We start from the raw sequence: 72,089 nt of genomic DNA on the forward strand, positions 1-72,089 counted from the left end.
GTCAAGGTGAACACTCGAGCTGGAGTCAAGTTGTCCACCTTCCCTGGTTCCTCTTTCTTCAACGTTGGGCAATACTTCTTGAGGTGTCCAACCACCCCGCATAAGTAATAAGCCTTTGCCCAGAATTCGCCCAAATGGCGCTTCCTGCATCTGGTGCACTCTGGATAGCTTCTCCAAGACTCACCGCCTCCTTAGCGGCCACAATGAACACTCCGACCCCTCCTATCAGGAGCAGCGGTGGTAGAGGTGTCAGGGGTCTTCCTCTTCTAATCATTGGGGCCTCCACCCGTACCAGACCCTGTGTATGGAGGCACTGCCCTGCGAACATCCCGTCTCACAACGTTCTCCCTCTAGATCTTGTTCTCTGCCTCCTCAGCAGTAAGAGCCTTCTCAACAGCCTGGACATAAGTCTTCTCCCCAGGTACTGATGTGATCCTCACATCTTGGGATATCATAGCATTAAGCCCTCAAACAAATCTATCATGTCTAGTTGCGTCTATAGGTACTAGATCTGGTGCAAACTTCACTAGCCTGTCAAATTTCAGGGCATACTCAGTAACTATCATGCTGCCCTGCACCAACCCAATGAACTCATTTACCTTCGGTGCCCTGACGACAACATTATAATATTTCTGGTTGAAGAGATCTCTGAACCCATCCCAACTCATAGCAGAAACATCTCAAGTCTGTGATGCCACCTCCCACCAAATATCGGCATCCTCACAAAGCATATAGGTGGCACAGGCCACACTGTCATTACCTTCCACCCTCATAAAATCCAGGATTGAGGTGATCATACTCATCCACTGTTCAGCCTTCAGTGGATCTGGTCATCCCTCAAAGGTTGGATGATGCTGTCTCCTGAATCTTTCATAAAGTGGTTCCCACCTGTTTCCAATCTCAGGCGGCTGTTTCACAACATGTGGCATGTTAGGTGCAGCACTCCCTGACGGAGCCTGTTGCCTTAGAAGGCGGATTTGCTCTTCCTAACTCTAAAGTCTGGCTTGCATATTAGCAAGCAACTGCTGCCAGTTCTCAAGGACTGGTGGAGGGTTCTGGCCCTGCTCATCATCTCTAGCCTCAACCCCGGTGTCGGCTAGCCGAATTGATCACCTTGGACGCATAACTATCCAAGTTTATCTGCAATCAATGACTCGGCTGGTCAAGCAATGATAAAAGGTTCATATTCATTCCACGGTCCAACGCCAATATCCCAGCCACAAAGTACAATCATGATGCAAACATGCATTTAAAAAACTATTCACATACAGTATCAATGCTGATAAGCATACCCTAACATATTCTCATAATATTCAAGGGCAGGCCCTATCAGTATATCTCATGCTCCCTATTAATCATGTAGATAAAGCATTTATATTTCACTTAAACATTTAAACATATAACCACATATTTAGTTACCAAACCCTGAGTCAAGATTGTCTTTAGCCACGAGTGTACATGCCCGGCCAGTCTTCAAGAACCCTTAAACCTAGACGGCTCTAATACCAAGTTGTAACGCCCTGGGTAACCAAGACCATTACACTGTGTGTTTAAAATAGTGCAAGACCTGCTACTCAGGTTGTTTGAACATAAATGTGTTTCGAAAGTCATCTAACAAGTTAGGGTTAAAATATTTTGATCATTATAAGTGATTGATTTTTATTAAAATAAGAGTTTGATACATGGGATCCCAAGAATAAGATTTACAAGGTGGAAACGAATCTCAAAAGTTAATACAACAGTAGCCAGTCTAAATGGAAAAATACAGTTTAGAGCTCTAGTTCCTGTAATTCCCTTGACTGTGGCGGTTGAGCGGCTGTCGATGTACACTTCGCCCCAAGAGCTCTCCAACTCATGGTTGGTCCAGTTTTTCTTTGCCTTTATCTGCACCACGTAGCACCCATGAGCCAAGGCTTAGCAAGAAAACCATGATCAACAAGCATAGACAGCAACAAGAGCATGTATCAAAACTCCAAGTAAATCAATTCAATTAATCAGCATCGTACAGGTATTATGCTAGACAACGTTAAACATATACTTTCAAATATATAAGTTAATATGTAACACAAATATATAGGTGTCGGTGCCCTTAGGCTGAGCCCTCAAGTTATTTAGCTGACCCCGACTCGTTTAGGCCGAGTCCTCTGATTATTTAGCTGACCCCAGCTCGCTTAGGTCGAGCTGTGTTCAATACTCTTATCATCATCCCTGACACCCTTAGGCCGTACTTTCATAATCCACATAACAGATATATAATTCACAAAATAGATATGTTCAATTATAGGGAATCTCAGTCCCGTTCACAAACACATGGGTGCAGTTTTCTTACCTCGAGTACCGAGCGATGGATAAAGAGCGGTCTGGAGCACGATCCTAAATCCATAACCTTAACAGTAATCCTAGTCACAAGCAATAATGGATAACTATCAGATTCTAATCCAATTAAATATTTTGGAATCAAATACTAGTCTCTGAGACCTCGAATTCTACTAAACTAGGTTGTAGAATTCATCCCGAGTGCTTAGGTTAAAGTCCCCAAGCCTCCCCAAGCCTAAAACCTAAGTTTTCCTTTCCTTTTCATTTAGGGTCGCGGCATGCCCTTTAGTGCCGCAGGCCGCCTCTTAGACAGAGGGCAAGGCCCTCCCTACTAGAGGACACGGGCAGTGGCATGCTCCCCCATGCCGCGGTGCCTAGGTAAACCAGAGGCGTCTCCAGCCTCTTCAAACAGGCGGGCTGCGGCACCTGAAGAACAAGGTCGCGACTCGGGCCTCCGAACCCAGAAATCCATGCATTTCTTTTGTGTTTTTCTTAGCCAAACCCTTAAAACTTCACCCAATTAACCCCTATACTTAGAATTAAGCCCGTAGTTCATATCACAACAACATATTCAAACTAAATACCCCAAAACTCACTCCACCAACTCATCAAAATTCAAGGATCACATCCTATAGTCTAACCCCACAAAACTTCAAAGCCAAAATGAAAACTCAGTAAAAGCTACAGAATTCCCTACCTCAGCTGGAAATCCGACCCGAGTTTCCTCTATCCTCCACAAACTTTAAGTTTCCCAAGCTTCAACCTCAAATTCCCCAAACATTCCTGCTGAATTCCTTGAGTTTCTCCTTCAAAACTTCATAGTTTTTTTAGGTTCTAGAGTGAGAGAAAGAGAGAGATCGTGTAAGAGTGAGAGAGAGAGAGAGAGAGTGTGTGTTTAAGTGCTGAGAGTATTGTGGTTATCCACTGAGTTCAGTTAACATTATCATTTAATCAAATGACCAAATTGCCCTTTAAGTCTATCTAAATCCTCAAGTGGCACTAAGGGAAATTTCATCATATGCCACATCCCGCTAAGTCCTCGAGTATTCCTATAAATCCTCGCCAAATCTCGACAAATCCAACTAATTACGAAATACTTGCCCGTTACTCGATATATGCCAAATATATGTCAAGTTTCCCAAACTACCCCTAGGCTTACCCCAAGCCAGGTATTAAACCTCGCTGTGACTATTCCGCTAATCCGCCTCGAGTTGTATACTACAAATATATATCCACGTAATAATTTGGTCTCAACCATTTAACATATATAATCACATTTATGCCCTTAACGGGCCAAAATTACAAGTATGCCATTATAAACAAGAACGGGCCCACATGCATATTTAATACTCATAAACATGGATATAAATATATTCATATTATCATATATATCATGCATGCCACATAGTCACGCATTCAATCAATTAATCACACACATATTCAATTATGTCCTCCAACCACGCTAATCAAGGCACTAAACCCTATTAGCCTTTTTGGGTCGTTACACAACCCTCCTCCATGCAAGCCCAAATTTTTAAGGCCTATTTACCTAAGTTGGACTTGATTGTATTATTTTAATTCTAGTGGAACCTAAATCAATTGATTAGTAACACAATATTTCTAAATATTTAAAGTGGATTTAAATGAGTACTTTAGAATTAAAATAAATTAATGCTAAGTTTTTAAAATTATTTTAAATAATATATAAAAAAACTAGTTTTATAAATTTCACAAGGTAATTACTAAATTAAAATAATGAGCTTTAATTTTGAAATTCGATCTCCACTGTTAATTTAACAAGATTAGAGTTTAGTGGGGCATTATGGCGCTTTGAATACATCTCCCAATGGATGGTCTTCACTAGACTCTTAACAAGGTTAAATTTCATAGCATAGATGGTTGTAGATAAAACCCTTATAGACTCATCCCTACGGTGACTATGAGAACGAAGTCTGTAATAAATGAAACCAATGTTCAGAATAATTGGATTTCGTGAATTTGATCGAATTGGAAGGTATTAATAATAGTTTTAGACGATTATTAATTGAGATATTTTTTCTATTTAATTAAGTGAGTTTGTGGTTCTCACCTACCGAGACACATGTATTCATGGCTAGTTAAAATACCTTAGAAATAGTAGATATTAGTCTTATAGTATTTTACATATCCTTGCATATTTTATATGTTTGAGTTATTTCTGAATGTTTATGTGATTCAATGTTTGCTAAACAACACATTGATTTCTAATTATTGATAATTGTAGCTCTACGTCGAATCCCATTATCTCCCTTCTCTCCAAGAAACTTCTCACAAGAGAGAATTTCCCCAAATGGAAGTCGAGCATCAACATTGTGTTGATCACTAACAACTCCAAATTTTTTAGGACTGAGGATTGCCCTAACATCCCTGGTGATTTATCTTCAAAAGCATCATAGGATAAGTATAAGCATTGGCTTGCTGCCAACAATAAAGCTTTGGAGACATGCTAGCTGTAACACCTTGGTTAGCCAAGACCATTACACTGTGTATTTTAAATAGTGCTTAACTCGCTAAACGAGTCATTAGGCCATAAATGTGCATCTAAGTGTGACTAATGGGTCAGGGTTAAAAATCTTGGTTAAAAGGAATAGATGTATTTTATTAAAAACGTTAAACTGTACATGCGATCCCATAATAATATTTACAAAGTTTTTTACAATCCAAAATGGTCATTACAATTTAAAAGCTACATTCCGCCGACCTAAGCGGCAAAATAGGGTTAAACCCTAGTTCCCCTGAGAAACCTTGGCCGTAGTGGTCAAGCAGCCACATATGTACACGTCTCCGCCTAAGCTCTCTGCTCAAGGCTGGGTAAGCTTTACTTTTCCTTTACCTGCACCACGTAGCAACCGTGAGCCAAGGCTCAGCAAGAAAACTTATTATTGCATGCATACCAGTACAAGTAAATGATTATAGAATCTTTCTGGGGCCCGCAACCCTATTCAGATGACCATAGAGTCAACCTGGGGTCCTTTTCCCTATATAGATGAGCATAGAGTCAACCTGGGGCCCGTTTCCCTAGCCGTGTGACCATAAAGTCACCCTGGGCCTTTTGCCCTAGCTCTGAGTAACTAGCCAAGCGCTTTAGTTTTCTACTACCATTGGGTCGGATGAGCGTGTAACACTCTCTTGATTAGATCTAATCATATCAACTAGCACTCGACTCGCTATTGCCGCTCTTGACTCATAAGTCAATGCTTTACAACCAACGCTCAATGCTATTGCCGTCCTTGACTAATAAGTCAATGCTTTTCTCAAGTAAGTAATGCAAACAAGCATTCATTATACAAAAAATATCCATATATAGAGCACTCAACATGTTTCATCAATAATCATGCCCATTTAAAAGGGCCAATGCCCAATCATGTATGTCACATAATGGGTGCAATTTTCTTACCTCAGGCTTGAGCATAAAATAAATTAAGAACAACCCTTGAGCACGATCTTGACCTTGAGCCCTTAGCGGTAACCTAATCACAACCAAATATGAAATCCCATCAATAATGAGCAATTAAAAATTCTCGGACCAAGTCCTAGCCCCCGGGACCTCAAATTCTACCAAACTGGGTAATAGATTCAATCCTGAGCCTTAAGGTTTGAAACCCCGACCTTAAAACCTATGCTGGCTCAAAAGAACCAGGGGGTCGCGACCTGGCCCCAAGGGTCGCGGCGCACCTCCCAGATAGAAAGCCCACTGTTTGGGTACCAGGGACGGGCCATGACTTTCCCTTGAGGGTCGCAGCGTGCTAGCTAGACAAAGCCTCCACCAATCCCTGGGGTTCGCACAGGTCGCGGCTCCCAAGAACACATTTGTGACTTGACCCTACGAACCCAGCACCCGTATTTTTCCTTCAGCCCAAACTCAATAAAAAACACTTCAAAAGATATCCCAAAATCAAAACTAAAACTCAACACAACATTGTCACCAAACCAACAATAAAACCCAAGCTTTAAAACACTTAAAACACTACCAAAAACTCAATTCACACCCTAAAACTCCCAACCTTAAACACAACTAAAACCATAGGGAAACCAACTAAATACAGATTTGTAAACCTCACCTTAGCTATGAATTGAATGCTTCAAGCTGGTGTAATTCAAATCTTAAACCCTAAGCCTTAAATACTTAAGCTTTGCCCCAAAAATCAAACCGAGAGAGAGAGAGAGAGAATGATAGAGAGAGAGAAAGAGAGTGCCCTGTTTCATTCTACTAGGTTCTGCACTTAATCTCCCTTAGGCTAGAAAATGACCCTTTTACCCCTAGTTAAATCTAAGTCCTTTGATAACCCAAGGGCAAACTTGTCAATACTCATTTGTCCTGTTACTAATAACTAACATCTGACAATTCCCGTCACATCTATTATCCTCAAATAATTACCAAATCATTTCCCATTACCCGTTTAATCTCAGTAATGTTACGTACCAAATTACCCCTAGGCTTACCCCGAACTTGGTATTTCACCCCATTATGACTAAACCACTAACTTGCTTCCTAGGATCGCCTCATGCCGAATAGCTCAAATATATCCACATAATAATGTGGTCTCACCCATATATCACATACATGCGCATAAATATACAAATATGCCCTCAATGGGCTAAATTCTGAAAATGCTCTTCTTATAAGAAACGACCACAGATATATGCAAATACGACCATATAATAAAACAATGCACATAATCATGCATATAATCATATAATAACACATTAAATCAATTATTACCCTCTTGGTCCCCTAATCCAGGCACTAAGCCATATTAGGTAATTTGGGACGTTACACTACCTAGAATGTCAGACACGCTGAGGACGAAGCTGAAGGATGTTGAAACTGCCTATGACATCATGTAGCAACTTTAGGAGATGTTCAGACACAAATATGGACAAGATCATTTCGAGGAAACGAAGAAGTATGCTAATGCCAAGACAGGGCCTTGAATGCATGTTTGTGATCACTTCATCAAGATAACGAACTACTTTTAGGAGGCAGAATTATACGGAGCCACCATAGACGAAGAGACTCAAGTGGGGCTTATTCTGAATAGTCTTGCTCGTAGTTTTCTTCCATTCACTACCAATTATTTCCTAAACAAACTGAAGTACAAAATCACTCAACTCATGAATGAGCTTCAAATGTTTGAAGGTGTCAATGGTGGACCGAATAAGGGACATGACAAGAAGCCTACTGTAACTACTGAGGTTGCTCCTAAATAAGCTAACTTAGCTTCATCCTCGAAGAACAACAAGAGGAATAAGAGAAAGAACAAGAAGGGCAAGGTCACAACTACTACAAAATTTGCTGGGCAAAGCTTACTGCTAAGAAAGACAAAGGAGCATGTTTCCTCTTCAAGGAGACCGAGCATTGGAAAAAAGATTGTCCAACTCTCATGGCATGTGTTTTGGAAGATGATAATTCTATATGGATTATAGATTCAGGAGCCACTAACAATATATGCACTTCTTTCCAACTACTTAGCAACTGGACACCAGTAAAGGAAGGTGAGCTAAAGCTTAGAGTCAGAAATGGAGTGTTAGTGAACGTTGAAGCAAGAGGAAAAGCTCGGCTAAATTTTGGAAATAAATATTGAGTTTTAAATATTGTTTATTTTATTCCAAACTTTAGTCAGAATTCAATTTCAGCTTCTTTATTACATCTGTGAGCATGGAGAAATGACAAGAGAAGCCATGCAAGAGACGGGCGTCCAAGAGGAACTTCAAGACGACAAGAAGAGCCTCAAGACCACGTCCACGCCCACCAGGACCCCAGGGGTGAGCTCTGGGGGTGACCTTGGCAGGGGGGGGGGGGGGAGACCTCATCCTGAGGGGGTGAACTCAAGGCCCCCCTAAAGCCCAGACACCAGTTTGACCCTACTCGAGATCAGGGAATGCATGTGAAGATTCCTAGAGGCTAGGAGGGTTATTCAAAGGATCTTAATAGCCTTGGAGTATAAGCGTAGGACCACCATTGATTTTGAGAGTAAATAGGCATAATAGATCCATACATCTTGAAGACATAGTATTTCTTTAGATTCAAGCTATGAATATCTTACACTCAAGCTCTCAAGGGCTCATCAAGATATGGACAAAGTATGTCTACTAAAAAGGCCCGAGTAGTACAGAGCACGAACTGGACACAACCATCAGGAGAGTAGTGTCCATGCATAAGTTAGGAGAGTAGTGTTCGTACAAAGTAATAAGAGGAGGCACATCTTCTCCCACGCCTCCGAAAAATGTCAGGCCTGGAGCCCGACACCACTAACACGTGCTCCATGATCCTTTGAGGTGCCCTATCGTACGACCACCTCTCAATCCCCTTGAACATTTTTGGACCAAGCGTCCATTCTCTACAAAAGGAGAAAGGGCCATAGTACCACTAGGGCTGGTTCATTTAGATGTTTGTGGATCACTGAATGTTCAAGCAATGGGTGGTTATGATTATTTCGTCACTTTCATTGATGACTACTCGAGATCTTTGCGCTTTACCTAATGCATAAGAAATCTAAAACATTTGAGAAGTTTATAGAATTCCTTGTAATGGCTTAAAACCAATTTTGTAAGATGTTAAAGATCTTGCAATCTGATGGAGAATACATGGATATGTAGTTCCAAGATCACTTAGTTGAACTTGGGATATTATATCAATGTACTGCCTGAGGTATGCGGCAACAAAATGGTGTTGCGGAGCTTCGGAATCCCACGTAAATGGAAATGGTTTGGTCCTTTGTTAGTTATTCAACTCTTTTGATCTCTTTTTGGGGACATGCCATGCAGACCGCGTGTGACATTTTAAATGTCGTGGCATCCAAAGATATCTCCAAAACACCTTTAGAAATATGGAATGGTCGTGAACCTAGTTTGCATCATTATAGAATCTGGGGGTGTCCCGCTCACGTCCTAAGGAAAAATGAAGGAAAGCTAGAACTACGAACTGAAGTTTGCTTGTTTGTTGGCAATCCTAAAGGTACTTGGGGTGGTTTGTTCTATAGTTTGCAAGATAAGAAAGTGTTTGTTTCTACAAACACTACTTTTTTTGAAGAGGACTACATGTCTAATTTTAAACCTCTTAGCAAAGTAGTCTTGGAAGAATTGCAATCTCACTTAGATATTCCTACTGTTCTGATTCCATCAATGCAATTGATTGAAAACAAAAATATTCATACTAATCTTCCTTAAGTGACACAAATTGAGATTAATGATGAAGAACAAAGAAACCACAGTTCTGATTTAGACAGTTATGATGCCTCATCGTAGTGGGAGGTTTTTCGAACCCTGATCCGCTATCGTATGGATGGTGAAACAAACATAGTCGTTAGGGACACATGTGATGATGTTCCATTGTCTTTTAAACAGGCAATGGGTATTGTTGATAAGGTACTTTGGCTTGAAGCCTTGAAATAGGAAATGGAGTCCATATACTCTAACTCTATCTGGGATCTTATAAAAGCACATAGTGAATTTAGGGCCATTAGGTGCAAGTGGATCTACAAGAAAAAGAAGAGAGGAGCTGATGGAAAGGTCGAGACTTACAAGGCTCAACTCATGGCAATGGGTTATACCCAGAGAGAAGGAGTCGCCTATGAGGAAACTTGTTCTCTGATTGCCATGTTAAAATCCATTCACATACTCTTATCCATAGCTACAACTTTTGATTATGATATTTGGCAAATAGACATCAAGACAACGTTCCTTAATGGGAACTTAGACGAAACAATTTATATGGATCTACCATAAGGGTTTAAAGTAACTGGACAAGAAAATAAAGTATGCAAGTTGAATAGGTCCATTTATGGACTTAAGCAAGCTTCACGTTCCTGGAATCTAAGGTTTGATGAAATCATTAAAACATATGGTTTTGAGCAGAATGTTGATGAGCCCTGCATTTACCAACTCAAGGAAAACAACATTGTGGTATTCTTGATTCTCTATGTGGATGATATCTTGCTCATTGGAAACAATGTCAAGAAAATATCAGACATAAATAATTGGCTGGGAATTCAATTCCAAATTAAAGACTTGGGGGAAGCAAGTTATGTTCTTCGTGTCCAGATTTTGAAGCTCAGAAAGAACAAAACTTTGGCTTTATCTCAAGCAACTTACATAGATAAGGTGCTTAAGCACTTCTCTATGAAAGATTCAAAGAAAGGACATTTACCGTCCCGACATGGAATCTATATTTCTAAGAAGCAATCTCCACAGACGTCTGGAAAGGAAGATGATATGAGAAGGATTCCTTATGCATCCGCAGTTGGAAGTATAATGTATGCTATGTTATGCACTAGACCAGAAAATTTCCATGAAGTGGGAGTTGTAAGCAGATACCAGTCAAACCCAGGAAGAGAACATTGGATAACGGTCAAGAACATACTAAAATATCTTCGGCAAACTAGGGATTATATGCTAATCTACTCGGGTGGAGTTCTAAACCTGTTAGGCTACACCGATTCTGGTTTTTAGGCTGATGTCGATGATAGGAAGTCAACTTCTCGAATGGTGTTTACTCTTAGGGGTGGAGCTATGATATGGAGAAGAGTTAAGTAATCTGCAATCTCAGATTCAACCATTGCGGCTGAGTACATAACTGCTTGTGAGGCAGCTAAGGAAACAGTCTGACTGAGGAAGTTCTATACAGATCTTGGTGTTATTCTAGAAATGGATAAACCCCTCAATTTGTATTATGGCGACAATAGGGTGATAGCCAATTCTAAAGAACCTCGGAGCCATAAGAAAGGGAAGCATATTGAGAGGAAATACCACATCAACAGAGAATATGTGGCCAGGGGAGAAGTCAAGGTCATGAAGATTGCGTCTGAAGACAATCTTGCGGATCCTTTCACAAAGACACTGGGAGAGACAACTTTTTTTAAAAGCATATAGAGGGAATAGGTTGGAGAGAAATGGTGCATTTTTAAAAAAAAAGTTCAAGTGAGAGTTTGTTGGGTTTTACACCCTTATGAAACCACATTTCTTATGTAATTAAATCATTATCAATAAAGTAGTAGAAATCATTTTGTTCAATCAAATTACGTTGTTTACACATTTTATTACATGATTAATTATTATTAATACAAATGTTTATAAAATATCGAACATATGTATAGTTAAAATTTTAGTGATTCGATAACAATGGATTATAATTATAATTATATGTTAAAAATTATTTTGTCCTAAAACTAAATCATAATTTTAGTGATTCGATAACACTGGATTTTTACTGATTCGGTAATCTATGATAAGATCTACTTACACATCTAGTGTGATGTCTTATCCAGGACATAGACCAAGTAGATAAGATCAGATGTATTTTGTTACATTGGACTGGGCCGATATTGATTATTGATAAGATAAGTAAGTATCGTTATTATCTAATCTAATCATAACACAATGTTGACCATAGGTAATTCAATCTTAATTCTGAGTAATTACTATTTTGCTAATTGTATTACTCAAGTCTATTGATTTCTTCATTACCAGCTTACCCTACAGCTAGCTCATACTTACATATTGGAGATTTTGTAGTATAATTGAGTGGGAATATTAACTTTGGTTTTTCCATGGACTAGTATGGTAGAGCTGTAATTTATTCAACAATCAGCTAAGTGGGAAAAAAATAGTTGAAGCGTGAAGCATGAAACTGTTGTGTGTTTGTACATTATAATTTGAAAGTACTGTGAGATGAAAAAAATATTGTTATTTTATTTGATAACCCTTATAATTATAGTGCTATGTTGATTTAAAACTATTTTATTAAAATATCTAATAAATATAATATTATGAAAATATAAAAATATCTATTAGAAGATAATAAAAAATATGTAAGATTTAAATATTTTTTTATAAATTTTTATTATTGTATTAATGTATTTTAAAAATTATATTTGAATAATATATAATAAAAGAAAACTATCATTTTGACCCTGTGTTTTGGCCAAATACACATTTGTAACCTTTTTTTTAAATTGCATTTCGGATCCCATGTTTTGCAAAATGGATAAATATATTTAAATATCACAAAAACTCCTACTTTTATAAATTAGTTGATTACACAAATAAAAAAAATGAATAAAAGTAAGGGAATATATTTTAAATAAATTAAAATTGGAAACTAATTTTAATAAACAAAAAATCGAAACCCTAAACTTTATAACTAGAAATTAAAAAAAAAACTTAATAAACTACATAATAAATCCAAGCCCTAATGTTTCTTCATGTTCTATACCAACAATTGAACCCTAAACCCTAAATTATAGTCCATATTTACATAGAAAATCCAACTTAAGTTTTTTTTTTTCCAAAAACCTGGCATGATGATGTGGCATAGAATATCTAGACATGGCAATGAAGGGAGACTAAATGACATCATAGATGTTGGTCGAGTCAAGTTAAGGTTATGCGGAGTAATTAAGTCACACATGATTGTACCAAAAACTGTCTAGTTAAAACATACTCAAAGCTGTATCTGAGAAGACAACCCTGGTCGGTGATATGCTAATTAGATGTGTCAACAAGAATGCTTAGAACGACTAGCTTAAGCAGATATTACCAGTTTGTATTATTTAATTATTGTGTGGCAAGCAAGTTTCGTAAAGCCTAATGCCCATTTTGTAAAATCTCTAAGCCTATAAATATAAGGCTTAATGCATCATTATTTTTCATGCTGACGTATGTACACTTTTATGCACAAACTCTGTCACTTTGTATTCTCTTAAACTTATGAAACTCGGTTGATTCCTATTCAACTGATCATGAGTTTGTGATTTCTATATTCAATAAAAGTTCCTAAGTGGATGTATATCATTATCAATCCATGGGGTTGAACCATGGTAAATTTAGAGTTTTCTTATTTATTTAGTTCAATTCTCTATTCAATTATTATTTTATTTGACTCAATTACATTGACCAAAATCCTTAGTCAACATATTGGCACCTTCATTGAGAGCTGAACTCAAGAACATTGATAATATTTTTCAAAGCTCGTTCATTTCCCCAACCATTCCTCCTAAGAAAAATCAAGGCAATCAAAGATTCCAAACAGGTCAAGGTCCACAGGATTCCCCTCCACCTCCTACCCTGGAGAGGATTATAGAAAAGGAGCCACAGGTTAAGTTGGAAGAGGAAGATGATATGGATGTGGAAACCCTACGAGCTGCTCTGGTAATTATGCAAGATGAGTTGACCACTCTAAAGACTAACTAAGAAAATGTTGCAGAGACCATGATCATGCAACAAATGGAAATACATAGGCAGCAATGAGAGTTGGAGGCTAGACACACAGAGATAGATCACCGCCAAAGAGATGCAACTTGTTTACCCAAAAAATAGCTCCTAATGACTTGGCAGGTACGTGGCAACTTTCAGTGAATGAATCCTGTTCGACCATCAACCAGAGAGTTATTGAGTTATCAAGCCTCATGCTTAGGCGCGACCAGTCTGGTCGCATACTTTCATTTACTTCCTTTTTCATATGAAATCTTGTAATATTTGCATTAATTATATTTTCTTTTGTTACCATAATACATAAGTCTTAATTGTAATTAAGGCCCATCAACCCATGTAACCTTTTTGAGCCTATAAATAAGACTTAAAGGGCTCAAGGGAAGGGACCTTTTTTGGTATCCTGGTATCCTGAGAGAAAAATATATTGTGACTATCACCGAAGTTGTAATCTTCCGAAGGCTTGTGAAACTTGTGAACCCTAGTTCATTGATCACAGTGTTGGGATTTAATATCAATAAGAACACCAAGTGGACGTAGGTCATTACCATCCAATTGGGGTCGAACCACTATAAATCGTTTGCGTCATTTGCTTTCCATTTAATTTCTCTTCTTGTTTTCATCTCATTTTCTATTATTTATCTGACTACGTGTCGTTGACCAATTTGAGGGTCAACATTTTGGTACTTTCATTAAGAGACAAACTCAAGACTTCAAGAAGGTAAAATGACTAAGACATCCAAGAAGACGGGGCAGACTGCTGGCGCTACATCCACCTAGCCTGCTCCACCAAATGTGGTTGAAGATGAGCCACAATTGGACTTTGAAGAGGGAGAAATTGATTCTGAAACCCTGAGGACAACACTGAGTGCGGCTGAGATGTTGGCCAATCTGAGGGCCAATAAAGAGAATGCAGCTGAGACGTTGGCATTGCAACAGAGGGAAATTGAGCACCAATGCCAAGAACTAAATGAGTGGCAGGCAGACATGGACCGTCGGCAGAGAGATGCCATTGCCGCCCTAGAAGTAGCCATTCAGTTGGCACGGGGGCAAGCTGCACCGGCTTCTCAACCGGATCAACCACCTGTTGCTCAACAGGATATCCCAATTCAGGATCCTGAGCAGCAGCCACCTGATCCCAATCCCTTCTGTCAGGGTCAGCTTCATTATAGTCATGGACGTCCCTGAACTGTGACCGACTATGGTGTGACCATCTGGTCGCGCTATTCCCCTCTCTAGTTGGCACCTCCCGAGCGTTAGGAGGGGGTCTGCGTTGGTTGGTAGGTTCCTGGGCATTATCATGCCATGGGGGTCCCCTGACCACAGAGCCTGACTTGGCGTACCTTCTGTTAGCAGAAGGATGTTTTCCCCTGCTCAGTGGATTTTTCTCATCAGCCATCGGGCGTCTAGGGCTTCGGGGAGGTTGCCTGGCCCTATTCTTCCTTTGACGCTGGGGATTATCCCGACCAGCACGAGAAGGTGGCTGCTGCTCAGGATCCTGAATTGGGATATGTCTAGCGTTTCATGCGAGCAGCTGCTAGGGATAAAATGGTTGGCTATGAAGGGAAAATAATGGCCCTTACTGCTGGAGTAAGGCGTTGTTGTCCCCTCTGGAACAGCTTAAGAAAGAATGGGGTGAAAAGTACCCAGGAGTTTCTTGATTGAGCAGATCGATACATTAAGCTTGAAGATGTGATTGCCAACGAGGGGAAATCGCCTACAAAAGACAAGGGACCAAAAGAAGATCCCGCTAAATCCGCCATTGGGTCAGATAAACCCAATGGCAATAGCAAAGGCAACGGGAATGGTAAAAATGGTGGAAAAAGGGCAAACACTGAACCATCGATGTCTGAAAATAAGCACCCTAAGGGTAACAGGTAGGAGCCAAGGTTCACCAATTACACGACCCTTGTCGAGAGCAGAGCAGAGGTGTACCAGGTTCCCAGCTCCAATGTCCCTTACAAGCGACTAGCGCCAATAAGGAATGATATCTCCAAGAGAGATACAACAAAGTTTTGTCATTTCCACAACGACTACGGTCATGAAACTAATGAGTGAAACCAGCTGAAAGATGAGATTGAGTTCCTTATCAGATAGGGACACTTGAGGAGATACGTACGAGCCACTGGAGGTTCCCAGCGAGAGGCTCAAGGAGGCAACGAGCAGGCGCCTGTACGCCAACGCTCGCCACCTTTACAGCCAGCTCCTGTGGTAGGTACGTTGCTAACCATCTGTGGCAGCCCACACCTTGCAGGAGATAGTGGGAAGGTGAGGGAATGATATGCTCGGACCTTACGCCACGACTAGGACATTGAGATGCTAAATGTGGAGGAGCAAACTCCCAACAAGTCTTGAACAGAGGAAGAACTTATATCTTTCTTCGAGATTGATGCTCAACATGTCCAATTTCCTCACTCAGACCCCCTGGTCGTGGACATCCATATAGCCAACATGATGCTCAAGAGGGTGTTAGTTGACACAGGGAGCTCAGTAAATATCTCATACAAGTCTTCACTAGAGAGAATGAAGTTATCCGTGAAGGACCTAGAGCCATGCAACCAAACAATTTATGGTTTTTCTGGCGAAGGGCTCCTGCCAACATGATCGATTAGGCTTCCAGTTACAGCAGGAACTGCGCCCGAGAACAGGACATTACTCACTACTTTTATAGTAGTTGATTGTCCTTCCGTGGTAATTGGAAGGCCTATTCTGGTCGATCTGCGAGCTGTAACCTCGGTTTGGCACCTTGCCATGAAATTCCCAACTGACGCAGGGGTAGGATGCGTATTGGGAAACCAGCTAGAAGTGAGGGAATGCTATAATTCCTCGATATCTAAAGTAAAGGGAGGTGGATCGAGGGAAGATGCCAGGAAAGAGTTGCAGTTGGCCAATGAAACACAAGCCCAATTAGGTGAGCAGGTCACCAAATAGGGTGTTACCCAAAGAGAGGATAGGGATTTGGATCCTCGCTTTGGGGATTTTGAGGAAGAAGTAGGACCGATCGAGGACCTCGAAGAGGTCCAACTCGATGAGGCAGATTCGACCAAGGTTGTGAAAGTCGGTAAAAACTTAGAGACAACAATAAAGCAAAAGCTGGTAGAATTTTTGAAGAAAAACTAGGAAGTCCTTGCCTTGTTGCATAAAGACATGGTTGGGATTGACCCAGTAGTTATCATCCATGTCCTGAATATAGATAAAAGCTTTCCACCGGTGCAAGAGAAAAGAAGGCTGCTCGACAAAGACAGATCGAAGGCTTTGAAGGAAGAATTCGAGAAGCTAAAGGAGAACAGATTCATCAGGGTAGCGTTCTATCCATCGTGGGTCTCTAATCCCGTACTAGTACCCAAGCCAAATGGCAAGTGGAGAACTTGCGTGGATTTCACAGATCTTAATAAAGCCTGCCCGAAAGATTGTTTTCCTCTCCCAAGGATCGACCAGCTGACCGATGCCACTTCGGGTCACGAGATCCTATCATTTATGGATGCATATTCTGGATACAATCAGATCAGTATGCACCCACCTGATGAGGATCACACCAGCTTTCGGACCGATACAGAGCTCTAATGTTACAAAGTAATGCCCTTCAGTTTGAAAAACACTAGTGCAACTTACGAGGGACTAGTCATTCACATGTTTAAAGAGCTGATCGGAACAAACATGGAAGTATATGTTGATGACATGCTGGTTAAGTGAAAAAAGGTAGAAGAACATGTAAGGGACTTTCAAGAGTGCTTCAACGTCTTGAATAAATATCAGATGAAGCTGAATCCCCTTAAGTGTTCTTTCAGAGTTGGATCAGGGAAATTCTTGGGATTTATAGTGAACTCACAGGATCCCAAAAAAAGCAAGGCCCTGGTCAACATGAAATTGCCAACAAAGATAAAAGATGTTCAAAAGTTTAACCGGAAGGATTGCCACTCTAAGTAGATTTATCTCCAAATCAATGTACAAGTGTGTCCCATTTTTTAATCTACCTAGGGGGAATAAGAAATTTGAGTGGACGGAGGAGTGCGAGCAGGCTTTCCAGGCTTTAAAGTCTCATATGTCATAACCACTGATCCTATCAAATCCGATTGAAAAAGAAACTTTGTTCATCTATTTAGCGGTCACATAATATGCTGCTAATGCTGTCTTGGTAAGAGAGGAGGAAAATATGCAAAAAGTTGTATATTATGTAAGCAAAAGGCTAATAGGAGCAGAAATGCGGTATCTGCCCATCGAAAAATTAGCCTACTGCTTAATCCTAGCCTCCAAAAAGCAACGACCATACTTTCAAGCTCACCCCATCACAATACTAACCAATCAGCCCCTACGGCAAGTTCTGCATAAGCCAGAAGCCGCTGGTTGATTATAGAAATGGGTGGTTGAACTTGGGCATTTTGAAATTTCTTACCTACCATGAGCAGCAATAAAAGGACAAGCCCTAGCGAACCTTGTTGCAGAGCTCACTTGACTTCCAAACAATGAACAGACAGAAGAGCCTGAGCCTCAAAGCCAAACTCCCTCTTGGCAATTGTTTACAGATGATTCTTCTAATGAACGTCATGCTAGAGCCGGAGTGATTTTGGTAACGCCTGAAGGACATCGGTTCCACTGCGCAATCAGATTCGACTTCACGGCATCCAACAACAAAGCCGAGTATGAAGCACTGGTCGCCGGTTTACGATTAGCCCTTGACATGAACATAAAGTCACTTGAAATCTATAGTGACTCCCAGTTAGTGGTTAATCAGATTACTGGAGAGTATCAAACCTGGAGGCTGAAGATGGTTGCTTACTTGAACAAAGGAAAGGATTTGTTGGAACAGTTTGAAAGATATACTACACAGTAAGTACCTCGAGACCAAAACTCAAACGTTGATGCCTTGGCCAAGTTAGCGAGTGCAAAGGATGCAGACACGTTGAATATAGCGCTTGTTGAATGCTTGTCCGCACCAAGCATTAGAATAGATAAACCTTTCTGGTAATTCAGGCAGTAGATGGATGGTACCTCTCACTGAGTACTTGGCGTGTGGAGTATTGCCGACGGACAGATACAAAGCAAGGACCCACCAGAGGCAGGCTGATCGGTTTATCCTGGTTGATGGAATTATATACTGAAGGGGGTACTCAATGCCACTCCTAAGAGGTGTTTCAAAAGAAAAGGCCAGAGAATTAATGCGAGAAGTCCATGAAGGTTTCTGTGGGGATCACGCTGGGGGGCAGAGTTTATAAAAAAAGATCCTAAGGCAAGGATACTTCTGGCCAACAATGAACGAAGATTCTGTGGATTTTGTTCGAAAATGCGACAAGTGTTAGATATTCTCCAAGATACCACGAGCAGCCCCCAACGAACTAAAGCAGATGCAAAGTCCGTGGCCTTTCGCAGTATGGGGAATAGACTTAATCGGGTCTTTGCCCACAGGAAAGGGCGGCGTCAAATACGTTGTGGTGCTGTTGATTACTTCATGAAGTGGACCGAAGCTGAGCCACTTGCAACCATAATGACCAAGAAAGTGTTGGATTTTGTAGTCAAGAACATAGTGTGTCACTATGGATTACCAAGAAAAATTGTCTCAGACAATGGCACTCAGTTTGATAGTGATCTGTTCACGGATTTTTGCAAACGACATGGAATTATTAAAAGCTTTTCTTCAGTAGCTCATCCCAGGCAACCGGATAAGTCGAGGCTGTCAATAAAACACTAAAAGATACTCTGAAGAAAAGGCTTGAAGAAGCAAAAAGGGCATGGCCAGAATAGTTGCCTGAAGTCCTCTGGTTGTATAGAACGTCGCATCGAACAACAATAGGTCATACTCCATTTTCCTTGGCTTATGGATATGAGGCTATGTTGCTGTTGAATTAGATCCGCCATCACATCGACGGATGGCATACGATCAAGACACTATAGCCAATTATTGATGGAATCTTTGGATTTGGTCGATGAAAGGTGTGAGCAAGCCCAACTCCGAGTAGCAGTGTAGCAACAAAAAGTCGCCTGGTATTTCAACTCTAAAGTACGTGAAAGAAAATTTAATGTGGGAGATCTGGTACTTAGAAGAGTTTTCCTTAATACCTGCGATCAAGCTGCCGGAGTACTCGGACCTAACTGGGAAGGACCATACCAAATCGAAGAATTCCTCCATCCAGGCACTTATAAACTTTCTCGCTTAAATGGAGATCTCATTCCTCGCTATTGGAATGGAGAACACCCGCGCAAGTACTATCAATAAAAAATTCTTCTTAAAGAATTGGCTTGTATTAATTTTACTTTTTACAAGTGTATGAACAAGGGTTAGTCAATCTTGTGACTGATTGCTTATAAGTGTAAGACCATATTTTTGATCACTCGTACAAACACGATTGTCCATTTATTACGAGAAAATAAAAAGGACTATGTGCAGCCAGTCAATCTTGCCAATTATTGTATTTATTACAAATATTTGCACACCACGTGTGTTGTTTTGCTATATAATCATTTTTTATATATCTCTATTACGAGTAGAAATGTTCGAACAGGTCTAGGTCAAGGCAAGTGACCGAGGACCTAAAGCTCCTCAATCACTTGGGGGGCACACAAGGCATCTAGCAGGCAAAGCATATCAATAAGTATATGCAAACACGTGAGCAAAATAAGTGAAAGCATGCTACGGTACTTAGAGTATTTTTTCAAAAAAATTTAGTTTTGTTAAATCAAACCAAAGTACTATGCTAAGTTTGGTCATACGAACAGATGTTATAATAAAATGAAAATATTACAATATCATAAAGGAAACCCTTTACCCCGTGAGTAGTTACTGCTCGGATGTAATTATCTATTAAAAGGAAAGTTTCCCGTGCAACAATAAAAATATAAATTGTTTCTACATCACAAACTATAGTTCATGTGTCTTAAACTACAAGTTAAAATTAAAGAAAAACAAGTAAAGTTATGAAGCAGCTGGAGGATCAGCAGCTGATCGACTGTGACCTCGGCATCTTCATTGGCATCCTCAATGCCTGTTGCTAGAGATATCTCGGGAGAACCTTAAGCCTTCTCTTCCTCTAAGCAAGTAGCGCACCTTGCCAACTCAGCCTCCTTTATATGATCTTGTAGGTAGGAAAATTCAACGTTGGGGTTGCATTTCCAGAACATGTAGAAACACTGAAACGCCGCCCCCTCATATTTCTCGAGGTTGCGAGCATTGGCCTCCTCCAGATCAGCAGTCTCCTTGTGGCTTATCTCCAGCTCCGTTTGGAGTTTGTTGGCTTCCCGATAGTTGATCAGCGAGGCCTCCTTATACTTCTCCCTGGAAGCGATAATCTTGGTAATTGATGCTTCCTTTTTCTTCAACTCCTCTTCGAGAGAGGCGAGTTTGGCCTCAGCTGTTTGCAATGCTTCAGTATGCTTCGCCTCAACCTCCTTGAGTTGCTCGACATGTTTGGCCTTAGCCATGCTGAGCTGATCGTTGAGTCTCTGTTCGAACTGAGCACTCAGTGATCTCGAGCGCCGCCAACCGAAGCTCATGGTGAGAACTCCCTGCGACCAGAAAAAGATAAAGCTGTTAGTGGGAATAAATTGACAAGGTAAATTGGTAAAGCATAATAAGAATGGCGACTCACGCTAAGCACTTCGTTCAACGCATGATTGAAGATCTGATCGACCTCCATAGAGTCAGTCTCGTGGATGGCCTCTCGGTTGCATCGGTGCCTTGTTATCTTAGTCAGCCTACCTTTGGCTGAGTTAAGGACCACGTTTGTTAGAGCTTCTCCTGGAGCTTTTTCTAGATGACCAGAAGGTGTCTGGTTAGTGGAAACCGGATGAGTGATGTCAGCAGGGGTTGTAGGAGGAGTCTGTTCGACTGGAACTGGTGGATTTTGATTGGCAGGAGTTGGGGGAGGGGTCATCTCTTTGGTAGGAGTTGGTCCAGGAGGATCTCTCGTTCGATCCCTCTTTGCAGAAGGGTCGCTGTAGCCCTCCCCAGGTTGGCGTCTGGTAGATTTCTTCGTGCTCGCTGGATTGGTATACAGGTCAAAGGCTCTCTCAGCAGGAATGTCTGCAAGGAAAAAAACATACGAACAGTCAGGCGATATACTTAGAGGTGCTTAGTAAGTCAAGGAAATAAGAGCAAAGAAATTATAAGAAAAGTACCCGAGCTACAACTACTGGTCGCTACATTATTTACAGTACTACTGCTACATTCACTCTCTGGCTTGAAGAAGTCTGAATTTAAGTTAGGCGTGTATGTAAAGTTTCTGTCCCCGTCAAATAAATGACAGGGAATGGACAAACTGTCTATGAGTGAGAAGTCAGTACCGTTCTCATTTGAAGACTCTAGAATGGGCTCGGGATGCTTAGAGGCCTTCTGCTTGCTCTTTCCTGGTGGAGCCAGAGCAGCAGCTGCTCGCGCGGCGCTGGAGGGTTCCCTAATGGTCACCTCTGTTTCCCTCCTCCTCGGAGGTTATGACACATCGTGGTGCTTCTCGGGAACTTCTCCACTGGTACCACTCCCCGCAGTTGTTTCCCTCACATCCTGGTGAGGAGCCAAAAGGTCGACCAACCTCAGATTGGCCTCTGTGACCAGCTCTTTGATGCTTTTTTCTATATCGGTCAGGCTGGGCAAAGATGCTGCTCGTATCTCCATCTCTGGAGTAAGATCTAGTCAGTGCCATGGACCTGAATGACACTAAAATTCTAAGGAATGTGCGGAAAATCTAAAGGAAATTAAACGACCTGTAAATGAAGAATTTACCTCCTTCAGCGAAGGCCAGATTGTTGGCAACCAGATCTGGAGTTCAAAAGTACTCCTGGAAGTACTTTCCCACGTTGGGCTTGTGGGTGATCTCACTCATGAAGGTGCGAGCAGACTCCTGGTGGTAAAAATGGAAGAACCCCGTGTTGTTGTGATTGGGGTTGGACTTGAGATCGAACAGATAGTTGATCTCATGTGGCATCGGGACGGGCCACTTCTTATGACTGTAGAGGATATAAAGAGCAGAAAGCACTCTATACCTGTTTGGAGTTATTTAAAAGGGGGCGACCTCAAAGTAGTTGGCCCCCCTGGAAAAACGGATGAAGAGGCAAGGTTGCCCCTGCCTCGATATGATATCTCGACCAGGCACTGTAGGCGCCCCCAGGCAGGTTTGCCCGCTGGTTGATGGTGGGCTTAATTAGGGTTATCCTAGGAAGTCCTTACTTCTTGAGATAATTCCTTAACATCCTAGCTGTGATGTTGCTAGGAGGCACCACGTACCATTCGACCTCTAGTCGAAGGATGTCTCGAAGGCGGGATTTTGTTTGGATTCCTGGCTGGGATGTGTCTTCAGGTGAAGGGTTGGTTGAAGGATTTTCAACCCGAGGAGCAGGTTGTTTGGTAGGAGGAGAGGTTGTTTTCCTTTTTTTCTGAGTAGTGGATTTTACGCCACCCATGTTTGATGGACTGGTTGAAGGTCTACTAGAAGGGGTATGAGAAAAAGGAATCTCCAGGATAAGCAACAACGGTTGTTCCTGATCTTTGAGCAATTGGGCGAGCAAGTCATCATCGATCGGCCTCTCACCTCCCCACAGATCGTGCATGAAAATCTGCGAGCAAAGAAGGGGAGATGAGAATCTACGCCAAAAGACCAAGAAAGTGTAAAAGTTGGAATAACGTTGCTCGTGTATAAAAGTTAAGCTTTTATATGACCAACAACATTCTAACAAAAACACTAAATTCTATGCAAACAGTTTGGAAAATGGATTAAAAAGCAAAAGTGAAAAGTTTCAGAAAAACTTTTCGACTCTGAGTTGGGGCGGGAAAAACCCAGTTTTTTCTACATGCTTAAAAATTGAATTTTTACTTCGATTTTACGCCCTAAATGAATAATCCTAACCCCCAAATCGATTCCTAAGCCTCATGTAGTGTTATTCCCTTATACTATTATGCTTAGACTTACGTACCCATTTACCCAAAAATAGTTTCTTTCAAGAACATTCAAGAACTCAAAATATGAAACAGATATAGAATAGATATTGCATGGCATCTCGACGACTGAAAAATTTGAGAAACTTGGATAAAGATTGGAACAAATCTCTGAGACGTAAAGTCAAGTGGCTGGGTAGAAGCTTCGCGGATCGTCAAGATCGTCTGAGTTTCTGGGTTTTCTACGCCTTTTTCTTCGGTGTTCTTAAGGAGAAAGTGAAATGTAAAGAGTAAAAAGTGATTTTGGAGGGTTATTTATATTGACCGAGGAGCAGTTACCTAGGTAATCATAAGGGATAACTTTCCAAGGCATGGGTAAGTGTAGTAGCCGTCAGACCATTTTTGGGGAACTGCAATGATATGATTGGTTGCCTTTTTCGAGAAGGCATGGACGGCTCTAACAAAGTTGACAAGGCATACAAAAGGTAGGTTGTCTAAGTTTACTTTATGCTAGTTGCAGTAAAATAAACTTAGGGGGCAAATGTTTACCCAAAAAATGGCTCCTGATGACGTGGCAGGATTGACCTACACGTGGTAGGTATGTAGCAACTTTAAGTGAATGAATCTTGTTCGACCAGAGAGTTATTGAGTTATCAAGCCTCATGCTTAGGCGCGACCATTCTGGTCGCATACTTTCATTTACTTCCTTTTTGATATGCAATCTTGTAATATTTTCATTAATTATATTTTCTCTTGTTACCATAATACGCAAGTCTTAATTGTAAGTAAGGCCCATTGGCCCATGTAACCTTCTTGAGCCTATAAATAAGACTCAAAGGGCTCAAGGGAAGGGACCTTTTTTGGAACTTTTGATCTTGGTATCCTAAGAGAAGAATATATTGTGATTGTCACTGAAGTTGTAATCTTCCGAAGGCTTGTGAAACTCGTGAACCCTAGTTCATTGATCATAGCGTTGGGATTTCATATCAATAAGAACACCAAGTGGACGTAGGTCATTACCATCCAATTGGGGCCGAACCATTATAAATCGTTTGTGTCGTTTCCTTTCCATTTAATTTCTCTTCTTGTTTTCATCCCATTTTCTATTGTTTATCTGACTCCGTGTCGTTGACCAATTTGAGGGTCAACACAACTACTGCCTTAGAAACTGCTATACAACTTGCCCAAGGATACCACCCTCCTCAGATTCCTCAAAACACTCAACAGAATTAGGAATAGGAACTACCAAGAGCAGCACGTGATGTAGATCAACCATGAAACATGAGCCAAGCACAGTGGCAGACATGACGAATACCCACAGGGACCTGGTAGACATGACGAATAGCAACAAAGTCAAAATAGGGATGAGCAGAACCCTTAGAGTCTGAGGCACTTAGTTACTAATGAACAGGTGCTGCCTAAAAGGGAACCGGAGAATCCTTTACCTGGATGTGGAAGACATCCCGACATATGCTCTATGGTAAACGATTCCGCTTGGCAAAGGAAGGCCTAGAGTGTTAGGAATAATGCCCTAAAGGCGTGTAAAGACATTTTATTGATGTAAATAAAAGTACAATTTTATTATGTTTGAATGTTATCATTAGTGTTGGAATGTTATAATTAGTGTTTGAATTAATTATTTAATAATATCAAGAAAGTTCTTTATTCATTCATGAGAATATGATCTTGTCTTAGTATAAGAGAATTAAGATCATATATAATGAATAAAATAGTCAGTAACATATTAAAATAAGGAATCTTTAATGAATGGTTACTAGTGTGATTTACTAAGCATACGAGATGCGAGTGATCTAGATTCAGATTACTGATGTGGAAATACATCTTAGTAAATATGTTGTATATAATAGAGATCATATATGACATGACTGATGAGAATTAATTATCTTCAGAAACTTTCCATTTAACATAAATATTTAAGTCTTACCATAATAGATGATTATTTGTAGATTAGCCTAAATCCTGAGTATTTATGAACTCCTAATTGTGTTTATTGTATCTTTTGATTCACTCGTTAAAGTTTATTAGTATAATGAAGCTAATGACTTTTGTTTTGGGGATTCAATATAATGAATGGCTGGGAACATGATTTACAATAATGGAATTCATACTTTCCTAACAAATCGAATATTGGTCCCCTTAAGGATTAATTCTGGAATTAAATAGTTATTGATATTCGCTAGTGAATTAATGGTACTTAAGGATCAAGAGGTAATTAGAAGGGTTAAACGGTAATCTTCACAAGCTCTAATTAATGAACCAATAAATGGAGGATAAAACTACATTTATTGATTATATCAATAGACTACAAGAGAAAACTCTGTAAATATAATTCTATACATACTTAGAGTGCAATTCCATATTTATAGTGGAGTAATCATGAAATTAATAAATAAGATTATTACATTAAAGAGTTTAAATAATAATCTGGTTTATTGGAGCTTCGTATTATAGGTCCATGGTTCCTAGATCACCTCTGTCCTACACTGTCAAGGGTAAGGATGTCAAAAGAAATATTTATAGAGAGAATGACTAAATTGCATAGGAATTAATTTTTCATGGCAAGGAAATAAATATGTGATAATTATGGGCAATTGATTAATAAAGAATTAATTAATTATTTAACTGAATAGTTTTTATTTTGAAAAAAATATATGTTAAAATAAATGTTAATCTTGTTTGGATTAATATAAAAGAGAGATTAATCATTATCTTATTTATAATAAGATATTGATTTATTTATTTAAAACTGGTATTTTAAGATAAAGTTAATTTTTAATTAACTGATATTTATTTTGGGATAAATATATTGTCTTAAATATTGATTAAACAAACAAATGAGAAAATTAGGGATAACCCTAATGGTGTGGTCGACACACTCACTGTATAGTGAGTGTGGCGCCACACACACAGAATTCCTATTCCTGGGATTTGAATTTTAAATTTGAATTAATTTGTTTATTTAATTATTCTTTTTTAATTATGATTTAAATTACATAATTAAATAGTTTATAACTGATCAGTTTTATTTAAATAAAATAAAGATTAATTAAATTAGTTAGTAATCTTTATAAATCTGAAAAGAAGCGATACTTTTAAAAAGAAGTAGTTTTCATAGACTATCAGACTCTCTCTGTGAAAAAAAAGTGATAGTTTTTCCCAAACCTGAAAAACTATCAAATACATATTCTCTCAATCAAACCTCTCTAGATCTCATGTGTTGAGTACATCTAGAGAGTCCTAAATCAAACTTTTGAATCCTACGTGCCCATACACGTCCTTGTGTGTTTGGTGATTGGTTTGGAAGATTAAGGTGTGAGCTTTCAGAATCTAGATTGGAAGATCGTTGATTTATACAAAACGATTCATGAATACTTGATAGGCTTCAAGAGGTAATCTATAATCTATTTGTATGTGATTTAATATATCTATATATGTAAGATCTTGGATGGTATTAATAATATTTTTGTAAAAAAAAAACTCATTCCACTACGTTCTCTGATTTACACTTTTAATACAAACATAGACACCAAGTGACCAACATAGGCAACAAAGGGCATCACCTGTGTATCGAGATGGCCTTGGTCGAAGTTAGGGAGACAGATATTACACCCGAAATTGACCGAGACAATCTCAGTATAGGGGTTGATACGACAAGTACGAGGGTGATTCCCAGTACTTTCAACAAAAAAGAAATGGATTTGGTGGCTAGGACGAGTAGCCTCGGGGTCTGCAAGTTCCCCCACCCATGAATAACTAACCAGAGAGCCAGAATGCTAGGGGTTGACCAAGGAGGTTCAATGTGTTTGATTGGCTGGGAACAGACGACCAGAGATAGAGGAATGAGGACTTGAGGGATGTGCTTAATGACTAAAGGTAGAGGCACGAATAAAATCAACCAAGAAATCAAATTGACCAGCCATGAAGGGCACCCTGTTCATCAACATGATTGGCAATGATGAAGTACCGAGCAAGTTTAAAATGCATGTCTTGCCAAGCTACATTGGAAAAGAGGAATTTGTATCTCATGTTAATAACTTCGAGATTCAGATGGGCATACAAAAGGTGTCTAACGATGCTCACTGCAAAATATTTCATGTGACCTTGTTTTATGTTGCACAGGAATGGTACTTCAAATTTTAGCCTGCCTCGATCACTTCATTGGAGATGTTGTGAATGAGTTCTATGACCAATCCTATACTACTCGTGTATACTCAACCTAGGTAAACCAGCTAGTTGACATAAGACAAGGAGATGATCAATCTTTGAAGGTGTATATCTAGAGGTTCATGAGAGTTATTTCTCGTGCTAAATATTTCGTCGATGACGGAAAAATGATGGCAAATAAAACTAGTGTTAAGAGACAATCTCTATTATGGTACAGTCTTCGTAAAAGTGGTGTACGAATGACCCAATAATTCCTTGACTGACCAGACAGATATATTAAGCTCAAAGATTCCATTGAAAATGATGGGAAGTCTAAAAATACGACCATTGAGAAAAAGAAAGAACAGCCCAAAATCAGAGATACCTTGAACAATACTAATAACGTTGGAAAGATTAATGGCAAGAATAGGGGAAAAAGGCAAACAATGGCACCACAAATAATGACAACAAGCACTCAAAGCCTAATAAATACGAGCCAAGGTTTACAAACTATGCAACATTGGTCGAAAGTTGAGCTTAGGTATATCTGGTAACTCATACAATTGTGCCATATAAACGACAACCCTAATACGGAAAGACATTTCAAAAAGGAACATGAACAAGTTTTGTCGTTTCCACAATGATTACGATCATGACACGAATGCAACCAGATGAAAGATGAAATTGAATTCCTGATTGGCTAGGGGCATCTACGATGTTATGTACGAGCAAGTATTGATCCTCAGCAAGCTACTGCTATGGGTAACTAATAGGCACAAGGACACCAACGATCACCACCACTACAACCAGCTCCAATGGAAGGCACTTTACGCATGATCTGTAGAGGACCACATTCATCTAGTGATAGTGGAAAAGCATGAGAGAGATATACATGAATGGTACATCACTAGCAGAGTACTGAAGTTCTAACAATCGAGGAACAAACTCCCAAAAAGCCTTGGGTTGAAGGAAACTCGATAACCTTCTCCAAGCAAGACTCATAGCACGTTAGGTTTCCACATACTTATCCATTGGTCGTGGATGTACGGGTAGCCAATATGATGGTGAAGAAAGTGTTGATCAAAATAGGAAGTTCGGTCAACATTCTATATAAGTCTTCATTGGAAAGAATGAAGATTTTAGTTCGAGACCTCGAACTTATACTCAGACAATCTATGGCTATAAAGGCGAGGGACTTGTGCCATCTGTCTCGGAGAGGCTTCCAATCACAGTAGCAACAACACATGCGAAAATGAAAATCATTGACACCTTTAGTGTGGTCAATTGGTCTTTCGTGTATATTGTTTTGATTGGAAGGCCTATATTGGTTGATCCACAAGCAATAACGTCTATGTGGCATCTCGACATGAAATTCCCAACCAGCGCTAGTATAGTCTATGTATATAGGGACCAAAATGAAGCTAGGGAGTGTTATAACTTCTTTAATCAGGAAAGTAAAAAAGGATGTAGAAAGCACCATAATGATATTTACAAGCCACCCTTTGATTGAGCTATCTAGAGCAGACGACAACAACTTTTAATGGGATTAAGAATGAGGACTTGAGCATCATCCTCACGAAGTCACTCCTTGACATTCAGAGTGTAAGTCCTCTATAGTTTTCTTTTTGTTTTGTTAGCTTGTGTGCCGACGTTATCTAACACTTATATGTTTTTTGTAGGCGCCGATGTTGGTCTTTCATGTCCATGATAGGTCTGTAGAGTATACCTCTACGCTTTCCAATCTTCATTCTTAGCTTGAAGCTGTCCGCCATGAGGTGTTAGACCTTAGGCGCGTTCTTGGCTCTAGGGATGCAGACATTTCTTTGAAAGATGAAGAGATCAGCACTCTCCGCAGTACTGTGGAGCTTAAATAGCAGGAAGTGACCGAGTTGACTCCCAGGGTAACCTAGATGGAGGGGAAACTTAACGATCAACTCAAACAGTCTGAAGCTGAGAAGGAGAAGCTAATTATCGACATTGATCAACTGCGGAAGGATGCTTTTGTCAAGAAGGAGCAAGAGGTCAAAGCTGCCCGGGACAAGGCTAGAGAGGAGTATTCAGAGATAAATTTCTCTTGCTTATACTTGATCTAGAAGTCCAACAAAGATCCGAACTTGGATTTCCTTCCCGAGAAGACGCGAGGAAAGGAGCTTAGGAAGTGTCTGGCTCGTGAGGTTGCGGAGACTCAAGGTGGTCTTTCAGATGATACTCCTCGCCCTAGTTAGTCTTATATTGGTCTTTTAATCTGTCTTTCCTTTCATGCCATTGGTAGGGTACCTTGTACTTGACGATTTTTACATATGACATTTCATGCCTTTATGCTTTTTATTATGAGTACTCAGTGTATTGATTGAAATTTTTTATTTCCAATGCTTACTATGTATATCAACTCACAACCCTCACTGGTTCAGTTATCAGTATACTATGAACTCATGTATTTCATGTGGCATACTAACCTTACTCCTTTACGTTTTTCATGCTAACAACCATGGTAATGTGAGTAGTATGATTGTAACGCCCCACGTCACTATGGTTGCTTCCTGGAATGATGACTGGCCCTACAAACCAACACGAGTCTTTCCAGTGTGCTTTTTCCTCACTCACACGCTTCCTGGGAAAACTTCCCAGGAGGTCACCCATTTTGAGATTACTCCAAGTCAAGCACGCTTAACTGTGGAGTTCTCAAGTGATAGGCTACCGAAAAGAAGATGCATCTTGTTGGCATAGGTAGTACCCATCAATCCATTTAAGCCATCTTCAACTGTGCAGTACCATACCTACACAGTCTTAGAATCATCACACTTGACCTTCCCCAGGCGGTGTGGGATTGCACAGCTTTACCCGGTCTTTCCCCCTACGGATCATGAGATTCTGACTGTCACAATGATACTTTACCAAGTACCATGAACAAAACAGTCAGGTCGACCACCCCATGGGTGATAGGCCGACCGAGTTGTCGGGCAGGCCGACCACCCTATAAGGGACATGGCTAGGAGTTTCCTAACCAATGCTTTTATGTTTTTGGTTTATGCACTTTCAGAACATATGTTGAACAAATGTCCTAGAAAAACTTGAGCTTGCTTAGTACTTAAGGTCACGTCCTCATTGCTTGTGTATACCCCGATCGATATGTATTATATGCCCCCGAAGTGATCATGGGTTTAAAATGCTTGGTCACTTGCTACTTGACCATGCCTTGCTTCAAGCGTTTAGACAGATAGTACTATCGTTTTCACCCAATGATGCAAGCAGCAAATGATTGTCCCTCATTGGTAGTTGGGTGATGGTTTTATACTCAGTAGTAATGATACCTATACACAGATGCAGATTGTGTAGCAAATGTCGATCACGATCTACGTAATCTCTCGTGTACTTGTCATAATGATTGCAGGCAAAAGTGTCTAAATTGGACAAACCAGGTCTAGATGGGCTAATCAAGCCTGTAATGAGTCTTACATCAAATTATCACTCGGTCCCTCAAGGACCAGATTCAATTATGATCCGATGATGGCGACTGGTCTTCTAACCAGTCTCTTTTCTCATCGTATGGGTCGATAGGTTCCTCAAGAACCAAGATCAAACGTGATCAAATAATGGTGATTGGTCCTCAAAAAAGTCTCTTTTGTTGATCATATAGGTCGATAGGCTTCTCAAGAACCAAGATCAAACATGATCAACTAAATTAGTGACAAGATCCTCGGACCAGTCTCTTCTTTGGATCATATGGGTCGATAGGCTCTTCAAGAACCAAGATCAAACATGATCCATAATTTGACGACAAGGTCCTAGGACCTATCTCTCTTGTTGATTGTGTGGGTCGATAGGTTCCTCAATAACAAGGATTGAACATGATCAAATAGATTAGCGACAAGGTCCTCAGACTAGTCTCTTGTTTGGATCGTATGGGTCAATAGGCTCTTTGAGAACCAAGATCGAACATGATCCATAATTTGACGAGAAGGTCCTAGGACCTGCCTCTCTTATTGATCGTGTGGGTCGATAGTCTCCTCAAGAACCAGGATCAAACATGATCAAATAGATTGGCGACAAGGTCCTTGGACTAGTTTCTTGTTTGGATCGTATGGGTCGATAGGTTCCTCAAGAACCAAGATTGAACATGATCCATTAATTTGGCGACAAGGTCCTAGGACCTATCTCTTCTTGAACGTAATTTAAAGAATTAAGAGAAACTTAAGAAATTAAATTCATTCATTGAATCACAATGGTTGTTACATAGATAATTTGAAAATAATACATTTCCAAATTAAAACTTGTGTCGTTGCTGAACAGCTTCACTGATAGTACCAGTGGACGTTTTTGCAATTCCAATAGTTATTGATTAGTTCTCTATTCAATCAAGCTATCTTGTATGTCCCTGGTGGGATCACCTCCTCCACAAGGTATGACCCTTCCCAATTAGGTCCTAGTACTCTTGTTGTATTGTCCTTAGTGTTTAGGAACACCCTTCTGAGTACTAAGTCTCCAACTTGGAATTTTTTATCTTTCACTATGGAGTTGAAGTATCTGGCCACTTTTTGTTGATGTGTTGCTACTCTGAGACTTGCCTTTTCTCATCTTTCTTTGATTAAATCGAGCGAGTCTTCTATTAGTAGATGGTTCCTCCCTTGATCATATGTCTCTCGTCTATGCGATTGAGCTCAACTAGCAACATGGCTTCATGATCAAATGCTAAAGAGAATGGGATATGGCCTGTCGCCATTCGTGCCATTGTTCAATGTGACCATAGGACCTCCGGAAGTAATTCTGATCAATCTCCTTTGGCTTGTTCAAGGAGTTTCTTCACAGTGTCTTTGATAGTATTGGTCACTGCTTCTACCTGACCATTAGCTTGGGGGTGCACTACCGAGGAAAATCTCTTTGTGATTCCATGCCTCATACAAAATTCGGTGAACATGTCACTATCGAATTGGGTCCCATTGTCTAAGACTATCTTCTTTGGTAGACCGAATCGACGTATGATATTCTTCACCACAAAGTCTAAGACTTTGTTTGAGGTGATGGTGGCGAGCAATTCTGATTCAGTCCATTTGGTGAAGTAGTCTACCACTACAACAACAAATTGGACTCCTCCCCTTCCCGTGGGTAGCTTTCCGATTAGGTCGATTCCCCATCCAACAATGGGCAAGGGCTTTGCATTTGTGTTAATTCATTAGGTGCCGCCCGGGGTATCTTGGAGAACATCTGACACTTGTGGCATCTTCTGACATACTCCATCGATTCTTCGTTCATCGTTGGCCAAAAGTATCCTTATCTTAGGATTTTCTATGATAGGCTCTGCCCCCCAGCTTGTTCTCCACAAAACCCCTCGTGTGACGCACCTTAGCAGTGGTAGGGAGTACCCTCGTCGATACAGGACCCCTTCGACTATCATATATGTTGCAGCTTGTCTCACCAACTTCCTTGCTTTGTTCCGATCACTGGGTATTACTCCTTGGTTGAGATATTTAATAGTAGGGGTGATCCATGTATCTCCTAACTCAGTAGGTAGTGCCTCCTGCTCGGTTATACTTATTTTTGCCAAGTATTTGACGGGGACGACATTCAGGGTGTCCGCGTCTTTGGCACTAGCAAGCTTGGCTAAGGCATCAAGATTGGCATTCTGCACCCTCGGGACTTGTGTAATCGATATCTCTTGAACTGTGTCAGGTACTGCACCATCCTAAGTCCCTTGGCTTGAGACTCCCCCAGTACCTGGTACACCTCTAGCTGGGAATCGCTGAATATCTCTAGGGACTGTGCATGCACATCCCGAGATAAGCGTAATCCTGCTATTAATGCCTTGTACTTAGCCTCGTTGTTTGAAGCATTGAATCTAAATCTGACAGCGCAGTGGATTCGATGATTCTCCAGAGTGATCAGTATGATCCCTCTGCTTGAGTTGTGTTCATTGGATGCTCCATCAACATATAGCTTCCATACGAGAGTATATCCTTCCTTCTCGGTATCTCCATTCTCCGATTGGTAGGAAGAGTCTTCAAGGTTGGTGCCTTCAACTATGAAGTCCGCCAATGCTTGTCGTTTTATCACCGTCCTCGAATGATAAGTAATATCAAACTATCCTAACTCCACCGCCCATTTGAGTAATCGTCCCGAGGCCTCTAGTTTCTGAAGAACTTGTCGTGGCGGTTGATCGGTTAGGACTCGGATCGAGTGAGCTTGGAAGTATGGGCGCAGCTTTTGAGATGTGATTACTAAACAGTAGACTAGCTTTTCAAGAGGGGGATACCTAGACTCTGAGCCTACTAGCCTTTTAATAATATAGTAGACCGGGTGTTGTACCCTGTTTCTTTTTTCACCAAAGAAGCGTTGATTGCTTGCTCGGTGATTGCTAAATACATGAATATTACTTCACCATATATTGGCTTCGCTAGAATGGGAGGTTGAGCGAGATTCTCCTTCAAGGCTTGGAAGGCTTTCTCACATTCCTCAGTCCATTGGATCTTTTTGCTGCCCCTCAGTAAGTTAAAGAAGGGGACGTACTTGTCCGTAGACTTTGATATGAACCTACTGAGGGCAGCTACTCTCCCTGTTAAACTTGCACTTCTTTTATTGTGGTAGGTGACTTCATGTTGATCAATGCTTTGATCTTCTCAGGGTTAGCCTCGATTCCACGTGAATTGACTATGTATCCAAGAAACTTACCAGAACCAACTCCAAACGAGCACTTGAGAGTATTTAATTTCATGCGATACTTTCTAAGTATTACAAAGCATTCCTCCAAGTCTTGAACATGCCCTTCAGCTTCTTTGGACTTGACCAACATGTCATCGACATATACCTCCATATTTTTGTCAATTAAGTCACGAAACATGCCATTCACTAACGCTGGTAGGTGGCTCCTACGTTCTTCAAGCCGAATGACATTACCTTATAACAGTACAATCACTTGTCTATTCAGAAGCTGGTATGTTCCTCGTTGGGAGGGTGCATACTTATTTGATTATACCCATAATATGCATCCATGAATAAGTGTATTTCATGTCTTGCAATTGCATCGACTAGTTGGTCTATTCTGGGTAGTGGGAAGCAGTCTTTGGGGTAGGCCTTGTTCAGATTTCTGAAGTCCACATATGTCCTCCACTTCCCATTTGGTTTTGGGACCAGCATGGGGTTTGATAACCAATCTGGGTAGTAGGCCTCCCTTATAAAATTGTTTTCTTTGAGCCGCTCGACCTTCTCCTTCAGGGCTAGAGATCGGTCTTTCTCAAGCAGCCCCCTTTTTTGTTGCACCAGTGGGTAGTTTTTGACCACATTGAGGACATGGTTTATTACGGACGGAGAAATTCCAACCATGTCCTTATGTGACTAGGCAAAGACGTCCTAATTCTTCTTCAAAAATTCTACCAACCGTGCCTTAATTTCCACCTTTATCTCCTTCCCAACTTTGATTACTCTAGTCGGGTCCTCCTCATCTTGTAGGACTTCATCAACCCCCATGATGTCATCCCCAAAGCGAGGATCGATGTCGTTTCCCTCGCTTTGGAAAACTTGCTATAATAACAAATCTTCGTTAAAATAGCCCCCGACTCCAGTAGAGTGTTTCTTTCAACATCAACTTCCATGTTGACAACCTCATCGGTTCCTTCATTCCTTTCATAGCAGGTTACTACCATGTTGTTTACGCATGGTCTCATCTTTGCCTTGACAACTAACGCATTATAGCATTCCCGTGCCTCCCTTTGGTTACCTTGTACGCATCCTTGCCTTGCGCTTGTGGGGAACTTGAAAGACAGAAGCCAGATAGACATTGTTGTGTGTAATGCCATCAAGATGGGTCTTTCGAGCAGTATGTTGTAACTCAAAGAGAAATCTACCACCAAGAACTCAGTCATCATAGTCTCGTGCCTAGGGGCATCCCCCACCGTGACCGGTAGTCTGATAGTTCCTGCTGGTGCTAGGCATTCTCCCGTGAACTCATATATCACTTAGGAACAAGGTGTCAGGTCCTTAACCGTGAGCTTCATCTTCTCCGGGGATGATTTGTCGATGATGTCTACTGAGCTTCCTGTATCCACCAAGCATCTCTTCACTCGGGCATTAGCAATTTGAATTTTAAGGACTAGAGGGTCATTGTGGGGGTACCTCACGTGTCTGGCGTCATCCTCCATAAATGTGAGAGTTTCACTTTCATACTTCAGATTTTTTGGAAATCGCTCCTCGAATGCCATTCACTGGGAAAACTCCCCTTCCTCATGTCTTAGGGTCCTTGCATATCGCTCACGATCATTGTTATTGTTGCCTGCTATTTGGGGCCCCCACAAATGGTATCTAATGTGAAGTCCACAGCTACTGGCTCTAGTGGTGGACTCCTTTGCCATCAGAACTCTGGATTTCTTCTTGGGGTTTCGGTCTTGACTCGGTACCTCAAGAGTTTTCCTGATCGGAGGAGAAACTCTATCTCATCCTTCAACTATTTGCACTCCTTTGTGTCGTGCCCATAGTAATTATGGAAACGAAAAAACTTGTTCTTGTCCCTCTTTCCTTCTGGGCTCAAGGGTGGTGGATTTTGGTATGGTACCTCTTTATATGTTGCCAAGTAAATCCCAGCCTTTGTTGTAGTCAGAACAATATAGTTGGGAACCTGAGCTGGTAGGGCTGATGCTTAGGCTATTTGTCAGTTGGTGCTGACTTAGCCTTCTTTTCTCCACTCTGCTCGACCCCTCAGGTACTCCTCTTCTTACCATTTCCCCCATTGCTGCCTGGAGGGTTTGCACCATTCTTGCCTGCCTTGATAGTGTTCAGATGGTTTATGACTTTTTCTTCTTTCATGATAGCGTCATCTAGCTTCATGTATTTGTCTGCTCGGTCCAGGAACTCTTGCAAGGTGTTGATGGGGTTCATGTGTATGCTATCCCACAAGGGACTACAATAAATTATTCCTGTCGAGATGGCAACAAACTTCCCTTCATCTCCTACTATGGATGCTCGGTTTTCCTCCCTCATGAGTCTTTGGATGTAGTCCTTCAGGGATTCATCCTTCCCTTGCTTGATGCCAGCTAGCTGATTGGCATAAACTGGTTGAATCTATCCGATACTGAAGACCTTGAAAATTTTCTTCCTAAACTGCTCCCAAAAAGTGATGGATCCAGGTTGGAATTTCCTCTTTACCTTGTCTATGGGAAAGTGGCTCTGAGAGAGTCCTTGAGGTTTGACTCCTCCCCTGGGACTCCCTGTTACTGTTGTCTCGCATTTCTTTTGCTTCAGCCCGAGCCTCTTTCACCGCCTGAGCAGTAGCTTCAATGTTAGGTCGAGCTAACTGGGTAGCTGCCTCCATGGCCACAACAGCCTCTTGGTGCCTCCGGTCTGCTTCCTGCTCCCTTTGGATTATCCTCTGAACCTGCTCATCTATCTCCCACCGTTGTCGTTCCATAGTCGCCCTCTGGAGGGAAATTTCTATAGTAAAGGCATACTGCCTCGACAGAAATTGTGCCATCTCCTCTTGGTGAACATCTTGTGGATCTTCTGCATCAGGTTGATCTACAACCTCCACCTGAGGTTCGTTAACGAGATCGATGGGATCCTGAGTGGTGGAATCTCTGGGAGCCGTCATCTTTGTCTGACTGGGTTTTGGAGGCATTGTAAAACTGATGAAAGTGTGTTTCTTGATTTCGTACTCTCAATGAAAGCACCAAAATGTTGACCCATGAAATTCCAACGGTCGTATGTACAATATACGACACCTTTTGAATGAAATGAATATAATATACGACAGAGTACAAATATCTTAAATAAACACACATAAAATTTTATAGTGGTTCAGCCTTGTTCTGATGAACAATAATAACCTAATCCACTTAGTCTTTAGTATTGAATCACTTGATAGACCACTACACGGATGAACATAAGTATTCACTCGTTACTAATTTGCCCAGAGTTTCTCCCAAAATATATTTTAGATCCTCTTCAATGAAGCTCTGGATCCTTTATTCATAGTACCCAGGGGTTGTTACATGATCAGTAATACTGGGATCATGGTTTGGTACATGATTATTGGGTTGTGGAGATACGTGTCCACCTCCCCATGATTATGAGATTGTGGGTCTTCTCATTGTTTGTCTGGATCGTGGTAGACGATGCACGATTGAAACCTCTAGGAAAATGCTAAGTCTCGGTTAGTCCATGAGACATAGGTGCTAGGCCCGATGACCCTTCAGAGCTTGGGTGCTAGGCCTATTGATCCTTTGGGTGCTAGGCCTGTTTATCTCAGATTGAACGAGCATGAACTTTATCCAATGAAGTGTATTTTTGAGTTTAGGCCGACCACCCTATGAAGAATAGAATGGGCTGACCACCCATGTGGCTCTTGAGCATGTCAGGCCGACCACCCCTAGGGTTTGGGGTCAGGCTAACCACCCCTAGGGGCTATGGACAGGTCGACCACCCCTCAGGGGATTAGGCCTGGTCGACTTCCCTATAAGTCCTGGCCTATCTTTTTTGCTCATCGGTCTTTTTTCAATACTTTGTCGTTTTCCCCTAACTTTTGATGCCACATGTCTCTTTCTCATTCGACATGTCTTCTCTTGATTTTGGAGGGATAACATTGATGTTATATCTTGTTGTATAGGTTGTTTTGTAGGTTTTTGAAGTTTATTTTATTCTTGAGGGTTTGCTTGGTTGATTTGTTGATTTGGATGCATGCATGTGGCTAGGGTTTTGCTAGTTGTGTTTATTTTTGCTAGAATCTATAAAAATGCACTGCCAAGTTTTCATGGTTTGAATTCCAACAAGTCAGATTGTACCCTAATACATCTGTTTGTGGAAATAATTAGTATGGTTGCATATTTCTAGATGAGTACTTGAGTTTAGGCTTTGGAAAATCGAAAAAAGGGGTTTTCAAACCTAAGATATGAACTTTTTGGCATCTTGATGAAATCTGGAAAATTTATGAGCAGCATGCACTGAGAAGATTGTTTTGAATATTGAGCATGTTTTACTCAGTATAAAGCCATGAAATTTGGTAAACTGTTAGTTTACAAATTTATAAGGATCACAGAAACTTTTTAGATGAAAATGCAAAATAGTTAAAGAGTAATGGTTTTTCAAGATTTACCCTAATAATCTGAAAGCGAAATTTCTGGGCAGCAAACACTGCCCATATTGGCTTATATTTTTTAATGGGTTACCCTATCCTAAAATTATTATGAAATTTTGAGAGAAACTAAATTAGATATGAGTAAAGATCTGGTAAAAATTCAGAAAGAACAGGGCTACGGTGTAAGAGAAATAATTTTTCATAGAACCCTAAGAATCTGAGAAAAACTCCTGGGTAGCAGGCACTACCCAGATTTAAATGGTTTAATGGGTTTTGGCAAGCCAAAATTTATGAAACATGTTGAGAAACTTTTTAATATATGTATCACGGCCCTAGTAAAATTTTAGAATAAAATATGTCACAGTTTAAGAGTAGTAATTTTTTAAGTTGCCCTAAAAATGGGGAAAATTAGTAATTTCGAACCTTAACAAAAAAAGAGCTTTGCGAGGTTAGTTCTCCTAACCTAAATTAAATTTTTTTGTGAGCTTTCGCATAGTTCCCATCCTTAGGACGCATAATACGTGAACGAGATTTTAAAGGGTTGTGGTTAGAGAACATAACATAGAATATGAGCTTAAAAGCGAGATTTTTATCACGCTAAAATGAATAGAGAAAAAGTTAGGTTCGGAAATGGAAATGAAGTTGTTTTAAAAAATAGCTAAAGTTTTGGATATCTAACCAATCCCAAATTAGCTTAAGGTTATTGAGAATTCAATTTTACCATTTTTAAATACGGGGTCCAATTACCCTTTCTTTTAAAAAATGACGTATTAGAGATCCTAGGTGATGGATTAAAGATGGTAAAAATGGGAGTTTGGTTTTATAAAGACATAAATTGAAAAGTATTATCGTTGATGGATAGTAAATATTAAAAGGTTGAAACGCGGTATTTTTAGGTAAAGAATGGAAAATGGTAAACTCCGTACTTGAGTAAAAAGTGGGTAGTTTTCTAAGATTAAGAGTTGGTTAAAACTCCTTTTATAAGTACCAAAAATATGCGTAATACGATTGAGGGAGTCATCTAGAGATAGAATATTAAAATACACAATGCGAAGAGCATGTTGTGGTAAGAACAATTTTTCTCAGGAAGCCGTAAAATGATTAAAGCGGAAGCTGGTCTTATACATTGCAAAGTGTATAAGAGTAATTTTTAGCATAGAGTCTCTAAGATAACTTTATTGAATGTAGATATAATAGAATATTAGCTATACGAGTATGCCATAGTTTAATCCGAGTACACTTTATTAATTAAGAAACTGCGAAGGGAAAAATGGATAGCGGAGTTAAAAGATCTAGCTGGGAACTAAGGACTCCAAGTAGGTTAGTCTTTCTCTTTCTTTTCTAGAACATGAATATACTAGTGTGTGCTTGTAGTAATAGATTACACTAGTTTTGTTTGAGTCAATAAGACCAGGTATGCTTAATGCCTACTCTTGCAATGCTTTAGCATTCTGTGGCTAAAGGGTAAGTATGTTCGGGTTGAAGCGAGAACCTTAGCATAATATAGTTCAGGTTGGAGCTAGGACATTGGTAATATAGTCCGGGTTGGAGCCAGGGCATGGTAAGTATATAGTCCGGGTTTAATCTAGGACAATGGTAATATAGTCCGGGTTGGAGCCAGGATATGATAAGTATATAGTCTGGGTTGGAGCCAGACAATGGTAATATAGTCCGGGTTGGAGCTAGGACATAAATGCTGGAACCGGGTTGTGACCCGGATCCCTTGTTGATAATTTAATTTCTTAGTCATGATGTGTGCCAAATACAATTGAACATTCTGTGTACAGGATATTACGATATGAGTGATATAATGTATGTTTTAGGAATTTGTTGAGTGCATGTTATTGTGTCAAGTGTGAACTTGGTTGTTAGAAACAACCAAAGTTATTGTTCGATATGGTTATCTATGTTGGATTCTCTGGGAAATTCTTGAATTTCAGGTTGTTTTGATATGTATGAACATTGGTTGTTGGGCACAACAAATGTGCTTGATTTTCTCTTAGGACTTTTATTGAGAATTGTATGATAGGGTTGGATTTAATCCAATACCCTATGACCGGTAGCGATAACTACCTTAGGGAAACCCGTTACTGGGTTTAGTATATTTATGTGCAAGGCTATTCTTACTAAGCATTTTGGCTTACCTAGTTGTTTCATGTTGTAGGTAAGTGCAAATGCAAAGTGGAGCAGTGAGCGCCAGAGTCTGCTTGTGGATATGTACATGTGGCCCGACTTGGGGAGGCTTTGATGGAACACCATTTTGAAAAGAAACGTTGGGATCTTGTTATTTCTTTTATGACATTTGTTTTGCTTTAACTCTGTAAAAGAGTAGTTGTAATTCTGTTTGCTAAAACTAAAAGTGTGCGTACACGATCTTTTAGAAGTTTTTTTTATATGGATTTTTGGTACAATGAGTTAAAAGTAAAAAAGTATTAAATTTTCGCATGTTTTGGTCTTGTATGTTTTGAGGGTTGTTATAAGTGGTATCACTGCTCGAGTTGAGCCGGTTCTGTAGACATACCCACACGTACATTCTGGAAGATAGACCGACACTCACTGTAAGTACTATCTTTTCATATCTATTTCCTTTGCTTTCTTTTTTTTACCTCAATTCTATGAATTGTAGGTGCGATGGCAAGTTTGCCAGAGATAGTTAATCCAGTCCTAGAGGACCCACTCTTCGGGTATCCTCTAACGCAGAGACTCCGCTTTCACCAGGCCTTCTGTAACGCATTCCCCCATGTGTTCACTGGGGAATGAATCTTTGTTCGAAGTATGGGAGTGAATGTACATTATCAATATAATCCTTCAGGATATGGAGATTCCACATGCCTACCAAGTGAGGTTGGCTAGCCTATATTTGAGAGACGAGGCGTTTCACTGGTTCTAGTATTGCTACGAGGACCCAACCACTGTTTCCTGGCCTGCATTCCGGGCATCTATCGAGCTCATGTTTGGATAGCACTTCTGCATGTCCCGATGGTAGGAGAGGTACCGAGAGGGGAAGATGGCAGTAGAGGCTTTTGCACCCGATGTTGCACCTCAAGAGCCACCCCAGCCTGCAATGGCAGCTGCAACAGATTGCGAGGTGATGGAGGAGATGGCCGAGTCAGTAGTGGACCTAGTGGGTGACGACGAGGGCAATGTAGAAGGTGTTCCTGAGCAGTCAGACGAGGATTCCGATATAGAGATGGATATGCTGATGGATAGGGTAGATTAGGTTTTGCTGTGAAAGTCTTGTTGATACTTTTGTAAAGACTTTGCAAACCTACTAATTGGTAGAACTTTTGAATAGTGGTAGCAGGTGTATGTTGAAACCCCACACGTAGTTAGGGTTCTCTTTTGTATTTATCGCTCTGCTAACTAAAATTTTTGACATGATCTATCATGATCATTTTGTATTGCTAGGTTATGTCCTTGAATGTTATGACTACTTGTTTTGAGTTGAATCATTATGATTTTCTTTCCATTTCCTTGTGCACGGGAAACTTGTATACTAAAAGGTTTTAAACATTTTTTTATAGAGACTCGCGATGGTGCCTAACACTCGAGCCAGGGGAGGTTGAGTTGTTAATCCACCAGACCCAGCAGAGTGAGCGGTCGTTGACCAAGATGTAGGTTGGGACCAAGGCAGAGGAAGGGGTCGAGGCCGAGGACAAAGACCATAGCCAGATTCATATTTGGCAACTCAGATAGAGATTCTAAGAAGGATTGTGCAGGAACATAATACTACAAATGCTCAGATGTTCGAGACATTGATGCAGAGATTCCTGGAAGTGCCACACAACCCCGCACCCCAACACCTCGGGAAGAAATTCTCAAACAATAGGAATTCCCAGTGCAAGAAGAACCACTGGTGGGAGCAAACCCACCAGTTGATGCATCTAGAACAAAACAGTCGAAACTGATCTCGGAACATTTTAGCAGGAAAAATCCACCTATTTTCGAAAGAACTTTGGACCCCCGGATGGCAAAGGAATGGGTCACTGTGCTGGAGAGAATCTTTGACTTTGTGGTGGCTACCGAAAGGGAAAAGGTAATCTGTGCGGTGTGTATGTTGAGGAAGGACACCCGCATCTTGTGGGATATTGCTAGGAAGGGGTGTGACATTGGACAAATGGAATTGGCATAATTTCTGATCCTATTCAATGCCAAGTACTACAACTAGACGGTGATAGATCAGAAGGTGGTTGAGTTTGCCAACCTAGTCCAAGGGTCATCTAGCGTACATGTGTAGGTGCACAAGTTTGACCAACTCTTAAGATTTGCTCCGGACCTAGTACACATTGAAGCCAACCGGGTACGCAAATTCATGAAAGGTTGAAAAGAGAGATAGCTAAGTTCCTGGACACCGGGAAGACCAGCCCGGACACTTATGATGAAGCCATAAAGAGAACAATCCCCAGGACACTTATGGTTAGGACAAGAAAAGAAGGAGCCCTACAAAGCTGAAGAACGAGCATATGTACCAAATGATCGAGGAAGATACTCTAACAACCAGGGTGGATCTTCTGGGAGGTTCGCATCTAGAGGAAATCGAAGTATGGGGAAGACCAATACTCCAGGAAAATATTGGGCTCCTAATGGTGGAAATAATAAATGAAGGATGGATCCACCAAGTCAAAGTTCAATCTTCAACAAGCAGCCAAGGAGAGAAAACAATTATTGGCCGCAGTGCAACAAATGTAATCGGCGCCACCCAGGCGAGTGCAACAACAACAACTACTTCACCTGTGGAAAGTCGGGTCATTTCTCCAGGCACTGCTTGACTCATAGTCATAAGGGAGGAAACGACCAACCAAAGCCAGTAGAAACTGCACCACGAGTCTATGCACTCACCTTGGGTGATAAAGGAGCTGGGACTTCTGACATGGTGTCAGGTCATCTTTCTGTGGCTAATAACTCAGCATATGCACTAGTGCATCCCATTCTTTTATTGTTGCATCTTATGTTAATAAGATATATAGGAAGCCTAAGCCTATGGCAAATGTATGTGGTGTATCCTTACCTTCGAGGGAGGATATGATGGTACGGTCTTGGGTTAGAGCCATACTAGTCTGGGTAGAAGGTCGAGAGTTCACCAAGGATTTGCTAGCTTTAGATTTACATGAGTAGGATGTTATTTTTGGTATGGATTGGCTAACTAAATATGGGGCAGTGGTGAATTGCAAACGAAGAAAGATGGCTTTTAACCCACCTGGGGAAGAACCTTTCATGTTCCAAGGCACAGCCCGCGAGAAGAATTTCGCTATAATCTCCACGATGAAAGCTAGGAAATAATTGGATGATGGATGTATCGGCTACCTAGCGAATGTAATAGACAAGGATAAGGAGTCTAATCTACAACCATCTGAGGCAGCAGTGGTGTGCAAATTTCCCGAAGTGTTTCTTGAGAATCTTCTAGGGATACCCTGTTAGAGAATATATATTATTGCTTAATGGAATTATGGAAAAACCAAATACAACTCTATGCAAAAATACAATGGACAAGATAATATTGATTAAATAAGTATTACAACTCAATTGCTCAAAATACAAGTAAATAAAAAGATGTAGAAGAAGAAGATTACAAACTCAATACTATAACAATACAAGTAAATAAGGAGAACAAGAAGAACAAAAGAATGAAAACACAAACAAACTCTCACACAACCAAAGCGTAGAGTAGTGGGGATCACCAACTTGAACAAGGTTCAAGACCTTTGTCCAAAAGCTTATTTCCCCCTATTCTCTAAGCACTAAGGGATCTCTCTAGGAAATAACTCTCTGGAATTATCAAGCCTTTCGGTGTATTTTTCAGCCAAGTGCTTTGTGGATCAAAAATGGTGTGTCTTACAAGTGAGCATTAGGCTCCTATTTATAGAGTTTTGAGACACCCTTTGAATTTCAAATTCCTCCAACCCCCATGGCTGTTACCAATGTTTAATTGGATGTTTTATGGAATTAAAATAGAGATTTGGGAGTTACTTAGCTGTTGGAAACGTTCAAAATTGGATAAAAACCGAAATTGAAAGAAGCTGTCAGCCACTAGGGCCGCGACGCTCAGTCAATTTCAGCAACAATTTTTTTTTCAGTTTTTTCCAAAACATTCCAATTTATTCCCACTTGATTTTTTAACTTCCATACACAATATGGGAGTTAAAATCACATCTCTATCAGCCATTTCTCATATGGCTTTATGAAATCCAATCTCAAATGTGTAACATATAATATACACATTATTGGGTAATATTTGGGAGTTACAAATTTGTAACTGATTTTGTAACTCCAAAATATGTCACATTTGGACACACACATGTGTCCAATTTTGTGACTCTCAATAATATGTTACAAGGTGTGACAAATCACATTTTGTCACATTATTTAATCTAATATTATATTATATGAAATAATATAACATACCCTTGGAGCGAGAAGTCGAGTTCGAGATCGAGTTGATTCTAGGCACCGCACCTATTTCAAAGGCACCATACCGGATGGCACCGACAGAGCTTAAAGAACTACAAGCGCAATTACAAGAATATATGGATAAAAGATTTATATGACCAAATCATTCTCCTTGGGGAGCCACAGTACTATAAGTGAAAAAGAAAGACGGCTCCATGAGAATGTGTATAGACTACCGCAAACTCAACAAAGTGACGATCAAGCACCGATACCCGTTGCCCAAAATTGATGATCTAATCGATCAACTGCAAGGAGCATCAGTATTCTTGAAGATCGACTTGAGATCTGGATACCATCAGTTGAAGGTCAAGGAATCGGATATTCCTAAGACCGCATCTCGAACTCGGTATGGCCACTATGAGTTCATGGTGATGTCTTTTGGACTCATCAATGCCCCCGTGAAATTCATGGTTCTTATGCATAGGGTACTGGGTGAGTATCTAGACAAAACCGTGATCGTGTTTCTAGGTGATATACTCGTATACTCACGAAACCAGGAAGAACGCACTCAACACCTAGAACTAATCTTACAGCAATTGCGTGAGAAAAAGTTGTACGCCAAGTTCTCCAAGTGTGAATTCTAGTTGACTCAAGTGAGTTTTCTAGGACACATGGTGTCGAGAGACGGGATTGCACTCTTTCCGGCCAAAATCGAGGCGGTGAAACAATGGAAAGCCCCAAAGAACGCACAAGAGGTCCGCATTTTCTTGGGCCTGACAGGGTATTACAGGCACTTTGTGGAGGGTTTCTCCAAAATAGCTACGCCTATGACCATACTAAACCGGAAGAACATCAAGTTTGAGTAGACAGACAATTGTGAACAGAGTTTTCAAGAGTTAAAAACCAGATTAACAACTGCTCCAATGCTCACTATCCCAAAAGGCACATAGGGTTATGCCATTTATAGTGATGCATCAGGTTAGGGATTCAGAGCAGTATTAATGCAACACGGGAAAGTGATCGAATATGCCTCCCGAAAACTGAAAAATTATGAGAAAAACTATCCTACTTACGACTTGGAGTTAGCATCGGTAGTGTTCGCATTGAAGATCTGGAGACACTATCTCTATGGGATACACTGCGACATAGACACAGATCACAAGAGTCTGAAATATTTCTTCACTGAGAAAGAGTTAAACATGAGAAAACGGAGGTGGTTAGAATTGTTCAATGATTACAATTGCAATATATTTTACCACCCAGGCAAGGCTAATAAAGTAGCTGATGCGTTAAGTCGGCAACCAATGGCTTATGTAATTTTGGTGAAAGAAATACACCAAGAAATACAAATCGATATATCAAAATTGGATTTTGAGATAGTAGTGGAAAGATTGGCAAAGTTATCTGTGCAACCCACGATCATGGAAGCGATCCAAGGGGATAGCTCGCAAATCTGTGGATCCAACGACTGGTGCATGAGACTATGAAAGACATGCGACCAGGGTTTCACATCTTGGAGGATGGAATGTTGGGGTTCAAGGGCAGAATATGCGTGCCCGATGATGAGGAGATCAAGAGGCAATTTTTTATGAGGCTCACAATACTCTTTATGATATGCATCCAGGAACCACTAAGATGTATCAGGATCTCAAAAGATACTTTTGGTGAGTAGGAATGAATAGAGATGTAGCGGAGTACGTGGCACACTGTTTGACGCGTCAACAAACCAAGGCGGAGCATCAGCCACCCACAGGGTTATTACAGCCGCAAGAGATCCTTGAGTGGAAATGGGAAATGGTCACCATGGACTTTGTTACCGGGTTACCACACACTCTGAAGGGGCACAATGCAATCTGGGTTATCGTAGATAGATTGACGAATTCCGCTCATTTCTTACCCATTAAGACAACAGATGGTGCAGATAAGTTGATAGACTTTTACATTGTTGAGATAGTGTGATTACATGGGGTTCTCATCTCTATAGTGTTCAATCGTGATGGATGATTTATCTCCGCATTTTGGAGAAGAATGCAAATGGAATTTGGAACTAAACTCAAGTTTAGTACTGCCTACCATCCATAGATGGATGGCCAAAGCGAATGAACAATTCAGACCTTGAAAGATATGTTGAGAGCTTGCGTGCTAGATTTTCAAGGTTCGTGGATTGTAAAACTTCCATTAATTGAGTTCACTACAACAATAGCTATCATGACTTGATAAAAATGGCTCTATATGAGGCACTATGGCATGAGACCGGTGAGAGGAAATTCTTTGGATTAGAAGAGGTAGACCAAGCTACGGAAGATATTAGATCAATCCGTCAAAGGTTCCAAACCTCTATAGATCGACAACGCAAATATGCTGATCGTCATCGGGCCATTAGAATTTGAAGTTGGGGACAAGGTAATGTTAAAGATAGCTCCACGGAGAGGAGCTATGAGGTTCAGGAAAAATGCAAGTTGAGCCCTAAATACATAGGACCGTTTGAGGTTCTAGAACACATTGGGAAGGCGTCTTATCGACTATCCCTTCTGCCCACGTTCTCTAGAGTTCATGATGTATTAACCTTAAGGAAGTACGTGAACGACCCCACTCATGTGCTAAGTTACGATGATCTTAGCACAAATCCTCAACTAAGCTATGAGGAAAAATTGGTCGCAATTCTGAATCGAAAAGACAAGGTGTTACGGAATAAAACAATACCTTAAAGGTGCAGTTGTGTAACCACGGCATTGAAGAGGCCACCTACAAGACGGAAGCTGAGATGTGGGAGCGGTACTCCCATCTGTTTTGAGTTTCGGGGATGGAACTTCTATAAATTTTGGGTATTGTAACATCCCGTGTTTTGAACACCATTAGTAGCCGGTTGGAGCCAATGAAGAATTATGTGACATATTATTTCGATAAATAATATTATGTGAAATTATGTTATTTTGTGAATATTATAGCCCTTGTGCTAATTTGGTATATGGTTTAGGCTTATGCAAAGAAAATTTGTCTTGGACTGAGGGGCAAACCCTAATAACGGAAAAATCTCGGATTAGGTAAAATGAGGAATACTATGGCATAAAAATATTTTGCAACTAGGATTGTATAGTCGAGCCAATAAAATTAGGAAAAAAATTGATTGATGATTTAATTCCAATCTACCGGGCTTAAGAATGGAAATCCTTACCCGAGTCTCTAAGGGCATTTTGGTCAATTTTAGTAAAATACCAAAATATTGTGTTATGTGACAACTATAGGGTAAAAATTTGGTTAAATTTAGAGAGTGAAATTACCAAAGGGCCTTTGAGTGCATTAGAAGTGAGCTAAAAGGAACAACGACATTTTAGTCATTTCCAAAGGTGGAGAGAGGGTGTGATGGGCGGCTAGGCTATGCCCAAGGGTACTCAAGTGTCTAGGACACCTACCCTAGGAAGAGTAAAGAGATTTACCCACTCATTGGCTAAACCCCAATCATTTCCCTCTTACACATCCAATCATTATTTTTCTAAATTTCCTTTTTCCTCAAGAAAACAAAAAGAACTTTTTCCATTCTCTCTCCCCAAAACCAAGAGCTTCCCAAGCCTCTATGTCTAAATTTCCTTCCTCTTCTCAAAATCTTAGGCACTCACTCTCCATTGAAGGAAGGAGAAGCTCAAGGAAGACTAGTGTACAAGAAAGCTCAAAAATTTGCCACTTTTTCCCTTCTTCTTTAAATCTGAAACCCTAAGGGGTGGATATGCATGCAAGAGAACTAATGGCCATGCATGGCATGGATCTTGTATTCTAGGGTTCAAGAGAGGTGGTTCTAGGAGAATCTCAAAGTTTGAAGCTTTTTGGTGATCTAGTAAAAACAAAGGTAAGGGTTCTAGAGTTTTTATGTTTTTGCACTCATCTCGATCTTCTACCCTAACATTCTTTTAAAAAATCTGCATGTGGAACCTTTGGGGCTTGGTTTGAGCGTATAGAATCCAAGGAGGAAGTTTGAAAAGCTAAGGAATCTCATCTCCAAGCTAGAACTACAAAGGGTGAGTTTCTGGTTGGTTTTTGAGTTATTTTTTTGGTTATTGCTGTTAGATCGGGTTGTATAGGTAGTTTTGTTGATTTTTGAAGTTTATTTTATGCTTGAGGGTTAGCTTGGTTGATTTGTTGATGTGCATGCATGCAAAGTTTGGGTCAGATCATACCCTACTACCTCTTTTTGTGGAAATAATTTATATGGTTGCATAGTACTAGATGAGTACTTAACTTTAGGCTTTGGAAAATCGAAAAAATGTGTTTTCAAACCTAAGTTATGAACTTTTTTGCATCTTGATGCAATTTGGAAAATTTCTGGGCAGCATGCACTGCCCAGATTGTTTTGAATATTGAACACGTTTTACCGAGTCAAAAGCCATGAACTTTTTTAAACTGTTAAAGGAAAATGATCACAGAAATTTTTTAGAGGAAAATGATAAATAGTTAAAGAGTAATAGTTTTTCAAGGTTTGCCCTAATAATCTGAAAACGAAATTTTTGGGCAGCAAACACTGCCAAGATTGACTTATATTTTTGAACGGGTTCCCCTATCCTAAAATTTATGAAATTTTGAGAGAAACTAAATTATATATGAGTAAAGATCCTGGAAAAATTCAGAAAGAACTGCACTACGGTGTAAAAGAAATAATTTTTCAAATAACCCTAAAAATCTGAGAAAAAATCCTGGGTAGCTGGCATTGCCCAGATTTCTTTAAATTGTTTAATGGGGTTTGCCATCCAATAATTTATGAAACTTGTTGAGAAATTTTTTATGATATGTATCAAGGCTTTGGTAAAATTTTAGATTAAAATATGTCACAGTTCAAGAGTAGTAATTTTTCTAAGTTGCCCTAAAAACGTAGAAAATTAGTAATATCGAACCTTAACAAAAAATGAGTTTTGGGAGGTTAGTTCTCCTAACCTAAATTAAATTTTCATGTGAGGTTTCGCATAGCTCTCGTCATTAGGACGCATAATACTTGAACGAGATATTAAAGGGTTGTGGTTAGAGAACCTAACATAGAATATGAGCTTAAAAGCGAGATTTTTATCACACTAAAATGAATAGAGAAAAAGTTAGGTTCGAAATTGGAAATGAAGTTGTTTTAAAAAATATATAGTTTTGGATATCTAACCATTCCAAAATTAGCTTAATGTTATTGAGAATTCAATTTTACCATTTTTAAACATGGGGTCCAATTTCCCTTTCTTTACGAAAATGACGTAATAGAGATCCTAGGCTATGGATTAAAGATGGTAAAAATGGGAGTTTGGTTTTATAAAACCTTAAATCGAAAAGTATTATCGTTAACGGATAATAAATTTTAAAAGGTTGAAATTCAGTATTTTTTGGTAAAGGATGGAAAATGGTAAACTCCGTACTTGAGTAAAAAGTGGGTAGTTTTCTAAGATTAAGAGTTGTTTAAAACTCATTTTACAAGTATCCAAAATACGCGTAATACGATTGAAAGAGTCATCTAGAGATAGAATATTAAAATGCATAGCACGGAGAGCATGTTGCGGTAAGGACGATTTTTCTCAGGAAACCGTAAATTGATTAAAGTGGAATATGGTTTTATACACTTGACAGTGTATAAGAGAAATTTTTTGTATAGAGTCTCTAAGAGAACTTTATTGAATATAGCAATCATAGAATATTAGCTATGCGAGTATGCCATAGTTTAATCCAAGTACACTATATTAATTATAGTAATTGCGGAGGGAAAATCAGATAGCAGAGTTAAAAGATCCAGCTGGGAACTAAGGACTCAAAGTCGGTTAGCCTTTCACTTTCTTGGCTACAACATGAATATACTAGTGTGTGATTGTAGTAGAAGATTACACTAGTTTTGTTTGGGTCAATAAGACCAGGGTATGCTTAATGCCTACTCTTGCAATGCTTTGGCAATCTGCGACTAAATGGTAAGTAGGTTCGGGTTTAAGCCAAAGCCTTAGCATAATATAGTCCGGGTTGGAGCTAGGAAAATGGTAATACAGTCTGAGTTGGAGCTAGGAGAATGGTAATATAGTCCAAGTTGGAGCCAGGGAATGGTAAGTATATAGTCCAGGTTTTGACCTCGACATGTAACTTCATGCTGGTTATGATGCCCTGTGTCCTCGGGTTGCCTCTCGCTCACCCGCGTGTCCGGGTCTAGCTCTACGGTTCCTGCCTCGGCTGCCGCTCCGAGAAGGTCTTTGATATGCTCGCTCCCCTGTCTGGTTCTTATTAGGAGTCGGCTGGGGTGCCTCTCGAACCAGATATGCGTGCCTTATTAGTGATGGAGGATGCCTTCTTGGCGACGGTGGGGCCTTCCATTGATGGGTCTAGAAGGTCCAATATTTTCCTGGACTGGCTCCGAGTTTTTCCTGACAAGCTCAGGGATAGTGTTCTGAACTACTGAGGGAGCTCAGTTATTCCCCGTTTTTGCAGTTACACTCACTGTCGGATTACCAACAGTAGTAGTTTGAGTATTCCTCCCAGGGTGATCGTTTCCAGTGTTTGCCTTGCGCCTAGGCTGGGTCTGTTGGGCCCTTTGTTCGGCCATTGTGGCAGCTGTAATCCCTCGGGGACGCCCTCTGGCCCTCCAAGGAGGTGCCTGGGCCTCGGCGGCCTGCCTGACCAGTTCTCCATTACGTCGTGTGGCTTTGGCCAATTGTTGGCATAGTTGGCGATTCTCCAGTTCCACAATGGGCATGTACCTCTCAGGAATATAATAGAGGTCCTTGTCGAGCCTGGGGTTGGAGAAACTCATCCCTTGGATTCAGATGATGCACTCCCCTCGTCCGGGCCGTGGTCCGTCATGTGCTGCTTCCCAGGCCTTCGTGGGTAGTTCTCTATCTAAGGAGTTCATTCCTCAAGAATTTTGGGCAATGGTCGTCCACCACTTCCTGGATTGTTCGTGGCAGCCATTGATTCTATGTAGGAGGTTTCTGATTAAACAATACAGGGATTTGCTTAATGCTCTCAACGAAAGCACCAAACTATTGACGTTGTTTTTGTCAACTTAATTTTGAAAAGCACTAAACAATATTTCAGATAGAATAGAAGAACACAAGAGCTTTTACATGGTTCAACAATTAAAATCTGCCTAGTCCACGAGTCAATATTGTTGATCTTGACACTCTCTCAAAGCTTTTTTAGCGCAATTTGGCAGAGTATTCTCAATAAAATTTTGTGCCTGAATCCAAATGAAATTCCCCACACTATTTATAAGTCTGGTTGAAATAATATCTTACCCATATTTCAGAAAGTTACAATCAATTATTTAAATTTCAAATAAATGCTAATAAATACATTAATTACATAATATCCCATAATATTTGGGATTTGATATCTGATGACAAAAATCCCTTAGGAATAGGGATTTCCTAATAGCTGCCATGTGTAAAACACGTTCTTGATCTCAAATGCAAGGTTAACGTGTTTTCGAGACTGATGCAAAATTCGAGCTCATCATTCCAGTTAACTTCCACCTCATCTAGTGACTTCGTCGAACTCATTCTTCGGAGAAGGTTTCTGCTTCCAAGCCTGAAACTTAAGCTCGAGCCTTTCAACTTGTGCTCGATCACCAACAACAGATCAGAAATCATGCCTATTTATACAAGTGTTCAACCAATGCCTGTTATTTTTCGAGCTCATTTATTCATCCCGAAAATTTGGTGTAACATCCATAAATGGACTTATTCAACTTGCAAACTTTTCATTCTTGTCTAGCTACTTTAAATCGTTCTGGCTTATAAATAAAAATGATTTCGTCAAGCTTCCCATTGAGAAAAGTTGTCTTGGCGTCCATTTGCCAGATCTCATAGCCGAGAGCAACGGCTATGGGTAGGAGGATGCGAATAGACTTCAGTGTGGCTACCAGACTAAAAGTTTCCTCATAGTCCATGCTTTCTCTTTGGGTATAACACTTTGCCACTAATTGAGCTTTATAAGTTTCGATCTTCCCATCAACACCTCATTTCTTCTTGTAGATCCACTTGCACCTAATAGCCCTAAAGTCACTAGGTGCTTCCACAAGATCCTAGACGAAATTGGAGTACAGGGACTCCATTTCCCATTTCATGGCTTTGAGCCATAGTTCCTTTTCAGGGCTGGCCATTGCCTGTTTGAAAGACAATGGATCATCGTCACTAGTGTCACCAATAACCATATTGGTTTCACCATCCAAACCATAGTGAACTGGGCTCCTAGAAACCCTCCCACTACGACGAGGCTCCATGATTGTTTGCTTAGGAACAGTGGTACTTTCTTCATTTAAATTGACTTGCGTTGGTTGGACATGAAGAGTGGGGATTTCATCATCAACTTTCGTTGATGACGATGGAACATTGGTTGGAGTCAATTCTTTAGCCATCTCCTCTAAAACTATATTACTACGCGGTTTGTAGTTTTGTAGATAGTCGTTTTCTAGAAATGTATCATTCGTAGAAGTAAACACTTTCTTTTCTAAATGACTATAGAAAATTCCATATCGAGTGCCTTTATGATAGCCAACAAACGTGCAAACTTTGGTTTGTGGTTCTAGCTTTCCTTCCTTTTTCCTCAAGATGTGTGTGAGATACCCCCAGATTCTATAATGACGTAAACTAGGTTCACGACTGTTCCAACATTCTAAAGGTGTTTTGGGGATTGATTTGGACGGTACAACATTTAGAATTTCGTTTGCAGTTTCAATTGCATGTCCCCAAAATGAAGTTTGAAGAGTCGAGTAACTAAGTATGCATCTAACCATTTCCAATAAATTTATGTTTCGGCGTTCTTCTACACCAATTTGTTGCTGAATACCCGGGGCAGTGTTCTGATAAAATTCCAAGTTCAGTTAAATGATCTAGGAACTGCATATCCAAAAATTCTCCACCCCTATCAGATCACAAGATCTTTAACACTTTACCTAATGGGTTCGGAGCCATAACTAGGAATTCCTTAATTTTGAAAATGTTTCTGTTATCCTATGCATTAGGTAAAGACATGAGTATCTAGAGTAATCTTCAATGAAAGTTACAAAATACTAAAAAGCACCTCTGGATTTTACATTCAAAGGTCTACAAACATCTAAATGAACAAGTCCAAGTGGTTACTTGGCCCTATCACCTTTTGCAGTGAATTGACACTTGGTCACTTTGCCTTCTACACATGATTCACATATTGGTAATTCACCTAAGGTGAGTTCCCTCAAAGGCCCATCCTTTGTAAGTCTTTGAATTCTATCATAGCCAACCTGACCTATTCTCAAGTGCTAGAAATACTTCATGTTATTGTTATTGATCTTTTGACATTTATTGTTCCTAGGTTTAGCTAATTTGAATAAATCATTATTAAGCGGGAGGGGTTTCTTGGGTCGCAGAATGTAAAGGTTGTTTTCCAAACATGCAATACACAATTGTGATCCATTGAAAGAAATAGATATATTAGAACTTGTAAAAGTCATAACAAATTGGTCTTATTGCAACATGGAAACTAAAATTAAATTTCTACTAAATTCCAGAATAAAAAAAACATCTTCAAAATTAAATATTTATTTTTGAACTTCAGGCGAGCTCTTTCTCTAGCTTGGAGCGCAACGAACGCTCCGTTCCCAACTCTAAGCTTTAAGCCGCCTTCGTCCACTTCCTCCCATGATTTAGGAAGCTGTAAAGAGTTACAAAAAAAAGTTAGTAGATCCATAATCAATAATCCAACAAATTTATCATTCTCTAAAACACATTTTCTAAGATAAATGAACTATAATCATTACCTTTATTTTTCGCTGCTAGAAACTTCGATCAATTATGTTTCCAATGCCCCTTCTCATTGTGGTGAAAATACTTACCTCCACCTTTATTTTTTTTTCTTTTTCTTCCTCTTAGGCGTCAGTGCACTCGTCTTTGCAGCCTTTACAAGTCTGGGGTTGGTGTTTTGTCAACCTTTCTTCTTGTTTCCAACATTCGAAGAAGAATCTAGGTTAGCTTCAGCCTTATCTGGATGAGCAGCAACAACATTAGTCTTCTTTTCTCCTCCCTTATTTGTTCCACTAATGATAGACTCGAAAGTTTGAAGGTCGTTCATGAGCTACGTCAGACCATAGTTGAGTTTATTCATCACATAGTTGGTGGTGAACGCCAGGAAAGCTTGAGAGAGACTATTGAGGATTAAGCCGACTTGAGTCTCCTCATCTATTATTGCTTCTTGCAGTTCAACTTCTTGATAGTAGTTAGTCATTTTGATCAGATGATCACGAACGAGTTGAGACGGTGCCATTCGAGCATTGGCATACTTCTCGGTGGCCTCAAAACGAGATTGCACTGATTTTTCCCCGAATATGTCTTGGAGGTGATCCATGATTTTGCAGGTCGTCTCGACATTCTCCATCTTTGTCTTGAGAGTGTCGACCATACTAGTAAATGTAACGCCCTGCGTTTCGGGTACCTTTAAACGACTCAGAACAGGATTTTTTCCCCGAGTTAAGAATATTATTTTAAATAATATTATATTTGTTTGGAATTTATTTCCATGAGTTATTTCTAGCCAAATTATGAATTTTGTGATTAAAAGTCAAGATAAGACTTTCGGTCTTTGACCGATACAAAAACCCTAATCGGGTAAAAATCTCAGAAAATAAAATGAAAACCTATGGCAAATATATTTTGGGCATAAAATAAATTCATAAAAATTAAAGTTTGGTCAAAAATAATAAATGGAAGAGGAAATGGAAATTTTAGGGTGTTTTGTGTTAAAATGCTTAATTTTACCGAATTGGGGAATTTTATTCCATGAATAGACCTTAGGTTAAATTTTATTGTGTGATTAATTAAATTAAATGTGAGAGACATTTGATTTACTTATTATGTGTTAATTTTTATTTTTTTTAAACTTTGCATGAGTGAAAAAGGTTATAGAAAGTCATTTTGAATTTTTCTTCTTAGGAAATATTTATTAACCATTATATAAAAAAAATATTAACATAAATAAAAGAAATAGTGGCTGACCATGTTAAGGAAATTAATTGGGTGGACCAATTTTTTTTAGTTTTAATCCCCATTTAAATTAGGGTAAATGGCATCAAGTGGTCAAAGTAAAAACACTCAAGTGTTTTTAGATATTTTAGAATTGTCTAAGCTCTTCCAACCTCGCCAAAACCGACCCCCTCCCCCCCTCTCTGAAATCACTCTCATCTTGTTAAAAAAATTCTCTCTCAAGTTTTCTCTCCATTTTCAACCATCAAGAACACTAAGAAAGCTTGGAAGCTTAAGCTTTGGTCTAGGAAGAGTTTCCCTAAGGTAAAGTTTCAAAAACTTGACTTTTGTAAAGTTTTTAACCATAGATCTTTCAATAGCTAACTATATATGTTGTTGGGGGAGTTGGTTAAGGTTTTGAAAGAGTTTTGAAGGATTCAAAGCTAGTAGAAACATCAAAACCTAAAGCAAGAACAACAAGAGGTAAAAAGTTTACTTTTTATGGTTGTTATTGTATGGTTTTTATTTTTAAGTATTATTTTACATATTTAATGCTTAAATCTTCTTATTAGTGATGTAATAAGGCTATGATAGTTGCTTTATAATTTTTATGATGCTTGTCTGTTGATTGTTGAAAATAGGTACCAAAATCCCTAAGGGTTTTGTTGAAAACCCTAAAACAAAAATACAAGTTTTGAGCTGTGACTTCCAAGGGGTCAAGAATCCACCATATGTTTATTTTGTAAAATGAAATTCTACTGTGATATTGTTGAGATGGAGTACATAAAATTGAGCTTTTGAAACACTAAAAAACGTTTAGAAATGAGTGAGTTATGCTATTTCAAAGTTTAGGTAAAAAACTGTTTCTTTTCGTATTCTTAAATTCGGGACCAAGTTTGGACAGCTAATGTATAGGTCAAATGAACCCATTTTTTTCTAACATTTTGTGGACACATTCTTGGCATAACCTAGTATTCCACTGTAAAATTTGGTAACAAAATAATGAACAGTTTGAGAGTTATTAAGTGCCAAATTTTGGAAAAAATAAGGACTTGAAAATAAGGTTATTTCTACCTCAATATTTGGAAAATATTTTCACCAATAAAAAATGCTCCTTTTGACCTAAGATTTCACAAAGACCTAAATGGCATACCAAATATTGAATTAAAAAATTTTGGTAGAAATTGGGTAAGTAAATTTCAAGTTATAACCTAACAAAGTATGTAGTTAAAAATGTGAAAATTTGAGTTTTCACACTTAGTGTAAAAATGAGATTTTGGAACTTAAGATAAAAAGTACATTTGTACTTATTTCAAGATAAAAAATTTGTAAGTCTTAAAAATATTTTGAGCTAAAACATCACTTTGAGATTAGTGAGAATTATTTTTATTAAAGAATTTTTATTCTTTCTAAAAATAAAAGATTTAATTTATTATTAAGTTGATAAATTAAATGAGTGTTTAAAAGCCCTATATTTTGAGAAAATAATTAAGTAAATTATTTTTCTAGTAAGCAAACTTGATTAATTTACTTAGGAGAATTAACTAGTCAATATAATAAATTATTAACAGTTTCTCCTAATTAACTTAAAATTTGGCGATTTTCTTAAAAAAGTTTTTAGTGATTGAAAATTTAAGAAAAATAAAAGGACAAATTAAGATGTTATTTTCTTGAAAAATAATTGAGGAATTTAATTAGTATTTTCTGGATATAATACTGGCTAAAATCTTCTATATATTTAACCGACTTGTTGAAAATACGGCTTAATAGCGTTACTTTTAAAGAATAAGATTTTTAGCAGATTGTGGGAAAATACTATTGCGATACCCGAGCCTAAGTATCGAGACCATAGGACAGGTCTCCCCGAGACTTAGGGTTTAGTCTCAAATTGTTTAGTATGAATTTCTTGAATATGTTTAAAACCAAATAAGGATCATTAATCCTTACAAATGATTTTTAAAATGGCCAAACTGCCCAAAATAATAATAATGAATTATGAAGTGCCATAATTAATCCGAGTATACTGTATGGATAATTACAGTATTGGCTAAGCATAACTAGACTATACATTGGAGGGTGAAATCCTGCTGAGAGCTAAGGACTCCAAGTAAGTCAACTTATATTGTGTGGCTACAACATGAAACGACTATTGTATTGTATGTTAGTATAGAGACACATGCACATATATACACTGTCGTAGAAAGATTGCATAGAGATGTTAGTTTAGTGGGTGCTGATTCAGAAAATATTACCGGTAGATATCTGTCATATTCTAGACGGCTGATCCCCATCACACTGCTTGATTTTATTATGTCTGGTTCATTACCGCGACGAGTGGCCAAGAGGTGCGGATTGCTGGTTTAAACCTAGGGGCGCCAAAATGAATGGGACTTAGGGGCCCTCATGCTTACTTAATCAGTGAATGGTTAGAACCCGAGCAAGTGCTCTAATAAGTTATTCCCATATACTAGCCGTGAATATTGGCCATTCAGTGAGAGTGCCTAGAGATACTAGGGGTTGCCAAGTTTGAGTGAGCCTGAACACCCTAGGGGCAACTGCTCACCAGCACTATTGATTAATATAGAAGTCTCTGTAAACCTGGGTAACTTCAATTACACTCTTGATTAGTAGCAATGCCCTAGGTAACTTGATGGTTTACCCTTGTGAGGGATTTACTCTTGGAATAGTAGCAATGCCCTAGGTGACTTGATGGTTACCCTTGTGAGGGATTTACTCTTGGATAAGTAGCGATGCCCTAGGTAACTCGATAGTTACCCTTGATGGGGATATTTATTGGCTAGATCTTAGTATTAAGACTCGGTTCTCCCCTACTAATTAGCAAAATTGTTGAAGGGCGTGATATGCCCGAATTGTTAGAATTGTCGAGCGCTGGTCTCAAATTATATTGTGATATATTATATCTGCTTGCTCTGGGATTTTCTGAGTGCAGGAATTTATCTGTTTATCTGTAATCATTTGCCATTGGTTATCAGGCATGACCATAAGCTTGCCAGGACGCTTTTGCATTCTTGAAATTGATTGTTTAGGGTCCGGATGGATCTGGAACCCTAATTCTGTTAAGATATTGTTACCAGTGGTCAGTGACCACTTGACTTCTCTGCATGCTTTTGTTTTAAAGTTGAACTTACTAAGTGTTTTCGTTTACCTAGTTGTTTCCTGTTGTAGGTAAGAGCAAGGGCAAAGTAGAGCAGTGAGCGTTAGAGTATACTTTGTGGATGTACATGTGGACCGACCTTTTGGGAAGCCGTTTTGTTTCTTGGAAATGTTGTGTTATTTTCATAAACCAGACTCACTTTACTCTTCATAAACTAAGTTTGTATTAAATGTTAAGTATGGCCATACGACTTTTGAAAAGTTTTTTTATACGCGTTTTTGAGACATTTTTGTTAAATGAAAACGTTTATATTTCCACATTATCGAGTCTTAAAAATTTGGGACGTTACAATAAATATGTAGTATCGTGCCTTGCTGGTAACTCCTTCAAGTGGAACTTTCACGGATTCTTCAGTCATGATGAACTTGGAGTTGTCACCAATCAACACTATGTTGATGTTCTACTTCCACTTAAGGAAGTTTCTCTAAGGAATTTCTCCATAGAAAGTTGAGAAGTGATGGGAGTAGACACAACCATAATAATACTACATATTATCAATAAAATAAAAGTCAATCACATTTGCTCAATAAAACTTCTATTCACTCAAATTTCAAGAAATAACACAACATATATGACAAAATATGTAAGAGATGGAAAAAAATACCAAAATAATTATATCTCTATTTCTTTAGATTTTTAACTAATCTATGATATTGTCGTCTCTCTTGGTGAGAGTAAAAAAAATATCATTAGTTAAATAGAGTGGTAAACTCATTTAATAATGGGCACCATTATTAACAACCTAATATTTGATCAAAATAAGAAAACAAAATTTCTTATTTTATGAGCTAGACCCACGGTTTTGATAATCATAGATTTAGTCCTAGTAGTCACCGTAGGGGTGAGTCTATTCGAATTTGACCTACAATTATCTATCTTTCGAAGTCTAACCTTGTCAAAATAACCAATGAACACCTTTCGTTGGGGGGACGAATTGAAGCGTCTCGAGGCCCCATTAAGCTATCAACCTTGTTAAACCAACGGTGGAGATAGAATATAATTATTAAAATAAGCTCATTATTTAATGAAAAAATAGTATTTTATTATTAATTTTAAAAAATTAATGACTATGGTTCTCCAAAAAAATTGTAAAATTAAATTTTTAAAAACCAAATTCCTATAATGTTCTATTAATTCTAAAGTGTCACATTGAAACAAATTCAATTGAGTTAGAATTAATTTGTTTCTAATCAATATTAGGTTTAACTATTATAATGAATTTATACAATTAAGTCCAAGTTAGGAAAATAAGCCTTAACAATTGGGCTTGTATGGAGGAGGGTTGGGTCCATTATGTCGTTCCCACTACTAGGGCCCCCAAACTTCCATACGAGGTCTAAAAGACAGGAATTTAAACCTTCATTTTATTAATTGTTATTAATTGATTAGGCTCGCTATAGTCATGCAAAACAAATGAGCCTTCACAAGTAGAATCACCCACAAGAGAGGAATTTAAACTTTACATTTTCTAATGGGCCCAATTCAAACCTATCATTTTATGCATGTTTTATTTAGCAAACTACCATATATTATGCAAACATATGGGCCACTATATGCATTTAATCCCAATTGCAAAAATACAACATATAGTGTAAACATACATGTTATAATTAGATGGTCCTAATCATGTTACTATATAAGCAAGTCTATGAATTTATGCAAAAATACCACAATTTATTTTATTTGCAAAAATACCACAATTAATTTTCTAGAATTTATCCAAAATTTGAACTAAATAAATTTTTGCAAAAAATAAATAAGTCAATTAAAATAAAATTTATCAACAATTAACAAAAATTAATTTAAATTTCATTTATCAATAATCAACTTATTTCATGTTATTTTCAAAAATATTAATTTAATTTAAATATGATTTATCAACAATTAACCTAAAGTTAATTTAAATCTCATTTATTAACAATTAAAAAATTAATATTTTGTTAATTGGTTTGAAAAACATGATATTTTTAAACTTTAACCAATTTTAAATTTAAAAACAAATATCATTAAGTGTTGTTCAAAAAAAATATCTTGTCTTGTTACAATTATTAACAAATCCCTTAACCAGTTATTTAAAAAAAATAAAATATTAATAGTTATAACAAACATAAAATATCTTAAACAGAATATCCATAAAAATATCTAGTCAACAAATTTTCAAATTTAAGATAATATAAATATTAAAATCCATAGAATAATCATATATTAATATTGTCAAATAAAAGATATAAAAAATAACAAGTATTTGGAAAAAAAATATTTTTAATATCTCATAACTTAATTCTAATATTTTAATACATTAAAAGATTTAAAATTAATTAGTTAACCTATTTTTAAAATTTGAATTTGAAACTTTGGAGAAAATATCCAATTTTAAAATAACAAACAACAAAAATATCTTATTTTAAATGATAAAATCAATATGATATTTTTGGGTTTGTTACAAAAAATTCATTTCATATTTCATTATCTTTAATTTTATTAAAAAAAATAATTTGGGATGAACAATACCCGTATCGGGTACTGTTCACCGTGGCGTTGCTGGGGAGACGAGTGCGCATAAGGGTGCTGGCTGTCGAGGGATGTGCGCGCCAGGTGTTGCTGCAACTGAGTGATCCACGCGCACAAGAAGGGTGACATAGGCAGAGTGCAGGGCTACGCTCACAGATGCGCGCGCAGGTGGCCTATGTAGCCATAATCCAAAAACGTTTTCTAAATAATCTTTACAATGTATTACACCAAATAAAGTATTTATAAAAATTAATTGCATAGAAAACACAACAAAATAACCAAAATTTACTAATAATCACATAAAATTAAATATGCTTCATTAAAAAAAACATGAAATCCATTCAATTACTCAACACATCAAATTATTCAATTTTACCATGTTCATGCATGAAAATAAAAATTACCAAAGTCTCTGAGGCTAGTTATTGGGAATACTTATACAAGATCTTATTTATTTTCATGTAAATCATATGTTAAACAAATTAATATAAGAAAACCTAGAACTTGTTTCTATAATTGAATTTAAACAGAGGTAATGATAATAACACTTACATTACATGCAGCGGAATGAATAAGTCATTCCTTCAAATTCTCTAGCCTTGTATCCTTTTTATCGCAAGGTATCACCAAGAAACTGAACCGATCTTCAAATTTCTTCACAGTCTTCCAAAGTATCCTTAGAATCACCTAGACTATAGTGGGAAATTCTCAACACATGCGATAGATACAGAGAGAAGAAGAGAAGAGAATATAGAGGCTTAGAAAATGACTTTTGTTGTAGAGAGAGCCTAAAACTCTAAAGCATCAAAACTAGATCTTCTGAACATCTTTTTCAACTCTCACTTAGCATTCCTTTTAAAGGCTCAATTAGGTCACTTATTTAATTAAAAAAACTAATAAAATAATATGTTAATTCAGCCCTTATGTCAAAATTCTCATGGATTATAGGCTCGTGAAATTTCTCATTAAATTATAAGCTCGTTGAACTTAAATTCAAGACCTGTATTATTTTCTATTGATCAACTAATTAAATAATTATTTAAATTCTTTATCAGATTAATTATTTATAATTTGAATCTTGATTTAAACTTATTTATTAATTTAGACACCAATTTTTCTTAATTAATAAATCTGCCCTAAAATCTATTTTCTTCTCTAAATTGCATAACTCTATGAAATTATCCAAAATTGACCTGGTCAACTTTAATAATTCTAATTGATAATTAAATCAATTAATTGAGACTATCTAGATGATTTTATCCAAGGTACTGTGGGGACCATGGGCCTATGAAATGAAGCTCCATTAAATTATCATAAATTTAACAAATAAATTTACTAACTTATTAATTCCTCGTGACTCCATTAAAGACTCACAATTGTACTCTTTAATTCATAGAACGCTCTATAAGAAATATAGATACGTTATCAGTTATTCATTGTTACAACCATAATTATAATTCAATCATCTATAGATGGTCTACAATGAGAAGGGACTAAAATACTGTTTTACCCCTTATTGTATTTTGTCCTTTAAACACTTGGTTCCTTGTAAATAATATTTCAGTAAACTAATATTAATTACTGAAATGATATCTCTATCATTTAGCATCTCAAACGAAACTAAAAGGAAATCTTAATCAGAAGTTATAGATGTTCTTATCTATGATTAACACTCCCACTCAATTATACTACTGAGTTCCCAAGATGTAAGTATGGGCTAGTCCGTAGGGTAAGATGGTAACGAACAAGTCAACGAACTCAAAAAATACAATCAGTTAGAATACTAACCACTCAGAATTGAGATTGAATTGACCTATAGTTAACTATATTATATGACTAGAATAGATAATAATGGTATGTCTTCTTATCTTTTCTACTGTCAATATCGGTCCAGTCTGATGTAACAACTACATCTGATCTTATCTACTTTGCTAATGTTCTGGAAATAAGATAACACTACAATATGTAAGTAGATCATATCGTAGATTGGCAAGTCAGTGTAAATCATGTGTACTGCTTAATCTTAGGACTAACTTATTTTTTAACATATAATCATATTTATATTATACTGTGATTATGTCACTATAAATATTATTAGTTATATTCTCGGGATTTAATAAAAGTTTATATTAAACAAATAATCATGAAAATAAAATATGTGACCAAAGTGATTGACAAAGTAAAAAATGATTTCTATTCTTTTATTGATAATAAAATGAGATTACAAAGAAATTGAGTTTTAATTAGGGCATAAAACCCCAACAGTAGTCACCGTTGGAGTGAGTCTAATAGAATTTGACTTATAATTATCTATCTTTCAAATTCTAACATTGTCAAAATAACTAATGAACACTTTCCACAGGGGGACGAATAAAAGCGTCTCGAGGCCCCATTAAGATATCGACCTTGTTAAACTAACAGTGAAGTCGAATACAATTCTTAAAACAAGTTCATTATATAATTAAGTTAAGTATTTTTATTATCTATTTTTCAAAAATTAATGCCTAAAGTTCTTCAAAAAAATAATTTGTAAAGTAATTTTTAAAACCAAAGTACTAGAATTTTCTATTAATTCTAAAGTGTATCATTGAAACAAATTCAATTAAATTATAATTAATTTGTTGCTAGTCAATTATTAGGTTCAACTATCTAGAAAAATAAACCCAAGACAATTAAGTCCAACTCATATAAATGAGCCTTAACAATTGAGTTTGCATGGAGGAGGGCTGGGTTTAGTATATTGTATCATCTACTAAGGCCCCCTAACTTTCACATAAATCCCAAAAGACAGGAATTTAAACATTCATTTTATTAATTATTATAAATTGATTAGACCCACTATAATCATGCAAAGCAAATGGATCTTCATAAGTGGAATCACCCAGAAGAGTAGAATTTAAACTTGACATTTTCTAATGGGCCCAAATAAAATCTATCATATTATGAATATTTTATTTGGCAACCAAAACCACATATATATCCAAAACATATGGGTCACTATATGCACTAAAGTCCAATTGCAAATATCACATATAGTTCACAGATATGTCACATAATTGAATATTTTAATTATGTTACTAAATGAGAAATATCTATGTGTTTATGCAAAAAATGTCACAATTTATCACATTTGCATTAATACCATAATTATTTAATCTAGAATTAATATACACAAAATTCATAATTAATTACAACTTTGCAAAAATAATTAAGTCAATTTGAATAAAATCCATAAAAAATTAACTAAGTTAATTTGGATTTTATTTATCAACAATTAACTCAATTATGTTATTTTAGGAAATATATTAAATTAATAAAATTAAATTAAATATTTGTGGGATATTTGATTTTATAGAATAACTACACAAAAGTCTAATAGATATTAAGATATTAATAAAACTAATTTCTATTTTTATACAAAAATAATTAATTTTATTATAATGATAACCAAAATATCTATTTTCAAATTAAACCAAAATTTATTATTCCTTTTTTTAAAAATATATATTTTCAAAATCAACAAAATATCTTAAATATTTACCATAACTTTAAAAATCAATATCTAATTGTTGAATAAAAATAATCAATTTTATCAACATGGTTATAAAAGATGATATTTTGATAATTTGAATTAATTTAACAAAATAAATTAATAAAAATATAATAATTTAAAATAAAGATATTTTTGCCAATTTTTTTTGGGTGAAAAAAAGTCTGCCGCTGGCCCCGCACAGGGCCACTGTACGGACGTCGTACGGCCCCGGCGTCCCTAATGAGTTTTTACTCTATGCCTGGCACACAAACTCCCCAATCAGTCCCAAATTTTTTTTCTTTTAAATTCTGTGCAGTTTTTCATTCCTAAAATAAACAAAAATTGCAACAAATACACATAAACACAATATGCTTCATACTAAAACAAAATCCAATCAATTATTCTAAACATATCTCAAAATTCACATATTCATGCATGATAATATTGATTACCAAGGCTTTGAGGCCAGTTGTTAGGAATACATTTTACAAGATCGTAAATATTTTCATGTATGTCTCATATATTAAATTAATTCACATATCAACCAACCTAGAATCATGTTTCTAATGAACTTCATTAAGTAAATGAAATAACAGTGTTTAAGAATGTTACTTTTACGCAACAGATATTGAGACTCTTTCTTTCACTCTCTCTAACACTTGTTCCTTGCTATCGCAGAGTAGTGACAAGAGAATGAATTGGATCTTCAAACTACACAGTCATCCATAATTATCTTTGATCACCTACACTAGAGTGTGCAATTCTCAACACATGAGATGGGAAAATTATGGAGAAGAAGAGAGAATATGAGTGGCTACTATAGTTCTCTTGAGTCTATGTTTTTTCTTTTTCAAAACATTTTTTCAAATTCCAAAATGCTAGACTTAAGTGCCTATTTATAGCAATACTTAACGGTTAATTTAATTTAATTAAATAATTGTAATAGCTTAAAAATATTTATATGGCGGAATATTAGATATTTTGCCAAGAATTGAGATTTTTCTATTTTTAAATTCAAAGCATAAATATCTTTAAATTCAAATACTATTACTTTCTATAATTATATAATAAAACAAAACTCTTATTAATTAAATAAATATAATATAATATAACATAATATAATAACTAATTATAATTTGAACATTGATTTAATACTATTTATCAATTTGACACCAATTTGTCATAATTAATAAATTTGTCCAAATTTCTCTTCTCTTCTCTAAATTCCACATCTTAGTAAAATTGTCCAAAATTGACACAAAACAATTTTGACAATCCTATTAAATCAATTAATCGAGACTATCTAGATGATTCAATCACAGACATTGTGGGGACCATGTACCCATGAATTCAAGCTCCAATAAGTTACCGTAAAATTATTATTGAATAATTTCACTACCTTATTAATTCCTTGTGACTCCACTAAAGACTCGGAATTGCATTCTTGAACTCATAGAACGCTTTAGACTTAAAGTAAATACGTTATCCCTTGTTACAACCATAATTTTCCATTCAATCTTTTATAGATGATCTACAATTGAGTTGGGTACAAATTATCGTTTTACCCCTCATTGTATTTTATCCTTAAATACCACTAAGTTCCTTGTAAATGATATTTCCGTGAACTTTAATCATAGAAATGAGTACTCAATCATTTAATAGAAGTTTATATTAAACAAATAATCATGAAAATAAAACATGTGATCAAAGTGATTGACCAAGTAAAAAATGATTTATATCCTTTTATTGATAATAAAATGAGATTACAAAGAAATTGAGTTTTAATTAGGGAATAATACCCCAACAATTTAGTATGTCAGCATCTTTTTCACTCACTAACTTTGCCAAAGCCTCTTCATTTGAATTTTGGTTGCGTGATACTTGTTGTAACAAATGCTTCTCAAATTGTACAAGCAAACCCTTGGTTTTATCCAATTATACAACCATTTTTAATCCTCACGCTTGATAGTCTCCCAGTATTTGATTCATGACTAGATGTGAACCACTATATATTTTGACCAATCGCGCATTAACATCCATTACCAATCTTAATCTAGCAAGCAATGCTTCATACTCTGCTTGATTATTTGATGCGAAAAATCCAAATTTGAGTGCATAGTGGAAATGATGCCCTCTAGTGTTATTAAGATCAAGCCTGCACCATAGTTGAGTTTGTTGGAAGAGCCATCCATGGACAACTTTCATGTGGAGAAATCTTTCTTGGGTTTTTTAGTCATAGATATCTGCTCATTTGGTTGCAGTCTAGTGTACTCAGCGATGAAATTCGTAAGTGCTTTCCCTTTTATTGCCACACGTGGTTGATAGGTGATTTCAAATTGTCTCAACTCCATAACCCACTTAAGTAAGTGGCCAACCACTTCAGGTTTTTGTAATACTTTCCTCTAGAGTTAGTCTGTCAAAAAACTAAATGGATGGACCTAGAAGTAGGGTCGCAGATTTTGAAATGCAAGAAATAAGTAGTAGGCTAGCTTCTCGATCATTAGATACCTTGATTCCGCTCCTACCAACCTTTTGCTGACATAATACACCAGGTGTTTAGTTCGATCTTCTTCTCGAACTACCACGACGCTACCAACATATTTAGTACGCTTATGATCAACCCTCTTGCACTCTTAGGCCATTCTTTCATACATCACATAACAATCATTTAGGTTACAGAACACACATACGTTCAGTTACAGGAAATCTCAGTCTCGTTCACAACCACATGGGTGCAGTTTTCTTACCTCGAACCCCGAGCGATAAGTAAAGAGTAGCCCTGAGCACAATCCTCAGTCCTAAGCCTTAACGATAATCCCAGTCACAAATAACCATGGATAATTATCAATCTATAATTCAAATAAATGTTTTGGAAACAAATCCTAGCCTCCGAGACCTCGAATTCTACTAAAGCAGGTAGTAGAATTCATCCTGAACACTTAGGTTTGAAACCCCGTGCCTCCCCGAGCCTAAAAGCCTAGGATCCCTTCATTTTCCAATTAGGGCCGCAACTTGCCCTTTAGGGTCGTGGCCTGCCCCTTAGACAGAGGCCAAGCCCTCTCTACTGCGGGACACGGACTGCGACTTGCCCCCCTGGGTTGCGGCACACTTGGCGAATCAGAGGCATTCTAGCCTCTTCAAGGACGCTGGCCACAGTGATTGAAGAACAGGGCTGCGAACCGAGCCCCCAAACCTAGAAAATCCTTCTCTTCCCAGCGTTTTCCCCCAACTATATCCTCAAAGTTCAACCTCAATTACACACCCAAAACCTCACCAAGCCTAGAAACGAGACCAGGTCTGTTACATACATATCTTAAACATTTAAACACCAAAATTTATGTTGAACCTATCATCTCAACTCAGCTACAACCAAACTTTTAATCTAGAAAATTCAGCCTAACAACCTAGAATTCCAGCAGAACATAACACGATTTCTCACCTCAATTGTAGCTTGATCCTCAGATTTTTCCTTGGCTAGTCCCAGCATGAATTCCTAGCTTTTTCTCCAAGTTTCAGAATTTCCCTTTAGTTCTAGAGAGAGACAGGAAAATGTGAGATGGAGGGAGTGAGAGAGTGAATGTCTAAGTGTTCCAAGAGTGTTCTGATAATTTCCTAAGACCCATCTGATGAAATACCTTATCTAAAAAGACTAAAATACCCCTCAAGTTTTCCCAACCCTCTAATAGCCTCCAAGGGTAAAATGGTCTTTCTCCCAAATTCTCGCTAATTCCTCAAGTCCTCCTATCAATTCCCAATTAATCCCGACATGCCCAAATAATTACCAAATACTTACTCATTACTCAATAAGTCCCAAAATATTCTCCAAATCCCCAAAATACCCCTAGGCTCCCCCGAGCCGGGTATTAAACCCCGCTGTGACTATTTCGTAATTTGCTCACTAGGATCATCTCGAGCTATGTACTACAATATATATATATCCACATAAGAATGTGGTAAAAACCATTTATCACATATAATCACATTTATGCCCTAACGGGCCAAAATTATAGGTATGCCCTTATAAACAGTAAATGGCCCACATGCATATTTAATACTAAAAAACATGCATATCATATATTCACATAATCATGTAAATCATGCATGCCACATAGTCACACATTTAACTAATTAAACACACATATATCCAATCATGCCCTCCCGGCACGCTAATCAAGGCACTAAACCCTATTAGCATTTTTGGGTCGTTACAAATATCCCCTCCTACTGAGAATTTCGTCCTCAAAATTTACTTGAATAAATCGGGATACTGATCTCGCATAGCTGACTCAAGCTCCCAGGTTGCTTCCTCGACCTTGTTATTCCTCCATAATATCTTGACTAAAGGAATCGTCTTGTTCCGTAGAACCTTATCTTTCATGTCTAGAACCTGAACTGGTCGCTCTTCATACGAAAAATCTGTTTGTAACTCCAGATCCTCATATCTCAACACATGAGTCGTATCTGAGACGTACTTCCGAAGCATAGAGATGTGGAATACGTCATGAACTCCTGATAACAACGGTGGTAGAGCCAATCTATAAGCTACCTGCCCGATCCTCTCTAAGATCTCAAAATGTCCTATGAATCTAGGACTCAGCTTGCCCTTTCTCCTAAACCTCTTCACCCCCCATAATGGTGAAACTCGTAGAAACATGTGGTCCCCTACCTAGAACTCCACGTCCCTACTCTTAGAATCAACGTATTTCTGTTTGCTCTGCAAAGTGAGCATTCGAGCTCGAATCTTCTCAATAGCTTTGTTAGTCTTCTGAACCATCTCCAGTCCCAAATACTTACTCTCACCCATCTCATCCCAATGTATAGGCGATCTACATCTCTTTCCATACACCATCTCATATGGAGCTACTCCAATCGTTGATTGATAACTGTTATTGTATGAAAAATCAATCAACGGGAGGTACTTACTCCAAGACCCCTCGAAGTCCAATACACACACTCTAAGCATGTCTTCCAATACCTGAATTATTCTCTCAGACTGCCATTTGTCTGAGGATGAAAGGTCATACTAAACTTCAACTGAGTCTCTCGGTCCGATACTATAGATTTAGGAACTCCATGGAGACGTAGAATCTCCCTCACGTACAACTCCGTGTACTGATCCACAATAAAGGTCGTCCAAGTTGTAATGCTCTGGATAACCAAGACTGTTACACTGTGTATTTAAAATAGTGCGAGACTTGCTAATCAAGTCGTTTGAACATAAATGTGATCCTAAATTCAACTAACAGGTTAGAGTTAAAATATTTTGATGAAGAAAGATTAATTTTCATTAAAACAAATGTTTGATACATGGGATCCCAAAAACATGGTTTATGTGGTAAATACAACTCTCTAAAGCTAATACAACAAAAGCCAGTCTAACGCAAAATACAATTTAAAGCTCTATTGATAACTCTAGGATTTGGAGTTATTTTCACATCTTTAAACTTAATTTTTGAACCAAACAAAAGAGTAATGAGTTTTTATTTCTTGTAATTGTGTTCAATTTAGTGTGTCTGTGTAGCTAGGGACCTTGTGTTTGCATTGTCATATTTTTCAGTGTTTTTTATGTAAATTTCTGTGTTGTATTAATCAGGAAAGGGAAGCTTACAAAACAGGAGCTGAGGGAACTGTAAATCAGAGGGAAATGTTGCTGAAAAGGGGAGGATGCTAACTCAACAATGCTGTAGCAGTCAGTCTTAGCAATTAAACTGAAGCTAGAGAAAAAGGACTTCGTGAAAACAATGCTCCAGCTGGATTAAATGAAGTAGAAAGGTGGCAAGTGTACTGAGTACTGAGTCAGCTGAGTATGTGGGACAAAGTACATGTAGGCAAATGATCTGGATTGTCCAATTAGGGTAAAGGAAAGTACCCTAGAATTAAAGGAGGGGCCGTATTATTCTGGGATTTTTGGACCATTTTAGAAAGGGAGAGAACTTCTGGCTAAGTACAGAGGAGGTTTCAGGGAGAAGATTTGAGAAGAGTACGACCAAAAGAGAAGAAAGAAGGCTGATGCCATAAGGGGGATTTGAGCTCACAACTCATTCGTCCTACACCATCTCTTTCTTTTTGTATTAATTTCATCTAATTTCTGCAAACTCCATGGATTACTTCTGTATTATTTTCATGTTTAAGTTTGCAACTATGAACTAATTTCTTAAGGGCTAGGGTGATTATGAACCCTCAAGTGTGAACTCAATATACAAATGCAATGGCTAAGTGATTATGTCTTTGTTCAATTGAATGTGCTTTACTGTTATTGACTGTTAATTATTGGCCATTTTTAGCATGTGCTAAGCTAGATCTAACTTGGAAGAGGGAAGTCTAGCTGAACCCATTCAATTGATGCAAGAGATTCATCTAGTTTTAGGTGATTGTGAGTAGTAGAATAGGAATGTTTTGCTACCTTGCATAACGTCAGATTTGATGCTTAATTGAATGTTTATAATCTGGTTTCATGCAGGAATGTATAGAAGGGGAGTATAGACATTAGATTGCACGTTTTGGGAAAAACTTGCTGGGTTTTACGAAATTTGTTAACACTGTCATAATTGCTAACCCATTGCTGTAACAACTGGAACGAACCGAGGGGAATTAATCACCCGAACCCATTTTTCTTATATCTGAAAACCACCCAGTATTTTGTCATTTTAATCTCTGATTTTTGGTTTAATTCCTTTGTTTGTCTAAAATTATTTTCAGAGTTAATTACCCACTCTTTCCTTTGTTTTGGTTACTATTTTATAAGTTGTTTTTGGTTGATTTTACATTAATTTAGTTGAAAAGTACCTGTGGAGACGAACTTTGATACATTATCACTGTATTACTTGTTGTCGATTGTGTATACTTGCGCATATTTTAATCGTTAGAAAATTCACACCAAGTTTTTGGCGCCGTTGCCGGGGACTTTA

The sequence above is a fragment of the Humulus lupulus genome, chromosome 1 (genome assembly GCF_963169125.1).
Source record: "Humulus lupulus chromosome 1, drHumLupu1.1, whole genome shotgun sequence".
NCBI lineage: Eukaryota > Viridiplantae > Streptophyta > Magnoliopsida > Rosales > Cannabaceae > Humulus > Humulus lupulus.